The sequence below is a fragment of the Macaca thibetana genome, chromosome 5, assembly GCF_024542745.1.
Source record: "Macaca thibetana thibetana isolate TM-01 chromosome 5, ASM2454274v1, whole genome shotgun sequence".
In the NCBI taxonomy this organism is placed as follows: Eukaryota; Metazoa; Chordata; class Mammalia; order Primates; family Cercopithecidae; genus Macaca; species Macaca thibetana.
In genome coordinates this window covers 99,464,549-99,536,637 of record NC_065582.1, presented here as the reverse complement: position 1 = coordinate 99,536,637, position 72,089 = coordinate 99,464,549, and positions in this window count along the sequence as shown.

Here is a 72,089-nt window from a genome sequence, read left to right as displayed (position 1 = left end):
AGAAAAGGAAAAAAGCCAAGCAATGATGTGATTTCAGGTGTGACTTCAGGCTCAGCCTAATCCTGTGGGGGAACACTGGAGCATAAATTACATTTCAGAGTTTGTCTTATCTTGAGACAAAAGAGCTAGGATTTTGTACCCTCATACCAATCAGTCATTGGCTCCAGGCAGCCATGGTAATCAACGAGTGGGGTGCCTAAGCTACCAAGCACTTCCAAGTGAGATAACTGCAGTTTTTAAGGGTGTACATTGGAAAGTCATAGGTTCTAGCTGTTAGCAGAATGGCGATCCAAAGATGAAGAATGCTGGTAAAGGGATCAGAAAGGTGAGGTACAGTGTCCACTGTGGACTCCCACAAAATCTTCCCCAAGTTCATACCTGTGATGCCTGGTGAGTGGGATGCTTCAGGTCTCCAAATGTCTCAGAATTTTCCTTCCTGACATAATTACCTGGACTCCTTTGTCTGTGCCAAGTCTCCACATAAAATGCTTGCATTCCTGGAAAGCTATTGTGTAGTTCATTTGGCCTTGCTATAAAGGAATGCCTGAGACTGGGTAATTTATAAAGAAAAGAGGTTTATTTGGCTCACAGTTTCGCAGGTTGTACAGAAGGCATGGCACCATTATCCAGTTCTAGTGCAGGCCTCAGGAAACTTAGAATCATGGCAAAAGGTGAAGGGGAAGCAGGCATATCAGATGGCAAGTGAGGAAGCAAGAAAGAGAGGAGGAGGTGCCAAGCTCTTTGTAACAATCAGATCTCATGGTTACTCATTACCATGGAGAGGGCACCAAGACATTCACCACATGACCCAAACACCTCCCACCAGGTCCCACCTCCAATGTTGGGGGTAACACTTAAACATGAGACTGGGAGGGGACAAATATCCAAACTATATCAGCTATAGTTCCTTCAAGGACAGGAAAGAAACTGAGAATGTTCTTGCTACTTAGGGGACTAGTGAAATTTCAGATGATCCGAGAGCATTTGGTTCATATCAAAACATCATTCCATACTGAAAACAGAATTTGAAACTTTCATATGCACAAAAGAAAGACGAGATTGATCTCTGGATTTGAAAAACGTAGGCTGCTTCCTGATCAGTATCCCAAGGCAGAATAAAGTATTTTCAGGATATTTTGCATTCAGATGTATTATGCTCCAAATTCAATTCTTTTGATTAGAAGATTTAGGCTTGCTACAATATAAAAGCAAGTGTAGGACATGGGTACACAGCTTGAATAATTTTTGCAACTTCAACGAGAATTTTTGAGTATTTTAAACCATGATTCTTACTTGTACTATATGATTAGTAATTAGAAGTAATTTAGAAAAAAGCATGTGCCGTTTTCTCTATTATTCCTATGAGGATTATCATTATAGTGATTTTCTTTCCTTTCTCTGAAATAAAATATTTTAAAAGCTCAAATTACAGGACTTATAAAAATGTACATTTGTACATTTCCTTTATGAAAAAGAGACAAATAATAATGATGTAATCATATGGTAAGAATTTGTTGAAATCAACAACTTTCAGGTCAAATTAGAGAGCTAGCACTGATATAACCCAGTATCTAGCATCACTTCCCACTCTTAAATTACAGTAATTGATATTTATAATTAGTAGTGTGGCATAGGTACTGTTGTGAACCAGATGGGTTAACTTGTACTTATTACATTTAAATATATTCTATTTTTACTCTATTTTTTAGAAAATTGGTAATTTGTGTACAATAATTCTTACCTAATCAGACTATTCAATTATCCATTTTGTGTCATTCTGGACAAATGGGCACTGGCTCTATCTTTGTTTCTGTCATACCATGTTTGTGGTGACGTCATACTCCAATTTTAAAGATAATTTTATTTATCACACCGGAATTGGCCAATGCCTGGAAAGGTTACATCTGTAAAGTAAACATAAAACACTGTGGAGCCAAGTGGAGCCCAAATGATCTGTTTACATTTAAGATTGATTTTTTAAAACCTCATTTCCTTGTTTTGTTACAGATGGCAATGGAAAAAACAATAGAATTTCTGAATGAAAACAATTCCTAGATTTCTACGTTGTAAAAGCAGGTCCTTGACATTCTTCCTGTTCATCTAGGGAGATGCTGGCATCCACTTTGTTATCTGGAGGTAGGAGTGAAGGTCATTCATGCCTTGATACTTGGATGTTTCTTCAAACACAAGATGGTAGCAGGAAAAAGGAAATAATGTGTGGAATTGACATGGAGGGAAACTGTAGTAGGAGAAGAGAAAATTTGTTAGCTAAGATTATGTTATTCATACACATTTGTGGGTATAGATTACTTTCCTCCATGTTATAATGTTGATAATGTGATGAAAAAAGCAAATAAAAAGTAGCATTATTCTTCTATACCCAACAAATGTTTCTGACACTACTATAAGGGCAATGTTACTTTTTGACTTACCTTGTTCCATTTGAATAATAATGAAGAAAAACATAGATGGGCCAGGCATGGTGGTTCATACTTGTAATCCCAACACTTTGGGAGGCCAAGGTGGTCAGATCTCTTGAGCCCAGGAGTTTGAGACCTGCCTAGGCAACATTGTGAAACTCCATCTCTACAAAAATACAACAATTAGCTGGGGGTGGTGGCACATACTTGTAGTCTCAGTTACTTGAGGGGCTGAGGCAGGAGGATCTCTTGAACCTGGGAGGCCGAGGTTGCAGTGAGCTGAGATGGCATCACTGCACTCCAGCCTGGGCAACACAGTGAGACACTGCCTACAAAAAAGAAAAAAGAAAAGAAAAAATATATATATAGATGGATGATTAACCAAACATTTTATGACTTATCTTGGTAAACTGGCAGTTTTAAGACCTTATGTTAGATAGTAGAGTATGAGCAAGTTGGTAATCTTTTAAGAAACGTCTGTAAAATTTTATTTTGTAATCTTTTCAGAATCATCATTCACAGTTGAGTTCATCAAGTGTGACTTAAATGGCCTGTAAATTAAAGAAACAATTCTTTAATACGTTCCTATTTAGAGGATGGATCCTCATTTGACCTTTTATATTAAGAGCTATAGTAAGAAGAGGAATGATGACTTTTTCCAGCACTCCTAAACAATGTGTCAAGATATATCAGCACAGAATTTCACAAAACGTCAGGGGCATTGTCTCCCTTTGGTAAACTCTAAATGTGGTACATAAAAGGTATTCTTTTAGCAGTTATTGTGGATATGAAGCTGGATATTGATTTAACAACATATTTTCTTATTAAATGTTTTATATATTCAAACACATGATGTGTTCTAAAAAGTGTTCATTGATACCTAGAGAGCAAGGATTTTAATTTAATTTTCCCATCGAGTAATATGTCAAAGTGAGTTATCTATCTGGACCAGACTTTGCCTCCTTGTCACAGTGATAGTGGCTTAAATTGTAAAATATCTATTTTTAGTTATTGAAATATGGCCCCCCACAGAACCAGTCACTGATGGACTTTACTAGGCTTCTTCAGTATTTCCTAAGAGGCAATTACCGTGGAAATTATTCGTAGCACAGCTGTTATATCCAACAGCCAACTCATCAGGAATTTTTGTTGACTTGACCTGCAAAGTGTATCCAGAATTTGACAACTTTTTACCATTTTTGTCACAATCTTCCAAGACACCGTCACCTCTCACTTGGATTGTTGCCATAGTCTTCTAACTGGTTTTCCTGCTTCTAAACTCACTCTCTCTACGTTCATTGCCAACACAGCAGAAAGAATAATCCTTTGAAAACATAAATGAGATATCATTGCTCCTCTGTGTAAACACTTGAGCCCTTATCACTCACTCTGAATGGCAGCTAGAACTGTTACTGCAGCCTCACTGCTCTACATGGCCTGCTTTCCTCTCCCCATCACCTCTTTGACTTGTTATCCCAGAAACTGCCCCTCTCTTGCCCTCCATTCCCCTTCACCAGCCCACTGGCCTCCTCATTCTTCCTGCCTCGGAGCTGTTTCCTTGTCTGGAAGTTTCTTCCTCCAGATGTCTGCATGGCCTACTCTAACATTTCTTTCAATTCTTTGCTCAAATGCTCAAATGTCATATTCCCATTGAGGCTGCCTTTACCTCTCTATCTCATCCTACTTCCCCACTGGGCACTCCCAATTGCTTTAACCAACTCTTTTTTTTTTCTCCCTGTAGCACTTACTTATTTTTTTTTCCTATCTTCTCCTTCCACCTCTACTAGATTGTGAGCTTCATGATGACAGAGATTTTGACCATTTTGTCCAAAGACATACCCCCAGGGTCTAGCACATTATAGATGCCCAATAGATGTTTGTTTAATAAGTGAATTAAGCCAGGGTTAGTAGTTCATGCCTGTAATCCCAGCACTTTGGTAGGCCAAGGCACACAGATTACTTGAGTCCAGGAGTTCAAGACCAGCCTGGGCAACATAGTGAGACCCCCCGTCTTTACAAAAAAAGAAAGAGCCAGGCATTGTGGTGCATGCCTGTAGTCCCAGCTACTCTGGAGGCTATTCTAGAGGTGGGAGGATCACTTGAGCCTGGGAGGTTGAGGCTGCAGTGAGCCATGATCACACCATTGGACTCCAGCCTGGGCAACAGAGGAAGACTCTTTCCCTCAACAAAAAAAATAAAAAAAAAAAAAGAGAGAGAGAATCCATTGCTGTTTTATGGCTGTGACATAAAAGAGTGTGTGGGGTCACCATAACATGAACTACTACCTTCTGCTGAAATGTGCCAATGTCTTTGAGAAGGCACCAATAAATAGCTCCTTCCTGCCTGGCCAAGATTTAAACCAATTGATAGACAAATCTAAGTTTCAGCAGGCAGAGGACAAAATATTAGTATCACCTTGTATTGAAAGGACTAGTAGAAAGACATATTTATTTCTATAGGCAAGTCAGTTACCTAATACTGAACCACCGTCCCCCGCCCCGCCCCAAGTAGATACATGTGTCTACAGAACAGCACTGACCCATGACAGATCTCTTCCAACAAAAGCAGAATAGGCAGAGCAGAATTTCCACTCCCAGGAATAGGAAAGAGAAAGAACCTGTGCTGTCCATGCATTTTTCACCTGCATATATTCACCACTCATTGTTTTCCTTCTTGGAGGTGGGGAGGTGGAGCAATTGGGGTGGGATAGAGGAGTGTGTGATGAGGGCATGGGGAGAGGTCAGTGGTGTTACTCCAATAAATATCCCATCACATAGAAGAAAACATTAGACATGGAGGTGAAGTGATGTCCCCTAATAATATCTATATTTTTCCTCTTTTGAAATTTGTTCCTTTTGGTTAAAATTAGTATATCTCAGATATTTAGAATGTTAATTTGCTGTTGGCAAATCCAGAGAGATGAAAAGTCAGTCCACATGGTTGGTATGGAAAGAACTGCTGAAAATATAACACTGAGACCTAACCCAGGGAGGTCAGGGAAGAGTTAGGGGAAGATTCAGTGACTCTCCAGTACTAATATTTCAAATATCTTCAAATCATGGGCTGCTCTTTGGGTTTTGCTCAAGGTAATGAGAGGCACATCATCAGGGAAGCACAGGTGTTATTTGGGTATTTCTTATGTACTAAGAACCGGGGATAACAATAGTGCACAAAATAAATATAGTCCTTGCCTTCACAGAATCTACTGGGGAAGAAGTGTGAGTAAGTAAATGTAGTGTGAAAATAGCGTATTAATAGCACCAGCAGCCCGGGCACAGTGGCTCATGCCTGTAATCCCAGCACTTTGGGAGGCGAAGGTGGGCAGATCACCTGAAGTCAGGAGTTCGAGACCAGCCTAGCCAACATGGTGACACCCAGTCTTTACTAAAAAATACAAAAATTAGCCGGGCGTGATGGCACACGCCTGTAATCCCAGCTACTTGGGAGGCTGAGACAGGAGAATTGCTTGAACTCAGGAGGCGGAGGTTGCAGTGAGCCGAGATCACACCACTGCACTCCAGCCTGGGAGACAAAGTGAGATTTCATCTTAAAAAAAACAAAAAACAAACAAACAAACAAAAACCCACGAGAAATAATGTGCAAAGTGCAAATTGAGGCTGAAGGTGAGAAACTTTATTCCTTCATTGTTTACAGACTACCGGTATGTTCCAGGGACAAGATTAAGTGCAGAGGATATAAAGATAAGATAATCCTGCCCTCAGAAAACAGAAAGTTTAAAATAGGAGAGATACAGCAGGTAATTAAATAAGCAGATAATTAAAATACAATATAACATGTACTGTGTCTTAGCCTGTACATGGAACTATGTTGACCCAGAAGAAAAATACCTTAATTCAGGTTTAGGCTTCAAGAAGTCTTAATGGAGAGGTGAGTTTAAGCAATAAAACAGAAACAGGGAAGGAAAATGCAAGTACATTGGAAGATAGAGTTGAGATGCTTACTCAGAATGCATCAGAGTGAGTGATGAAGAGATGAAAACATGGAATGAGAGAGTAAGGGATGGGTAAGATAGCATTAGAGTAAAAGGAGGAGAAAAGAGAAAAAATTGAGGAAAGGTGATAGATAGCTCAGATTTTTCTAGAATAAAATGACTAGAGTTCCTCAGACTTAAAAATCACAATGCTTTCTAATCAGCAAAACTAAATACAAATTACATGCATACATAAGAATGAAACTTCAGAGCAATTAAAAAAAGTGAAAATTGAAAAACCAAGTACAGAGGAAAGAGGTTATCTACAAGGAATAACAACACAATTCTCACAAGCAACGATATCTGCTAGAAAACATTTGACTCTTATCTTCAAAGGAGAGTGGAAAAACAACTTCCAGGCTAGCATTCTATTACATTGAAGCTATTATTCAAAAGGGAGAATAAAGTAAAGCCACTTCTTGACATACGAGGATTAAGTATTTATTATTCATGGACCCTTTAGGAAAGGACTCTGGAGCAGGGGTCCCCAATCCTGTGCCATGGACCCCGGCCTATTGGAAACCAGGTGGCACAGCAGGTGGTGAGCGGCGGGCCAGTGAGCGTTACCGCCTCAGCTCCGCCTCCTGTCAGATCAGCAGCTGCATTAGATTCTCATAGAAGCATGAACCCTATTATGAACTGCACATGCCAGGGATCTAGGTTGCATGCTCCTTATGAGAATCTAATGCCTGATGATCTGAGGTGGAACAGTTTTATCCCCAATCCACACCATCGTACCCCCACCTCTGTCTGTGAAAAAAACTGTCTTCCAAGAAACCAGTCCCTGGTGCCAAAAAGTTGGAGACTGCTGCTCTAAAGGATGAAATCCCACACAGAAGAAAAGATTACACGCACAAATCCACAGTAATCAAGGGAGCAGGGACAAGTGGGAGGCTTGGTGTGGCTGAAGGTCTAGGGGAAGGGAGAGATCAGCAGTGGCCTGTGACTCTGGCTGCTCTTGTCCTTTAGGGGAGATCTGAGCTTTCCCTGAAGGCTCAGAGTGACTAAAGTGTCTCAGGCGGGTTAAGATGTGTTTAGATTTATGCTGTAGTAAGATCACTGTGGCAGAGGGTAGAGAATATGCTGTTGCCACTGAGGCCAGTTGGGAATAATGGGTGTAATTTAATGAGAAATGATTAGGGCCTGGATGAAGGTGAGGCAGGGAGGAAAATGCTCAAATGCTGGAACTGTTAAGGAGGTAGGTCCTCAGGACTCAGTAAGCAATTCAGTGTGGGGAGAAAGAAAGAAGGCGTCAAGCAGGCAATTGTTTTACTAGGGCAGCTTCCATGGAGTCCAATGGCAGTGAGATGAGCAATGGGAGGTGAGAGTGGAAACATTGATAATCCTGTTAAGAATGATCTGTGAAGCAGTGGCAAGAGTTAGAGTAGTAGCCAGAGGAAGATCAGAGGGAAGAAAGATTTTAGGATGGAAGGCTTAATGAGCAAGTGGGGAAGACAAATAAGAGAAGCAAAAAATGAAGATATACAGAGAGGTTCAGAGATACCTGATAGAACAAGGGCCTGGGCAGGTAAGAAGAAGTAGAGAGCCTTATATACAAGGAAATACAGAGAAAGATGCATGCCGTGGTATGAATGTGTCCCCCAAAGTTCATGTATTGGAAACTTAATCCCCAGTGCCTCTCAGTGTTGAGAGCTGGGACTTTTAAGAGATGAATAGGTCACAAGGGCTCTGCCCTCGTGAATGTATTAATGCCGTTACCGTTGTAGTGGGTTATCACGGGAGTGGGTTCCTGATAAAAGGATGAGTTTGTCCTCCCCTACCTCCTCATAGCAAGAGGCCATCACCAGATGCAAGCCCCTCGATGTTGGGCATTCCAGCTTCCTGTAAGAAATAAATTTCTTTTCTTTATAAATCACCCAGTGTTAGGTATTCTGTTGTTGCAGCACAAAACGTAGTAAGACAGGGCAGATGCAAGAAACTGACAATCCCCTCGTCCTTCGTAAGTAGCACCATGACTGGCACACAGCACTGATGAATAAATGCTGAGTGAATTAATGAATTAGTGCATGAAAGAATAGAAGATAGATGATGGATATATTCAGGCAGGCTCCAGAACTTAGTATACTAACTCTCAAACGCCAGCATGTTTTCAAGTAAGGAATGGCAGACCTCTAGTGGCCAAAAAGAAAAGTCAGCAATCTAATGGCTGAGAACAAAATTTGCATAAGATGGTTTGGGTAAATGCACTTGTAAAAGAATAAGTACATAAAGCGTTGCTTTACAAAGATCTTATCATACCTAATTTTTGCTGTGCTCAGTTTCTTATAAATAGGACTTAATTGCACATGCATGATGAGTTCACTTTTGTAATTAACTTCTTAGAGTGAATGCCTTATGGAAATGAAGCCAGTAATCTTTTAATTATTATTAACATTTCTTTTTAATACCTGCAGGAGGGAAATAATTACTCATATGTGGAATTTCATGCTACAAACTACATAGGATACAAAGTACCTGTTCATTTTGAAATACAGAAAACGGGAAAGAGAAAATTGTAACCAAATAAATCTTTGGTTACAGAAACCTCAAATATGATGAAAAGAGTGTATTTAAAAAAGACAACAGCTACACATATTTTTTAAAACATTAAATTGTGAAAACCAAGTTAACAGATCATTTTAGTCCTTAAAGATTAAGTAATGTCCTAATGTCAAATTATTTGGAGTAAGCTCAAGGAGGAATTATTTGTTGATGCAAACTCCTAACAGGTTCTGTTGGGAGCCTAAGTGCTTCCTAATAGAGATCAAGTTGAGTTGATCCTATATTAATCACAATCAAAGAAAATGTTTGGCAGCTATTCCAGGTTAATTAACTACAGAAGGTCTCCAGTTAGTAAATCAGAAAGTTATTATAGGTGACTACTTAGGGATGCTTCAGTTTTTCTATTACAACAATTTTATTAACAATGTACAGTGTCTTAGGTAAATGAAAGAAGAATGTAATTTTATGTGGTAATTGTGTGCAGCTGCTGAGGTGGGGGTGAGAGAGTTAGGAAATATTAGCTATGAGAGTATATTTGTGGGAAATTTTCTAATCCATGACTGCAGAATTTAAAGTGATTGAAGAAATTACCATCTTTTGCCTGAGTTAGCAGAACTGAAATCAGCTTCTGAGGAAAGCTCTTTGAGATTTCTTGTTTGTTTCTGAATCTTTTTAAATGTTTAATTCAATACCACTGTATTTGAGAATAAACATTATTAAAACGTCATAATTACTCTTTAGACTATTTTAAGCTGCCATATAGAGAGTGTTTGCATTTTTTATCAGCCCTGATCTGCCAGGGACTTAGTCATTAGGCATCATTGTATAATTAAATAACAACAAATAATTATAGATAAACGTTTCAAATTTGATATGAATAAGAGCAAAAATCTGAGAGCAAGTGAAAAAGGGTTTCCAAGCAATGTTTAGACAACTGTAATAAAACTACATAATAAAAGTGCAGCTCACACCCACAAAAATGAGTAGTTATCGCTGGATTTGTTTAATAGGTGGTTTTATTCTGCTTTATTTCTATTGCGTATATGTCCAAAGTTCTCTGCATTAAGCATTACACTTGTCATTTTAAAATGACTTTAAAACAACAACAACAACAACAACAAAAAAAACCCCAAGAGTTCAGCATCCTTTGTTGACTAGAAACTGTTACATGCTGCTGCAGATGCTATTGTACCTTTTGGGCACATTCTGCAACATCTCTTGCTATTCTGAACCATCCAGAGCGATTCTGCATACACCTCTAGACAATAATACAAATTTTCCAGGACAGTATGATGATGTCAGCCATTGCTTAATCATTTTTTACATTTAGGGAGAAGCTAGAGGAAAGTTGGAAATGCTAACGGACATTTCAAGACTTCCCAGAAAGTAACTGTATCAGGAAAAAGGAAGGCAGGAGGAGCCTGGGGAAAGTCTCACATTTGATTCAACAGAGTTCCAACCTTAGGAAAGATGGATTCTCAATCACATCTGTTTCAGTATGCAGCCATATTCATGCCTAGATGCAGGACTGCTATGGTTCCCTCCTCCATAATGCTGTTTATTCTGCACCGCAGAGTCCCTGGGCCTGTGAGAAAAACCCCACACTTCACTGGGGTGCTTGCTTTTGGTCCTTTCCTCTTTTCCTTCCTTTCACCCTCCCTTTTTCTTTCCTTTTGTTTTCATCTCTGCCCCTTAACAATTAAGTGTTATTCTCAAAATAGGAGATGGCAAGTTCAGATTTGTAACTGCTAGATATATTTTTATATCTTTTTCTTTAGTGAACTCTCTTTTATTTATCTAACAAATATTTATTTGCTCACAAATATTAAAGCATAATTACTTTTATTGAGAGAATCTAAAAAATAGTGATTCAAAAAAGAAAAGAAAGGAAAACCCAGATATAGTTTCTGCCTTCAATAAGTTTACAATCTAGTGGAAAAGATCAAAAGTAAACAAACAATCTCCCCAAATAATTTTTTTTTTTTTGAGACGGAGTCTCACTCTGTCTGTCACCCAGGCTGGAATGCAATGGTGTGATCTCGGCTCGCTGCAACCTCACCTCCCAGGTTCAAACGATTCTCCTGCCTCAGCCTTCTGAGTAGCTGGGAATACAGGTGCGTAGTCCAGCTAATTTTTTGTATTTTTAGTAGAGACGGGGTTTCACCGTGTTAGTCAGGATGGTCTCGATCTCCTGACCTCATGATCCGCCTACCTCAGCTTCCCAAAGTGCTGGGATTACAGGCATGAGCCACCGTGCCCGGCCCCAGATAATTTTTATTATGATTTTGGATGCATGCTATGACAGGACAGCACAGGGGTGTGAGTGATGGTGGGGATATCAGAAAGCACCCTTGAGGATGTGACATTTATCCTCAGACCTAAAGCAGTGGTTCTCAACTGGGCTATTTTGACAATGTCTGGAAACATTTTTGGTTATCACAACTGGCAGGAAGAATTTACATTTCCTGATCATATAGTGTGACTTTTTTTTTTTTTTTTTTTGAGATAGAGTCTTGCTCTGTCGCCCAGGCTGGAATGCAGTGGGCTGATCTCCGCTCACTGCAACCTCCACCTCCCAGGTTCAAGTGATTCTCCTGCCTCAGTCTCCCAAACCTGGGATTACAGGTGCCTGCCACCACGCCTGGCTAATTTTCATATTTTTAGTAGAGACCGGGTTTCACCATGTTGGCCAGGCTGGTCTCGAACTCCTGACCTCAAGTGATCTTTCTGCCTTGGCCTCCCAAAGTGCTGGAATTACAGTCGTGAGCCACCGCACCCAGCCACATAATGTGACATTGATTTGTGTCTCCATAACATGAATATTTTCAAAACAAATCATCTATTTTATTCCCCATAAGTTATATTAACCTTAGTATATTAATTATTAATTGTTATAAGTTATATAAATTATACTGTCCTGGGTCTCTGTATCCATTGAGTAGGCTTCAATTGTTTCAGGGTGACAGTAGACAGAACCTAACATATAGAAGTCACTGCTCAGCTTTGACTATCAAATTAGACATTTTTTGAGCACTCAGAAAAACAATTGCCTTGGATATCATAACTTTTACAGAAAGGAAAGTTTTTTTTGGAGTATAATATGTTCCTTTTATATAATCAAGACACCTATATATGACTCATATCATAGTGTTTTACTATAAGACATTTGTAAATTGAAAGACAGTTGTAAGGTCCCATCAGGCAGGAAGGAATAGAAAGTCCTTCCGATGCTGAGGCTAAAAAACCACGGAAAGGAAGAGGAAAGCAAAGCAATCTAATCTGGGTGTCCTTGCTTTGTCCTTGGTAGTGCTGGGGCGGCGGCGGTGGTGGGTGGTGCTAGGGAGGCATCTGAAGCACTGAGATCATGTCGGGGAAATCCAAGGCAATTGGAGGCTTCTGGGTTTCCCAGGGGGGGCCTGAAAAAGATGAAGATTTCTTAGAGTAACCACAAGATGGCAGAGCATCGCAAATTACTTTGAGTGACTTTTGGGTGCTGGGGTCAAAATGGCCGCAGGAGATGCTCTAGTTCACAGGCTTGAAGTAGTGCTGGGACAAGAGACAAAGCAACCCTGGTATGTGGACCTGCCTGTTAGACCACACAAACTGGAGTCACGGGCAAACCTCAGAGCATCATGAGTAAGAGCCGGGGAGGGCTGAGGCAGCCATCGGGGCATCCGGTCTTCGCCTCAGCATAGAGCAGAATGTGAGGCACACCTCTGGATGCCTCAGGAGGCGGTGCAGAGGAACGGAGGCCCTCCGAGGTCTGGATACACACTTTCTACTCTACACCAGTTACACCACCTGGGATCTTAAATCACCCTGGCAAAAGGGAAGGAAAACTTGAGAGGAGGGTGGCAAAGGGCATCAAATCTGAAGCCCATGGCACTAATTCAAAAGACATGAATTATCCAGAAAGAGGCTATTTAAACTAGAAAAGACTGAATTACTTATTGACAAGCCTGTTTTGTTTTTTTCCCTCCTGTCAATGGTAATGGGGGTTTGAAAGCAAGATAAGGTCAGAGAAAATAAAGAAAAATACACTCTGTGTATGTGTGTGTGTGTGTGTGTGTGTGTGTGTGTGTGTGTGTGTACATTTGGGTCGTTTCAGAAGCAGTAAGTAAATTTAAACACCACTGTATTGGAAAACTGACATAGATTCCTAAGGAACTAGGGACACCACCCAGCTGCATCACCCTATCATAAGACACAGGGCGGTCTACTAAAACTGTACTTCATATGCCAATATTTGCCTGAGGTACAACACATAATAAATATCAAGAATACTGGAGGAAAAGCTGATTTGTTCATTCAGGAAAGGTTTATTTCTTATGTTTATTCTGGGCACTGTAGGTCAAAACAGAATGATCTAGACATGACTCTTAATTCAAAAAGGTTATAGAAAAAAGACATGTGCCTTATTAATCAATGTAACATAATGAAAAGATAGGCTGTATTGTACACTCATTAGGAATGCAGACCTCAGGAACAAATTGCTTGGGTTTGATCCCAACACTCCCATTTAAGACTCTGGCATGTCACTTACCCCCTCCATATAAAGAACAAGTTTAGTTTCCATAGAAAAAACAAATTTAGTTTCCATAAAAAATAAGCTTAGTTTCCGCAAGTTTAGTTTCTATGTGAAGGCAGTGGCTGCCTTATAGGATTGAGTTAATAAATGCAAAGCACAGAAAATGCCTGCCACATAATAAGACCTAATAAATGTTGATATCATTGTCATTAGCAATAGTAGTAGAAGTAGTAATATTAATAGTAGTCATAGTGAAAGTAACAATGGATGAGGTAGTTACAATTACCTAAAGGAAAATGAAGATAAGGGGTTCTGGCGATTACTCACAAGGGAGATTATTTCCAGTTGAAGGATCAAGAAAGATTTTGAGGGAGGTGGCATTTGATTAGGGCTTTGAACATGTTATTGTTCAGTTCTCCTAATAACACTGGCCTGATTAGGATAAATGAGAGTAGGAGACATTCCAGGGAATACAATAACGTGACCAAAGGAGAGACACAGGAAATACTAAGAATGAGCAAAAAACAAAGAAAGTCAGCAGACAGAGTTGCCTATTGATATTCTGGCATGGTGGGTGAAGCCATCAGTGCTGCTTCTCTGTTTTCCCTCTTCCATAGACTGCTAATGTGATAAAGAAAGATAAATAATGGTTTCCAGCATTCACTGAAAGTGGTTCAGTTTCTCCTGAATCAATCTTTGGTAACATAATCAACTTTGTACTGCAAGGCCTGCTCCAGAGCCCAGTTTACTATATTTTAGGATTGGCCAGCACTCATGGGAATCAGAGGTGAGAGGAGAAAGTAGATTTTAGGTCCACATTCTGGAAGACCTTAACTGAGAGTTTGGAGGATTTTGTCATTGAAGAAAAGGTAATTGGAGTAACAGCTTCCAGCATCTTTGCTCTTCCTTTTTATACCCCATTCCACATATATCCCATCTCTCAGAAACCCTTTCACTCCCCAAATTTGCTTTTTAATGATGTGCTTAGTAGGCATTTGTATAAAGAGTTTTACTCCACCAGGAGCAATTTTATGCTAAATTTGTTTTCTAATATTAAGTGTCTTATATTAAAGGAAATTCAGTTGAAAATAGCAGAATAGGGAAATGTGAGTGAGGAAGGTATTTCCAGGGAATTTTAGTAATTCCTAGTAAACCACCAGGCCATATATTAATATTTAGATACCTGATTGTCCACCACCTTGGGCCAAAATTTCCCTTTCTACAAGTTTTAGTGATATAATATTTAATTTCCCTTTGTAGATTGTGGAGTTTTGTTAAGAATTCACTTCAATTTTTAAATATTTGTTATAGATATTAAAATTCATTATTTTTTCTTATAAAAAAGTCTTGTGTGTGTGTTATGTGTTGGTAAAGCTGGAAAAAGCATAATGGAGTAAAATTTAAAAATGAAATTCATCTATTAGCTCATCACTAAGTGACATTAACAGTTTGGAGCATGTCCTCCTTTTTTCTTTCTTTATTTTCTTCTTTACAAAAATTGTCACTTGGTGTGTCAGCCTGAATACTGTCTTCCCATAGATGTCCATGTATGAGGGGACTTCAAAAAGTTCATGGAAAAAATGAAATTAAAAGACAAAATCATTCTCATAAATAGGCTTTTTCTTTTTAACCAAAAAAAGATGAAAATTTTTAAAAATTAAGCATTTTTTAAACATAAGTTTCATGAAGTTCAAGACACTTTCGTAAATTATGATACTGGCCATTTGATCTATTCTTAAAGAACTGGCAGTCCTGGGAATTTAACCATATGACTGCAGTCTTTTTTACAGTATTTACATTATTAACTGAGGAAGAATGGGTGCCCTTTCAGGATTTCGTTTTTTTTTTTTTTTTTGACACATGGTTTCACTCTGTCACTCAAGCTGGAGGGCAGTGGCATGATTACTGCTCACTGCAGCGTTGACCTCCTGGGCGCAAGCAACTCTCCTGCCTCAGCCTCCTGACTAGCTGGAACTAAAGGTGTGCACCACCACACCCAACTAATTTAATGTTTTTTTGTAGAGACAAGGTCTCACTTTGTTGCCCAGGTTTGTCTCAAATTCCTGGATTCAAATGATCCTCCTGCCTTGGCCTTCCAAAGTGCTGGGATTATAGACATGAGCCTCCACACTTGGCCCCTTTAAGGAGTTTTTAGGATTAGGAAACAAAAATAATTCAGAAGAAGGCAAATCAGAACTGTAAGGTGGATGCCTAATGATTTGTCATCAAATTTTCAATAAAAAATGGCCTTGTTTGCTGAGAGGAGGAGTATTGTCATGATGGAGAAGAACTATAGAGTGAAGCATTTCCAGGCATTTTTCTGCTAAAGTTTTGGCTAACTTTCTCAAAACACTCTCATAATAAGGAGATGTTATCATTCTTCACACCTCCAGAAAGTCAACAGGCAAAATACATTGAGCTTCTAAAAAAACTTGTATCATGACCTTGGCTCTTGACCAGTCCACTTTTGCTTTGACTGGCCCACTTCATCTCTTGGTAGCCACTGCTGTGATTATGCTTTGTCGTCAGGATTGTACAGGTAAAGCTGTGTTTTATTTCCTGTTACAGTTCTTCAAAGAAATTCTTCAGGATCTTGATCCCATTGTTTAAACTTTCATTGAAAGCTCTATTTTTGTCTGCAGCTGAGCTGGGTGCAATATTTTAGCACCCATTGAGTGGAAAGTTTGCTCAGCTTTAATGTTTTAGTCAGAACTCTGTGAGTTGAACCAATTGAGATAGCTATGGTATTTGCTATTTCTTCTGTTGATCATCAGTCCTCTTCGATTAGGGCATCAACAAGATGATTTTTTTCCTTGCAAATTGATGTGGATGATCTGCCACTGCAAGCTTCATCTTCAATATTGTCTCATTCCTTCTTAAAATGAATTATCCATTTGTGAACTACTGATTTCTTTGGAACATTTTCTCCATAAGTTTTTCAAAAATTATCAATGGTTTCACCATTCTTCCACCAAAGTTTCATCATAAGTTTGATTTTGCTCTTGCTTAAATTTTAGCAAACTATTACTCCAAACAGGGCCCTTTTCAAACTGATGTCTTATTCTTCTTAGTGCCTCAACTAGACCATGTTTAAACGTGTTATAACAGGTTGGTGTGAGTTTACTTTAGCATAAAAAATGCAATCCAGCATAGTTGTTTAATAACTTAATGAACTTTTGAAGATGCCTAGTATAATCCCCAGAACCTGTGAATATCTTATATGGCGAAAGGTTCTTGCAGATCTGATAGATATGAGGAAATTATTTTGGATTATTGAGCTGGGTCCAATGTAATCACAAGGGTCTTCATGAGAGGGAGTAAGGGAGATTTAAAAAAGAGAGAAGAAGGTTATGTGATGATAGAAGCAGAGATTGGATTGATGGAGTCATGAACCAAGGAGTGCCAACAGCCTCTTAATACTGGAAGAGGCAAGAAATGAATTCTCCCCTGGAGTCTCCAGTAGGCACTAGGCATCCTGGATTTTTATTTAAGGCTTATTTTGTATTTCTGACCTTCAGAACTGTATGAAAATAATTTTTTTAACCACGAAATTTGTGGTAATTTGTTACAGTGGCAAGAGAAGAACAATATGCTTGGGAACACTCAAGATGCAAGTAAAAGAAAATCTGACTCAACCGGTCTTAAAGTAATGTGGAGCTGTTAATTCACTAAATTGGACAGTCTAGAGGTCGAGCAGCCTTGAAGTGTGGTATAATCTACAGGTTTATCATGTTATCAGAGCTGCAGTTGCATTTCCCTGGGATTCTCTCTGTTTTGCCCTTTTCTCTGAATTGTTTCCTTTGTCCTTAAACTGGTTTCCCACAGGTCAGCTTTCTCAGCAATCCTTCCAAGATTCAGTCTGATGAGACAGACTTAGGCCACTTATCTGAACCAACAGGCATGACAGCCTGTCACTGTGAGGGCAAGAAACTATGTGAATCACTTTGTTTTTGTTACATTGTCCACAGGATTCAGGAGAGGAAAGAGCTGTCCTACAACTACGTGGATTCACAAATGGAGATCTGGCACTGATGGGAAAAGCAGAATGGATTCTGGAGACAAACACAAATGTCTGCAGAATACTCCTTAGGCTACTGAATAGCCATACATATTCTCCTTTAAATGCATGTCTTAAAAATGTATAACCTTTTACATGGAATATACACACCCCACCACAAAAACACAACCCCCAAATTGATCCATTTACTGAATTCAAATTTTAGGAGCTCTGGTGGTACCCAAAGTCACATATATTGCACATCACATTTGTGGAGAATATGATCTATATTTACATGAGTTTTGTATTTGACTGGTTGCATTATTCCAGGAGAGTCTTGCCTGGAAGAGGAAGTGGTAAATAACTTTCCTTAACTTGCCCTCATCAGGATATCTCAATAGATCACACAGTTGTGATTGTTAGACTGTTCACTACTCAAGGCTTGCTTCAAAACTTTCCCCTTGCTGGGTCCACCAAACCTAAATTATCAGGCATTCACACTAAAATATAACCAGATACATTAAACCTGAACCAAAACTTCAATTTATATTTGCCTTTAACCTTGTTATTCTTAAACACATAATCAACCTTCAAGGTCCTAGTTTATTTATGGCAGTAAAAAATAAATGTGGCTTTGCTTTATCAACAAGTTATTTTGGGGATCTCTTCAGGGCGTGAGCAGTTGACCTCGAGTGAGTTTCATTCCGTTTCATTGGGTCCAAATATAGTTTCTCACAATTCATTAATTTATGGCTAAATGGACAATTATCTATACAAAACACATCTGTATTAGTTCTTTTTGCATTGCTGTAAAGAACTACCTGAGACTGGGTAATTTATAAAGAAAAGAGGTTTAATTGACTCACATTTCCACAGGCTGTATAGGAAGCATGACTGGGGAGGCCTCAGGAAACTTACAATCATGGTGGAAAGTGAAGAGGAAGGAGGCACGTGTTCACATGGCCAGAGCAGGAGGAAGGGAAAACTAAGGGGGAGGTGCTACATACTTTTAAACAACCAGATATGGTGAGAACTCACTCACTATCATGAGAACAGCAAGGGAGAAACCCACACCCATTATCCAACCACCTCCCACCAGGCCCCTTCTCCAACATTGGGGATTACAATTCGAGATGAGATTTGGGCAGGGACACAAACCCAAGCCATATCATTCCACCCTAGCCCCTCACAAATCTCATTCCCTTCTCACATTGCAAAATAAAATCCTCCCTTCTCAACAGTCCTCCAAGTCTTATTTCAGCATTAACTCAAAAGTCCATAGTCCAAAGTTTCATCGGAGACAAGGCAAGTCTTTTCTCTCTATGAGCCTATAAAATCAAAGAAAGTTAGTTACTTCCAAGATATAATGAGGTTACAGGCATTGGGTAAATACACTCATTCCAAGAGGGAGAAATTGGCCAAAACAAAGGAACTGCAGGCCCCAGGCAAGTCTGAAACCTGGCAGGGTATTCATTAAATCTTAAAGCTCCAAAATAATTTCCTTTAACTCCATGTCTCACATCCAGGCAACACTATTGCAAGAGGTGGGTTCCCAAGGGCTTGGGCAGCTCCACTCCTTAGCTCTGTGGGGTACAGCTCCTATGGCTGCTTTCATAGGCTGTCACTGAGTCACTGAGTGCCTGTAGCTTTTCCAGGGGCACAATGCAAGCTGTTGATGGATCTACCGTTCTTGGGTCTGGAGGATGGTGGCCCTCTTCTCACAAAAGGTGAGGCAGTGCTCCAGTGGGGGCTCTGTGTGGGGGCTCCAACCCCACATTTCCTCTCTGCACTGTCCCAGTAGAGGTTCTCCATGAGGGCTCTGACCCTGCAGCAGACTTCTGCCTAGATCTTCAGGCATTTCTATACATCCTTTGAAATTTAGGTGGAGGCTCCCAAGCCTCAACTCTCACACTTTGCATACCTGCAGGCTTAACACTGTGTGAAAGCCACCAAGATTTATAGCTTGCACTCTCTGAAGCAACAACCTGAGCTGTACTGTTGCTCCTTTTAGCCATGACTGGAGCTGGAGTAGCCATGATGGAGGGCTGTCCCAAGGCCACACAGAACAGCAGGGCCCTGGGCCTGGCCCACAAAACCATTCTTTCCTCCTAGGCCTCCAGGCCTCTGATGGGAGGGGCTGCTGTGAAGGTCTCTGAAATGTCTTGAAGGCATTTTTCTCATTGTCTTGGCTATTAACATTCTGCTTGTCTTTGCTTATGCAAATTTCTGCAGCCAGTTTGAATTCTTCTTCAGAAAATGAGTTTTTCTCTTCTATCACCTGGTCAGGGTTCACATTTTTCAAACGTTTGTACTCCGCTTCCCTTTTTAAATATAAGTTCCAGTTTCAGATCATCTCTTTGCTTACACATATGACCACATGCTGTTAGAAGCAGCCAGACCACATCTTGAATGCTTTGCTGCTTAGAAATTTCTTCCACCAGATATCTTAAATCATTGCTCTCAGGTTCAAAGTTCCACAGATCTCTAGAACAGGGACATAAGAGTGACTTTTACTCAAGTTCCCAATAAGTTCCTCATCTCCAACTGAGACTACATCAGCTTGGACTTTGTTTTCCAGACCACTATCAGCATTTTGGTCACAACAATTTAACAAGTCTTGGAAGTTCCAAACTTTCCTTCATCTTCCTGTCTTCTTCTGAGCCCTCCAAACTGTTCCATTCTCTGCTTGTTACCCAGTTCCAAAGTCACTTCCACATTTTCAGGTATCTTTATAGCAACACCCCACTCCTGGTACCAATTTTCCATATTAGTCTAATCTTGTATTGCTATAAAAAATTACTTGAGACTTGGCAACTTTTAAGAAAAGAGATTTAATTGACTCACAGTTCCACAGGCTGTATAGGAAGCATGGCTGGCTCCCCAAGAGGCCTTAGGAAACTTACAATCATGGTGCAAAGCAGAGGAAGGAGGCATGTCTTTAAATAACCAGAGTAAGAAGAAGAGAGAGCAAAGGGGGAGGTGCTACACACCTTTAAACAACTAGATCTCAGGAGAACTCACTCATTATCACAAAAACAGTATGGAGAAAATCCACCCCCATGATCCAACCATCACTTATCAGGCCCCTCCTCCAATACTGGGGAATATTACAATTTGACATGAGATTTGGGTGGGTACACAAATCCAAACCATGTCAACATCTGATGATACAATTATACAGAAAGAAAAGAATACCTTAAACAAAACTCCCACTGGGAAAAGAGGAAACATCAAATAGGGATAACTGGTCCATAGCAAATGTGATGCTCTTCTGGGCAAGACTCCCTGACCTGTGAGTTCCTTAGTTTGCTAATGTGGTCACCACTGATTTGGCTCTGTGGGAGGATTATTTTTTCTACTATCTTTCAGAGTCATCTCCAAGATGGGCATTGAGTATATCACCCCTCTCCCTATGCTGCTTGGGGTCTCATTTCCAATTTCTGTAAATTAAGAAATATAGACATTGCATCTAAGGCCTAAGAAACCACAAGCTTGGAGTTTATTTGGCAATACAGCTCCATGAAAAGTTTAGAGGCTTCTGGGTGGTTTGTTTTCTATTAGTTTCATAATCAGCAGCCAAAGTCAGCGTTCTCAATGGAATGTAATCTTGAAGTCAAGTTCTAGCCATCAGCATGTCTTTTGTGATGTCTTACTGCTTTGCTTGTTCCTTTGGTACTATGGTTCTCAAAGTGTGGATCCTGCACCAGCAGTAGAATCTTGAGAATTTGTTACAAATGCATTCTGGGGTCTTGTCCCAGACCTGCTTAGAAACTCTTGGTTTGATGCATAGCAATTTGTGTTGTACTAAGCTCTCAAGGCGATTCTGGTACTTGATAAAGTTTGGGATCATGGCTTTAGTTATTGTCATTTTGTGACAATCCAAAACAATAAGCTGGGGTAAGACAATTCCATTAAAATCTTCTCTTCTTGTGGGCTGTATTGAGCAGCTTACTCTTGAGGGAAATGATTAGCCTTTTTCTTTCTTATTAATAGGAGATAACTACAGAGGCCTGTATTAAAGTAAGAGAGTAGCAGCATGCTCCTAAGTAATAGTCATATCCTAAGTTGTCATCCCTTTCCTCTATTAGGACTCTCGTTTGTAGTTAATAACCACATTTCCAGTATTTCAAGATTCCTGACTCTTAAGTCAAATGAATAGAAATCAAACTTAGTGTTTCTCTAAGGAATGTCTTATTTTCTTCCCTCATGTTTTTAGATGCTAGTATAAACTCTATTTTCTCTCTCTCAAGCAGGAATTTATTGAAAAATCTAAAAAGGGGTTAACATATTCTAACATTCTAATTTTTTTTCTCCTAAGTCCTTTAAATACTAAACTTTCAATGTACATGGTCTGGTTCTCATGGGTAGAAAAAACAAAAATTATTATTATTTTTGCTACCATATAACAATAACTACAATTTTCCAACCACTAAAGAGAGTTGTTTCACTGGCCTCCTCCACCAATCTTTTTAGCTCAGCCAAGACCTCATTCTAAAGTTTCAGAATGCTAGCCTCATTCTGGGTCCCAATTTCTGTTACAAAAATCTTACCTCCAAACAATAGAAACCGAATGTGCTTATCTTATAGGGAAAAAATGTGTGGAAAAGAGGGAAAGTGTTGAAAAGAAGGAAAGTTATTTCCTTTGAGTTTATTGGAACAAAATGGGGTCCTATAGACTCATCTGAAAGCTTGAAGTTTGGGGAATAAGACAGGAAAAATGGGCAGGATCAAATAGAGATGACGATGAATTGGTGGAAAGAGTAGCCAAGGTTATGCTGCAGGATGGGTCGTGTCAGTTTGCCACCACTACTGAGCACTGCTGGTGGTGCTTCGTGGCTGCTGAGATGATCCGATAGCAACCAATCCCATGTTTTTATGCCAGACATTTACAGTCTAAGTGCCAGGGTAAGCTTCTAGTCAGATCAGCTTAGAATACGTGCCCTTTTCTGATGAATACAAGAAGGTATAGAAGGTTCTGGCTCCTCTTATGTTCCATATGACTCCAGAGATCATACAGTCATATGAATAATATTGAGGAGAATGAGGCCAGGCGCGGTGGCTCATGCCTGTAATCCCAGTACTTTGGGAGGCCGAGGCGGGTGGATCACGAGGTCAGGAGATTGAGACCATCCTGGTTAACACGGTGAAACCCCATCTCTGCTAAAAATACAGAAAATTAGCCAAGCGTGGTGGCGGGCGCCTGTAGTCCCAGCTACTAGGGAGGCTGAGGCAGGAGAATGGCATGAACCCAGGAGGCGGAGCTTGCAGTGCGCCAAGATTGCACCACTGCACTCCAGGCTAGGCGGCAGAGCGAGACTCTGTCTCAAAATATATATATATATGAGAGAATGAATGCTGGGCACTAAAAATTATTGACACATGTACTCTATATCTCGCCTCTTTATCTAGCAACGTATCAAATAGCATACTTTGTCAAATTTTTTTTACAATTAAAAATTTTTCAAGATCAGGATTACATATCCATAATTCTATTGTGATACCTTGACATGGAGGCACAATGTAGTGATCGTTGATTTATACAAAATATTTGCAATTAGAAAGCTTGAGTGATCACAAATCTTTTCTGTATTTTATTCATAGAGAAGAAAATCTGTAAACTATCTTATATCAAAAATTACTGGTTTTGAATGCCATGTTTGGGTAAATTTTTTTCAATATTAAGTATTTCTACTTTTATATTTCATTTACATTTAAGATTATTTTTTGAGATGTGGTAGCATCATGAATGAAAAAGGGATCCATGAAATGACAAAAGAGAGAAAGGGAAAGAGAAAGAGATGGGCATTTGTAAGGAAAAAGGAAGGAAGAAAAATGTTAACATTTACTGAGTACTGTGCAACTTTCTTTTACATAAATTATCTCATTTAATCTTCCAAATAACTCTGGACCATTTAAATCTGCAGAACGCATTTTTCAAGTGAAATTTTGCTTCATAACAAAACAGGTAACTGCTGAATGAATAGCTCTGGATAAATAGTTGAGGGTGTAGATAGCCTCTTCATCGCCCTTCACATGACAATCAGCAATATTAAAAGATATATTAACCAATTTATGTTTAATAAATATTAAACTTCAATCAGTGTAGTTTTGGCAGTTGAGTCAATTATCTTGTATTATTACTCTTCACAGACTGGTTAACACATACATCAAATTTATGTACATAGTTAACTTTCTCATGTTACAGAAGTTTTACATTTCATTTTTTAAGTGTGGAATAAAAGATGATTTATACCTGTTAAATAAATTTTATGCACACACGCACACACACGCACATACACATAGACTCAATAAACCAAAATATTATATACTCAGAATTTTTCATGCCTATTATGTATAAGGAGAATTTTATGTGAAGTTATAATTTTAACATACAATTTCATAAGGATAAGGCAAAATTCAACTTGCTTCTTACTAAGTCAAAACAACTTGCACTTACTATCACATGCTAAGCTTCTAAAAATGAAACCATTTACTAGATGAGGCTGTTACTGGTTCAGTTACTATGAACCAGTCTCTCACAGATAATCTGTAGGCCATTTCATGGTTTTAAAAAATGACAGACTAAGCTCAGATGCAGAGGGCTGAAAAAAGTATATATGAGGTTGAAAGCAATAATCTGTACATATTACGGAAATAGTTGTCAGTTAAAAGCAATAGAAGTGAAATTATCAAAAACATAAGGTATGATTTTGTCACTTTCATTTTTAGAAAAAAAATGGGAAATTTATAAGTGTTTGTTTCACCACCAAAATATCCCATTAGAGCCCCATCTCATGGACATCGTTATTCTGTAAGAAAAAATTGTTCTCTTTGTGAATTGTAGACATGAATACATTCACAGCAAAATACCTGTCAGTTGAAAGATACGCTACAGTTTTTCTCACCACTTGCACTGGTTTCTCTTTAAAACAGCAGGACATGCTCTTGAGGGGATCATGGGGCAATTTCTTCATCTACTCCCCACATTCAAAGTGTGAGGAGTTTGACTTTTTTTTTTTTTTTTTTTACCAACTATAGATAGACTTTGATGGCACACTTAAAAATGAGTCATGGGACAATTAACTCTGGACTTAAAGTCATTTAAGATACTAGAAATATCTAATATTAAACCAAGTGAAAACATAACTATCTCAATATAAGTAGAAGAAGAAATCTGGACCTAGATGCTGCTGGAGATTGGTGGTTAATACTATTGTAGGCGTATCTCAGGAGCTGACACGTGATATACTTGCATCTGCCAGAGGCCCTCACTGGGTTTCCTGTGCTTCCTTGGCTTCCATTCAATCTTATATTCAGACTAGTTAAGAGCATTTACTCAAAATGCAATTCTAGTCATATTATCTTACTCCTTAAATCTTCCATTGTGTTTGGGATAAAATGAAAAATCCTTAGCATGACTTCCATGCTCCTTTATAACAGATATTTCCTGTGTCTCCCTTTTCTAAGTCTCAGGCCTTATGCTTTCTCACACTCTGCCTGGAATGTGCTTCTTCCCATGTTTTGTCAGTCTGCTTCTCCTCTGGTATCAGCAAAAGCACCTCTTTCTCAGGAAAGCTTTTCTTGGCCCCTCAGACCTATGGAGATGAGATAGGAAAATAAACAAGGGAATGCTTCTTCAGAAGGCATTGATCACTATAGAGAAAAGTGAAGAGTAATAGTGGGGGTGTTATTTTGTATAGGATGAAGAAGGAAGGCCTTGCTGATAAAGGCCTTGCAGAGACCTGAAAGGATTGGAGACAAGATGTCCAGCTATCTGGAGAAAGAGAGTCCAGGCAGAGGCAGCAGCTGGTGCAAGGGCCCTGAGGTAAGATGAACTTGATATTTGAGGAAGAACAAGAAGGCCTATATGGCAGGCACCAAGTGAAGGAAGAGAGCACAGGAAGCACTAGAAGGAAAACTCAGAAAACCTGTAGACACCATGGTAAGAAGTTTGGATTTTGATCTTAAATAAGAGGAAGAGCTGGAGTGAAGCAAATGAAGGGGTAAATATGGGGAGATGAGGCTGGAGCGGGGATGGGTTAGTACAGTAAAACTAGGAAACCAAGATAAGGCCTTTGGTTCTCCTTCTGAGTTAAGCTGCAATGGCATTGGTTGGCTAAATCAGAAGAGAAACAACCAATCTGTTGTTTGGCTTAAGCAGAAGAGAAACATTAATTCACATATATTTTGAATGATCACTCTAACAGCTATACTAGAAACAGAATAGGGGAAAAGAGTAGGGGCAGGGAGCCTAGTTAGGTGGCTATTACAATAGTCCTGAAAAGTATGACTGTGACTGCCCAGAGGTGGTAGAAGGGCTGATGAATGCCTGGGGTCTGAATTTAGTTTGAAGATAGAGCCAATAGAATTTGCTAATATGAGGTGGGAGGAGTGTCAAGAATTATTCCAGTTCTTCGGTCTGAGCAACCATACAGAATATGGAATAGAGAGGTTGTATACTACAAAGTAGAAACCTGAGAGAAGCTCTTGGAAGGGTAGAATTTAGAAAGGGGCTGCTGCTGCTGATGGTGATGAAATAAAGAATTCCCCTTAGAACATGCTGAGTTCAAGATAACTACTGGGGAACCAAATAGAGAGATCTAATTAAGAGTCAGATACAAAAATCTGGAGTTTAGCAGAGAGGTTCTAAGCTAGAGGTATACATTTTTGAGTCATCTGAAAATAGATGGTATTTAAAGACTGAGACTAAATGACATTATTTTGGGAGCAAGAATAGACTGAAGAAAAGTCAGAAGACCTCCAGGCACTCCAAACTTTAGAAGTTGGCAAGATAAGGAGGGGCCAAAAAAAAATTAGACTTGTTTATGAGATAGATGGACACCCCAGAAATTGGTGTTCAGAGACAAGGTGAAGAAGAATGGGTTTGAACAAATAGGGAGAGGTCAGTTGTTTCAAGTGCTCTGATGGATTGAATAAGATGATATTTAAGACTTGAACTTTGGATTTGGCAACAATGGCTTTGACAAGAAGAGTTTTGAAGATAAAACCTTAATTGGAGTGAGTTTTAAAGAGAATGAGAACAAAACTATAGAGATGGTGAAAAGGTCAGTGGTTGCTGCGGTTTGAAGGAGAGAAAGAGGGAGAGACAAATGGCAGAGCACAGATTTTTAGGGCAGTGGAACTATTCAGTATGATACTGTAATGGTGGATACATGGCATTTTCTATTTGTCAAAACTCACAGAACTGTACAACACAGTGAACCCTTATGTAAATGTTTGACGTTAACAATAATATCAATATCAATTCATCAATTGGAACAAATATACCACATTAATGAAAGATGTTAATAATAGGGGAAAGTGGGGGCAAGAGGAAAATAGACTGGATGTGTACAGGAGCTTTCTGTAGTTTCTGCTCAATTTTTCTGTAAACCTAAAAGTACTCTAAAACTAAATCCTATTAATTAAAAATGAGGAGAAGGAATAAGAGGAGAGGATGTTTAGACAATTGAGTGCCCCGTGCTCTCTCTAAAGCCTCTGAGGGAGATCCTTCTTCACCTTTTACAGTTTCTGGTAGCCCAAGGTGTTCCTTGGCTTGTCTCACCACAACTCCAATCTCAGCCTCCATCTTCCCATATGGTGGTCTCCCCTCTCTGTCTGTGTGTCTTTGTGTCATCATAGGGTGGTTCTCCTCCTAGTGGTTACCTCCTCTTCTAAGGGCACCAGACACATTGGATTAGGGCCCACTCTAATTGGGAATAATCTCATCTTAACTTGATTACATCTACAAAGACCCTGTTTCTGAATAAGATTTCATTCATCAGTACTGGGAGTTAGGAAGTCAGTGTATCATTTTAGAAGACAGAATCTAAGCCATAGCCAGGAGTATAGAGAAGATGAAGATGGGTAGGGAAGAAAAAAGTAAAGAAAAGAATATCTTAGTTAAGGTAGTTTTATTTAAGACCTGCTTGCCGTAAAATTATGTCTGACTACATCTATTTATCTATGTATCCACCCATATCTTAGTTCATAGTATTTTGATATGGTATATTTTTTGGAGGGACAGAGACTATTTTAATTCCTGATACTCAATGAAGATTTAGTATGATTATACACACATGATTACAAAGAGTTGAATAAAGTACATGGCATTATATGGTCATATATGGTAAACCTTTAAAATACGCAGTATATAAACAAACATTTCACAATGTATGAACTCTCACCTCCTTTAAAATCTTCAGCAATGTCATGATTATACCGATAGTAACATTCGTGATTGATATTGTTGTCTACTGGATCTTTCCTAGATACATTGTTTTTCATTTCTGGTGTAATTAAGTGGATATTTGTTCATGAGTCACATTCTGCTCTATGTGTAGACACACACACACACACACACACACACACACACATAAGAATGAGGTGATGAGAAAAGATTATTTGAAATTGAGGTTATGATATTGTCAAAATAAAACTTGGCCATAAACTGCCAGATTAATTTCAGGTACACATGTTATGAAAAACAAATCCAATTAAAAGAAAGGTAGAAAGATATTAACTTTTCTTTTTAAGATTTTTCTTTTCTGATAACATGTTTAGCTTACTTGCAAAATGGTCACTTAGCTTACTTAGATTCACCATTAATTATAAGTAGTGCTACTTAGTGGTTCAGGAGGATATTTTATCTGACATTACCAAACATGCCTGATGTGAGTTGTAAGACTTAGAGAGGTTCAAGGGTTTAAAGAAAGTGCTTAATGCCAAAGGTCACACACACTTCAGGTTCTGTCTGAGAAAGTGACACAGACTGAAAACAATTACTAGAAGACTTTATCATATTCTGTGAGCTTTGCTTCCCCAAAGGGTCTAATACTGCTATAGAAGGAAAAGTATATATTGAAATATTTTAAATTCTGAATTTGGAGTGGGGGAAAATTTGTATAAATTATAAAAATAATTTTTAAATAATTATTTAAAAACTTTAAAAATAACTTTAGATTGACAAGAGGTCAATCTTTTAAATATTTACAGAATAATCATGTCATAGTATTTATAGTTTATAATTTTATAAAAACATTAATGATTAAAGCTTTGCATTTCTCTTCCTAGGAATTGTTGATTTTTACTTTGTAATAATTACTCAACTCTAATTCTTTATTTTATTTAGTATTTTACTTTCTTAATGCCCTAAAGTGTTCTATTTTCCCCAAATTTAATATCTTGTTTAGTTCTCAATATATGTATAGGCTTTTAATAACCTGCTAGAAAATGACTCTGGCTTTCCTTTACATGAACATAGAACAATTTGGGGGTTTCTTATGACATTTCTCATCTTTTTTTAATGTTATGAATTACTTGTTGATAATAAATATTCTGCATAATTTTATGAACCACATGAAATGAAGAGAAAGTAATGAAAACCTTTGAGCTCTACAGAAGTATTAATTTATGTGCACTCCCCAAGAATATTTACTTTTTACAATCTGTATAGTGTGAGAGAGAAAACTAAAATATATGAAAAAGCATTTATTACTATTCATTTATGTATTTCCTTAATTTATTCATTCACTCCAGTACTTTACAAAATATTAGGATACTAATCTTGTGTTCAAGTAACTGACTTTCTCGTAGGACAGAGAAAAGTCAGAGAATAATAAAATGACAGAGAATAATAAAAAGACAGAGAATAATAAAAATGATAACTGACCAGGTGCGGTGGCTCATGTCTGTAATCCCAGCACTTTGGGAGGCTGAGGTGGGTGGATCACCTGAGTTCAGGAGTTTGAGACCAGCCTGGCCAGCCTGGCCAAAGTGGTGAAACCCTGTCTTTACTAAAAATGCAAAATATCAGCCAGGCGTGGTGGTTGGCACCTGTAATCCCAGCTACTCTGGAGGCTGAGGCAGGAAAATCGCTTGAACCTGGAAGGCAGAGGTTGCAGTGGGCAAAGTTCACGCCACTGCACTCCAGCCTGGGCAACAAGAGCGAAACTCGTTCTCCCAAAAAATAAAAATAAAAAAATGAGAACTGAAGTGAAGTTTTTCAAATCCTTGTTCCTTGTATTTATTCCAATTTCACTTAAACAAAAGCACCTCCAGAATACTGTTTAGGGATTTTAGTCTACTATCTTCCTTATTCTATTATTTCAGTTTAGTGTCTCTGTTTATTTTTCATATTTCTGCTGCCATTTTATTTTATTCTTTATACTTATGAACTGTGTATAGAATATTTATATCTCATTATTAGGAAAGTTTATTTGGGTAAGAGTCCTGTTAAATATCTCTGGTTTTTAGTTAAGTCTTTTGAAACATTATGCCTTGGAAGTAAATTCAAATCAAAATAGAACAGGCTTTACAGAGAATTAAACACAGCTTGAAATAATCATGCTTCCTCTAAATGCCTGCCAGAAAAACAATAAATCCTCTTTGGATGAAAAGAATACTGTCTTTGAAACTTTATTTTTTTGTTTTTGTTTTTATTTTTTAATACTCAATGTCTCTCTTTCAATAAAAAATTATTGAATGTGTCAGAAAACAAGACCAAGTCACTGAAAGCAAGAGAAAGAATTCACCAGAAATATATCAAATATATCTAATTTATATATTGGAGTTATCAGGCACAGATTTTAAATAACTGTTATTAATACATTTGAGAAAATAGCAAGATAGAGAATTTCACTAAAAAACTAGAATCTATAGAAAAATCACGCATAAATTCTAGAACAGAAAATCAAAATAACTAAAATTAATAACTCGATAGTTGGGTCTTCAGCAGATTGGATAGAGTAGGAGAAAAGATTAGAGAGTTGGAAGATAGACTACTAAAAACTATATGAGAAAAAGCTCAGAGTGAAAAAAGTATGGAAAATACAGACTGCAGAGTGAGAGACTTATAAGTCAAGGTAAAAAAGTCACCCAAAATCAGTATTTCTGAACCATTCTGAGGATAAAATTTTACTCGATAACCACAAAAGAATTACCCTACTAGCCCGTGGGTATAATCTGCTCACCAGGCCACCCTCTTGGAATCAGGTCACCCTCATGGACTCCAGAAGCTGGCTCCAGGGCCCAGGATAAACCTATAGGTGTGATTGTTGGAACTCTGCAGGCATCTGGTTTACCACAATGAATGGGCTAGAGAGTCAGTGAGTACACCCAAGGAGAGCAATGGGAATCTGACCCACTCAAGTTCTACTATGGGCTCCTGCCTGAATAACACTGCAGACTCTGGCTGATTCCAGCCACCAAAGTGTGACTATAAAAATTTTTAAAAAGGCACTCTGAAGTGGCAGAATTGGAGGGCAGAGAAAGGAAAATAGGTGTGGGGCTACTAGAATCTGTTTCTATCCACAGAACACTTCTTCTCATATCAAAGGTATGGGGGTTTTCCTCATACCAACAACCAATTCTCCAACTGTAGGACATCAATTAGGTGACCTACAAATTAATTCAATTGTGACACTAGCTACCTGGAATTAGCATCAGCTCCCACAATTTAAAGGCTCAGTCACACCAGGGACTCCACTGTTTAGGGTTTTTATGCAATGTCCATTATGTAGTCATGGCTGAGTAAATCACTGATCATTGGTGATTAACTCAATCTCCAGCCCCTCTAATCTCCCCAAAGGCTAGGGGATGGGGCTGAAAGTTTCAACCCTCTAATCAATGGTTGATTCCTCTAGCAACAAACTCTCATGCTGAAGCTATCTAGAAGCCCATCAAGAGTCATCTTATTAGCAGAAAGTCAGGTATGGTTGAAAGAGGCTTATTATGAATAACAAAAGATGGTCCTTTGACCCCTATCTCTCAGGAACTTCCAAGGGTTTTAGAAGCTCTGTGTCCAGAATTGGGCATAAAGACCAAGTATTATAACAAAATACAAGGGTTTTAGAAGCTTTGTGCCAGGAACTATGGATGAAGCCCAACTATATATTTCTTATTATATCACAATATCAAGAGGTCCAGATCAGTGGGCCAACTAATTTGGGTGGAAGGGAGGTAGTGAAAGTTTTAATGATCACTTAGGGGCAGGTGACCTGACCCAAGCCAATGAGAATGATTCCTTGAGTTTTGCTTTAATTATTGGGGAAGAAATTTCTTCCCACTAAAAATCTTAAATTTGTTAAATATAAGCTTGTATATGCTATTGCCCATCTTCGCTACCACTGAGATGAATATAATTGAGAAAGAAGCCAGTGAAGTGCAAAACAAAACCAAGAGGTAGAGAGGAAAAATTAGTATTCCTGAAGACAATGATTAAACTACTGGGTCAAACCATACTGCCCCTAGTTTATTCCAGAAATTTACAGGTATATGAGTCAGTGTGTTTCCTTATTCACTTAAACCAGGTAGATTTGAACTTTCCTTACTTGAAACAGAGAGCTTTCACTCACAGGCACAAGTCTTTTATCTTTGTCATTTCCTCTTGGGTGAGGATATTGTGGGCTGTTTTCAGTGGACTGCTCCTCCCTGACCAAGTCATGGAGCACAGCAGAGTCTAAAAGGTGAGAGACTCTCAGGGAATGATGGTGACTTTTACACCCATCTAAATTTGTTTACAGGATATATTTGTGGGGCCACAAGAGCTATAAAACATGAATGTGGAACTCAAGCAAAATGTCCAGATTAAGATATAAGTTTTGGAAGCATTGTCATCATAAGAAGTTAAGTTTAGGCATTGTATGAGATACATAGTAAGAAGAAGTGCTTGGATTTGGACATAGTCTATAGGAAGCTAATACTTAACAGGGAGCTAGAAGAGAAAAGTTAATGAAAGTGAAAGAGACTGATCTGAGGAGTAAGAGAAAATCCAGGAGTGAACAATGAAGAAAAAATAATAAGAACGGTTTGTGTGATCGAAAGTAGGGGAGAAATGACATGAGGCTATTGGATTCAGCATTTAAATTTTGAATTTGGCAACTTGAGTTAACTGAAGACCTTTAACAGAGGAGTTTTGTTGGAGGAAAAGTATGAAAAAAGGTTTTAGAGATTGAGGGGCACACGAGTGTATCAATTAAGTTTCACTCAAATAAAAATAATAATTTGTGTATGCATAAAATCTTAAAATATATTTCTTTTTCTGATGAATTTTTAATATTAACAATGATTGCATTTTCCTTTAATATCAACTTGAGATTCATTTCTGTGAACTTTATTTGACTGCAAGACATTAAAAATAATTAGGAAATAATTCTTATCTAAGAAATTCCTAAGCTTATCAGAAGTCATAAAATCAGAAAACAACTGCACTTCCATACAATTCTTACATATATTCTTTCTTAGATAAACATGTATGTAGAAGATTAACCAATTAAAATCAATATGGTATATGCACTGAACTACATTTTCTTAAAATGTTGTATATTTTTTGAAACTAAAGTTTAAAGCTTTAAATAACACAGTAGTCCCCCCGTAGCCACAGTTTTGTTTTCTATGGTTTCAGTTACCCATGTTAACTGTGGTCTGAAAATATTAAATGGAAAAGTCTAGAAGTAAACAATTCATACATCTTAAATTGTGCATCATTCTGAGCAGCAAGATGAAATCTTGCAATGTCCCACGCTGTCCCTCCTGGGACTTGACTTCCCTTTGTCTGGCATTGTCCATTATCACTTAGTAGCTGTGTTGGTTATCAGATCAATTGTCGCAGTATTGTATGACTGTTCTCAAGTAACTCTTATTTTACTTAATAATGTCCCCAAAGCACAAGAGTACTGTGCCTAATTTATAAATTAATCTTTATCATAGGTATGTATGTATAGGAAGAAACAGTATATATAGGGTTCGGTACTATCTGCAGTTTCAGGCATCCATAGAGGGTCTTGGAAAATAGTTCCTGCAAATTGGGGTGGGGGCTATTGTGTTATCTAATCTTACATAGTTTATGACTTATATGAATGTTTACATGCATTCAATGGTATATGAATAAATAAGAGAAACCAAAGTACAAGTAAAAAAAAGAGAGTATTGGTAACTTAAAAAAAAAAAAAAACTCAGCAAAGTAATAGTGAAGCAAAACGAAAAGGTAAATGCTCATTTCACTCTTTCATGAAAGGAATCAGGAGAGCTGGTGTGGAACTCCATGGTTATCCAGTTCTCAGGCTCTTTTATCTTCCTACTCCACTGTGTTTCACTGTGGCTGTTATCTTGAAGGTTTTTTCATTGTCCAAGATGGTTGCTGGAGCTCCAGCCACTGCACCTGTATTCCAGACAGGAGGAAGGAGAAAGAACTAATGGCAAGAAACTACATGCCAATATTGTAAACTTAGTTTATGACACTTTTTTTTTAAAGTTCACCTAACTTCTGCTTGGAACCCATTGAACATCAACAGTGGTCAGAAATACTGGGAAATAAAGTATTTCAGCTGGGCATTGATCAGCGAGCAGTTAGGTACAAAGAACAGGAGTGTGGATACTGGATAGGCAGCTAGAACTCTCTATCTCAATGAGGACTTGTATAGGATAAATGAAAATGCACTATATTTTCTAAGAAGTTTGGCAGAGATTATGAGTAACTATATTGAATAGAACTGGAGAGAATGGAAATTTTTAGAATAAGAGAGACTTGATGTTTTTGTGGGTTGAGTGAAGAATGTGTAAGACACAGCACAAATAATTGATGGAGCAAGGCCCTAGGAGAGGTGAGAGACAGGTACAAAGAGCACAGGAATCCTTATTGGTTCCTTGAGGTTCCATTCAAATCAATGTCAAGGTAGTCTGCCATACATTGTTAACACGTGAAACCCATCTGCCTTGCATGAGATGTTAATGATAGAGTTACAACACTTTAATTTTGCCTGAAAATACTTTGCAAACATCATTTGTAAGGGTGTCATGTCCTTTATTATAAAGAATGAGCTGTTTAACAAAAAAAGGATTGTTCTTCACAGATTTGAGAAAAAAATCATGGCAAATAAAAGTTTCCTAGGTGAAATTTAAAAATATTTACACATGTGTACATACATATGTAGAAAACAGGCATAAAATAATGTTTTTTGGATAAATGCTCCTTTGTATAATTAACATATCTAATACATTGTTTTCAAAATAAGCCTTGGTGTTCTTTTTATTTACTCTCTGGCCTACACACACATACACAACCACACACATACATAAACATACACACATTTACATTTACATTTACTTTTAAAAACATACACACATTTACTTTTTTAAGTTGTTAATCAGTGAATATGGCAATAGCCTCTGTAGCTTAAGAGTTTTTTGATCATTTCCTGGCAAGTGTGATGTAATATCTTATTCCTTGCACTCAGAATCACCAATTCCAAATGCTGTATTCTAATAACCTTTGACAGCATAAATAATTTACCATTTTCCAACTTCCCCATCCCACAATTTTAAAAAGGAGGATAAATAGAATATTTAACATGAATATTGTCAACTTTCTAACTTGTGGAAAAGAAGTAATCTTTTATTTCTTTTTTAGATTGAAAAATTTAAAGATGTTAAGTCATTCTTCGGTTGTCCACATTATGTGTAAAAATAATTTCTTACTTTACATGGTCAGAAGTACTACAGCAGTATTTCTAAACTTTAATGAATATGCATTTGATTTCTTTGTGCTTAAAGTATAAATTAGTTCATCTGGCTTTATTTTAGCTGCATTCAGTGAGTGAAGTTATGGGCTAAAATAGTAATTTAGCAATTCCCATGTTTTCCACAGTTAAAAATCTGTGTAATTTGAAGTTTAATTCCAATGGTTTTGGCATTTTTATCAAAGGCTGAATAACTCTTTTCAAAGGTTAGTTGAGGTGTGAGGCTTAAGAGAGACAAAAATCTGGCTGGGAGTGGTGACTTATGCCTGTAATCCCAGCACTTTGGGAGGCTGAGGAGGGTGGATCACCTGAGGTTAGGAGTTCAAGACCAGACTGGCCAACATGGTGAAACCCTGTCTCTACTAAAAATGCAAAAATTAGTCAGGCATGGTGGCAGGCATCTGTAATCCCAGCTACTTGGGAGGCTGAGGCAGGAGAATCACTTGAACCCAGGAGGCAGAGGCTGCGGTGAGCCGAGAGGGCGCCATTGTACTCCAGCCTAGAGGATAAGAGTAAGACGCCGTCTCAAACAAACAAACAAACAAACAAACCAACAAAAAAACAGAGAGAGACAAAAATCTAGTCCATGGATCCATTTCTGTTTGTCAGATTGTTTAAAATCCTCAGTATTTTCTTTTTTTTTTTTTTTTTTTTTTTGAGACGGAGTCTCGCTCTGTCACCCAGGCTGGAGTGCAGTGGCCGGATCTCAGCTCACTGCAAGCTCCGCCTCCCGGGTTCACGCCATTCTCCTGCCTCAGCCTCCGGAGTAGCTGGGACTACAGGGGCCCGCCACCTCGCCCGGCTAGTTTTTTGTATTTTTTTAGTAGAGACGGGGTTTCACCGGGTTAGCCAGGATGGTCTCGATCTCCTGACCTTGTGATCCGCCCGTCTCGGCCTCCCAAAGTGCTGGGATTACAGGCTTGAGCCACCGCGCCCGGCAGTATTTTCAATGAAGTACTTTGAGGCTGAGGTTATAATGACTAAAAGATGATGATATTCATATTAACATGAAGATGTCACCATCACTACACATGCTAAATCAGCTTGATTCAATCACTGTACCCTCTTTCTCTCTTTCTCTACTCCAGACTGGTTCCTGGTAAGTAAGAAATGTGGAGGAAGGGAGAGGGGAGAAAGGGTAGAAGAGAAAAAGAGATAATAAGAGAGAGAAAGAGGGAGGAATGTTGGAATAAATGGGATGAACTCCTTTGATTTATAGGCATAATATTTTAGAGGGAGATAAATTCTAGATAAACTTCTTTCATTATTTTACCTCTTTCTTTAAATGTACTTATAGTCTCTCACTTATCTCACTTGCTCCAGCCACAATTCAAGTTTGCCTCAATTCCCTTAGTACTTTTTGTGTCTTTCAGTAGTCCACATCACTTTTGTTATGGTTTCTTTTCATTTCTTTTAGAGACAGGTTCTCACTATGTTGTCCAGGCTGGTCTCAAACTCCTGGCCTCAAGTGATTTTTTCACCTCAGTCTCCCAAGTAGCTGGGATTACAAGCCTGAACCAGTGTGCCTGGCTGTGTTACAGTTTTTTAAGTATGAAATTTTCTTTTCTAGCAGGCCTGTTTCATAAGAGAGATTATGCCTCATTTATCTTTATAAATCCTATGTACTAAAAACAATACTAGCCACATAGGATGTGCCCATTAAATATTTGTTGGGCTAATACATGAACTCATAAAGCTTTCTAGGAGCTTTGGAGTCCTTTAGAATTAGAAATATTTAAAGAATGGTAATGGGACAATAAGTATCTTCATTAATTGTCATTATAACAACAAACGATAATAATAAATTTTCAGGTCTTTTCAGTTGTCTTTTAATTACATTATATTTAAATTTAAAACATTCACAGTAAATCTTGCTTTTTCACTTCTTTAAAATATTAATATATTGCTGATACAAAAGAAACCTATCTGAATACAGATAGGTTGTAAAAGCTGATACTTACAAAGTCAATATCAACAGAGAATGGGTGCAATCAAATTCATTACCTTGAACAGTTTAGAATCTACATATAATAAAGGAGACCAAGTAAATCACTATTTCTAACAACAACAATAATCCTAAACCTAAAACAAAGACATATACTTCAGCAACAAGAGAGAAATGAAGGAAGATAGATACAAAGAGAAAAGGGCACAATGAATTTTTTTGCTTGAATTTTCAAGACTGTGTCTGGATACTAGTGCCAACAACAGGAAGAAAATAATCTGCTATGGTTTGAATTTGTCCCACCAAAAACCATATGGTGTAAACTTCATACCCAGTGCTACAACACTGGGAAGTGTGACCTTTAGGAGGTGATTAGGCCATGAGGGCATGTCCTCTGAGTGGATTAATGCTGTCATCAATGACTGAGTTCCTTAAAAAGAATGAGTTCAGCCCTCTCTTGCTCTCTTTCCCTCACCCTCTCATATTCCACCATGGAATGGTGCCCCAAGAAGTCTCTTGCAAGATACTGGCACCTTGATATTGGACATTTCAGCCTTTAGAACTGTGAGCCAATAAACTTCTGTTTTACTATAAATTATCAAGCCTGTGGTATTCTATAATAGCAGGACAAAATGAACTAAGAAAATACCTCTGCTGACTTTGAGGGTTGAATTTAATTCTCAACTATTTTGGTAAGAAAATGAACATTGTGGGGGACAGGTACTAGCATAGGCCATCAACCCTAAAACAATGAAATAGAATAGAAATTATAGAAATAAACCTTTACATTTTTGGTTAGTACCTTTTCCACCAGTATGCCAGGACAATTCAGTTGGAGAAAGGATAGTCTTTTCAAAAAATGGAACAATATACAAAAGAATGACATTAAACCCCATACCTCACACCATATACAAAAATTAATTGAAAAATGGATCATAGACCCAAAGGTAAGAGTTTACACTATAAAACTCTTAGAAAAAGTAGGACTAAATTTTTGTGACCTTGAATTAGGTAATGGTTTCTTAGAAATAATACCAAAAGCACAAGTTGCAGAAAAAAAAAAAAAAAAAAAAAAAACCAGAAAAAATAAATTGAACTTTATCAAAATTAAAAGCTTTTGTGCTTCAAAGGAAACAATCAAGAAAGTGAAGACAACTCACAGAGAGAGAAAACATTAGCAAATCATAAATCTGATAAGGGACTGGTATCCAGAATATATAACAAACTGTTATAGCTCAATAATAGAAAGACAAATAATCCAACTTAAAAATGAAGAAAAGATTTGAACAAACATATCTGCAAAGAAGATAAACGAGTGGCCAATAAATATATGAAAAGATGCTCACCCTCATTAGCCATTAAGGAAATGCAAATTAAAGCAACAGTGAGATACTACCTCACAACTACTAGGACAAAGCTATGGTTTGAATATGTCCCCTTCAAAATTCATGTTGCAACTTAACTAACCCCAATTATGGTGGTATTAAGAAATGGGCCCTTTAGGAAGTGATTACATTGTGATTGCTCTGCCCTCATGAATGCATTAGTGCCTTATAAAAGTGCTGGAAGGAAAACCTTAGGCTCTTTTTTTGTCCTTCTGTCTTCTTCCATTTGAAGATGCTACCATGAGAAGACACCATCAGTGGAACAGGGCCTTACCAGACACTAAATCTACCAGTGCCCAGGTTCCTGGACTTTGCAGCCTCCAAAACTATGAGAAATAAATTTCTATTGTTTACAAATTACTGAGTCTCAGGTATTTTGTTACAGCAGCATAAAGGAACTAAGATAGCTATATCAAGAAAGAGAGACAATAACAAATGTTGACAAGAACATGAAGAAATTGGAATCACCATACAAGGCTGGTAGGATTTTAAAATGGCTCAGTCACTTTGGAAAACATTTTGGCAGTTCCTCAGAATTTTAACTTAGAGTTTCTGTCTGACCCAGAATATTCTACTCCTTGTTATAGACCCATGATTTAAAGTATATGTCCAAATAAAAACTATTAATAAAAATATTTGGCCAGGCACAGTAATCCCAGCATTTTGGGAGGCTGAGGTGGGTGGATCATAAGGTCAGAAGATCAAGACCATCCTGGTCAACATGGTGAAACCTCATCTCTACTAAAAATACAAAAAATTAGCCGAGCCTGGTGGTGGGTGCCTGTAGTCCTAGCTACTCGGGAAGCTGAGGCAGGAGAATGGCGTGAACCCAGGAGGTGGAGCTTGCAATGAGCTGAGATTGTGCCACTGCACTCCAGCCTGGGTGACAGAGCAAGACTCTGTCTCAAAAAAAAAAAAAAAAAAAAAAAAATCATAGCAACATTCTAAATAGTCAAACAGTGGAAACAATCCAAATGCCTATCAACTGATGAACAGATAAGTACAATGTGGTATTTCCATAAAATAAAATATTATTCAGCAGTAAAAAGGAATAAAGTACTATCACCTCCTGAAACATAGATGAAGCTTGAAAACATTAAGTGAAAGGAAAATATATACAAATAGAAAGTACCTTAGATTGCTAGGAGCTGGGGGAAGGTGGGAATAGGGTGTGACTATAATAAGTATGTGTTTCTTTTTGGAGTGATAAAATGTTTTAAAATTAGATGTCGGTGATGAATGCACAACTGTTAATCTACTATAACTTGCTGAACTGTACACTTCAAAATGGTTAATTTTATATGTCTATTATATCCCAATAGATTTCTTAAAACAAACTAAACTAAAAATAGTAATAGTTCAAACTAAGACATTTAAAATGTTTCTCTGTTTATTGAATAAAGCCCAATTTCTAGTTTAATAAATCTTACATGTAAAACAAAGGAACTGAAGAGATTATTTCTTTTTTTTTTTTTTTTTTTTGAGACGGAGTCTCGCTCTGTCGCCCAGGCTGGAGTGCAGTGGCCGGATCTCAGCTCACTGCAAGCTCCGCCTCCTGGGTTTACGCCATTCTCCTGCCTCAGCCTCCCGAGTAGCTGGGACTACAGGCGCCCGCCACCTCGCCTGGCTAGTTTTTTTGTATTTTTAGTAGAGACGGGGTTTCACCATGTTAGCCAGGATGGTCTCGATCTCCTGACCTTGTGATCCGCCCGTCTCGGCCTCCCAAAGTGCTGGGATTACAGGCTTGAGCCACCGCGCCCGGCCCTGAAGAGATTATTTCTAAGGTTGTCTCCAGAAATACAATTTAGATTTCATGAGTCTATAATTTTATACTGAAATCTGAAAAAAAAAAAAAAAAACCCGTATCCGCTTGTGATCAGTATTTGTCTCTAATTGAAATTCTCTGTCTCTTTGTCTCTCTGCTTCTCTCTCCTTCGCTTCCTCCCTCCCTGCTCTCTCTTAATGTATTTCTTGATTTATTGAGAGTAAGAAGATTCAAAGCAGGGATAAAAGACATCAAATTCACCTTTTATATAACGTTTAAACTCAGTACTTTTTAAATAAATACAATTAAACTTTAATAACGTAGGCAGAGGAGTTCAAATGAAAACAGATTTGCTCAGAAAATCTAAAGTTTCAGTAGATAACATTATTATTAAATTTATATATATTTAAAACAAAAAGTAAAAAAGGTCAATTTACTTGCATGCTCATTCATGATCATTATTTGATTTGATCCCATGGTAAGTAATTCCATAAATAGACCTCACCAACTATACAAGCTCACTATAGTGATTAACTTATCTATACAAAGCATTCTAACATCATCAGTTGGAAATACGTTTTAGGAAATGGCAATTTATTTTTACATTGGATTGTAAACTAAAACTCAAATCAAATTAATACATTTACTGAATGTCTTTCAGAGAAAATATTAAGAAGTCTAAAATAAATGGTTTCAACCCAAGAAAATTTATAAGTTTCTCTCTAGTTCAGAAGATCCTTGTCAAACCCCTGTTAATCCTTCAAGATCCACACCACTCTTCTCTGAAATATCTTTTGCTTCTTATAGGTTATACATGGTTACGTGTGCTGCATTTTTCATTAATGATTGTTTTAAATATTAATATTATTTATTTACATGCCTGCCTGCCTCTCTGGGTCTTGAGCCCCAGGGTAGTGACCTTATCTTTTATTAATTCATTCATGTGACAAACATATATCAAATACCTACCATCATGTTGGGCACATGATGGTAAAACTTTGAGCCAAATGGTACATAAAAAATAGGGATTGCAAGGTCACTAATTCAGTAATTTCTTCTCAGACTTGCAAGTAAAAATGTAACATTTTTATTTTCTGCAAAACACCCTATTTCAGAATATAAATAAAGGTCTCAATTTCTTCCAGCATAAATCTCTTTGGTTTGTTTTAGGTTTTTTGGTGTAAGTTTTCAGTCTTTTAGATTTCCTCATTTTCCCTCTGTTCTAATTTCAGATGATTTCTGGGTTTTTGGAGACTCAAAAGTCCTTGTAGGAACAGCGGAAAATGGTTTTAAAGGCATATTGAGTCATAGGAATCCTTGCCGGTTTTCTGAGAAGCATGGAGTCTTACCAACCCCTGACTGGTATCCACTGGGATATGACCACTTCTGTATAGTATGGTACCTGCTCTGAAATGGTTCTAGTCACTTCCCCACGTGTTGAAATCCCAGAATATTTCAGCCATGACCCTCTAGCATTTGTCAGCCCATTGGCCTTCTCAGTATTCTATATCTCAGATCATGGGAACACTTCTGGATCCATATGTACAGGACATGGAGAGACAGTGTATTTATTTAGACTTTTAGAATTTTCTAGTTCAGAGCCTCTTTGCATTGATGTTGTTGGTTCTAGGCTAGCTTGGGTGCCAAGTCAAATTCTAGGCTTCTTGCAGAGTCCTGAAGCTTCTGCAAAGCTCTATCAGGGAAGCAGACCATCACCATTGACCTTGTATTTAATTTCTTCAGAACTGGATCCTACTGGCAGATGTCATATGCCTTCCTTTAACCCCGAGTCCATGATGACAAATGGGTTGCACCAAGAAAAATCATCTAACCTGTAAAGTGTATGTTAAGCATATCGAATAGGCGTTTATATACCATTGTGGTATGTTTTTAACAGCCCTACCATTTAATCCTATACTTAGCATACAATTGGTGTGCAACAGATGAATTTTTAGCCTTAACATTTTTTAAAATTTCATGATAATTTTAGACACACAGAAGAGCTGCAAAAAGTAGTACAGAGTTTATTTCATATACTTTTCTCCCAGCTTATCCTTATGCCAACATCTTACACAGCCAAAGAATAAAATGATCAAACCTAGGAAATTAACCCTGGTATTATGCCATTAATGAAGCTATAGAATTTATTCAGATTTCACCATTTTTTCACATACTTTATTATTTTTGGTTCAGGATCCAATTTAAAACCTCACATTGTTCATAGCTGCTGAATGTCCTTAGCCTCTTCCAATCTGAGATGATTTCTCAGTCTTTCCTCGTCTTGCTTTTAACATTATTGAAGAGGAGTTATTTTATAGAACTTTGCTCCATTTGGGTTTGTTAGATTTTTTATTGATTATATTAAGGCTGTGCATTATTAAGAAGAATATCAGAGGTAAATGACATTGATATGTCTTATTACTGATGATATTAATTTTGATCACTTGGCGTCTGCCAGGTTTTTCCATTGTAAAGTTGCTGTTTTTCTCTTTGTGATTACTAAACATTTTGAGAGATATACTTTGTGATTGCCATGGATTGAATATTTATGTTCCTTCCAAATTTATGTCCTGAAATTCTAACACCCAAGGTCATGGTATTTGGGAGTGGGGACTCTGGTAGGTGATTAGGTAATTTGGGTGGGGCCCTCAAGAATGGCATTAGTGCTGTTGTAAAAGAGACTTCAGAGAGATTGCTTGCCCCTTCAGCCATGCGAGGTTATAATGAGAAGACAGCTTTCCATGAGGAGGAGGTCAGTCCTCACCAGACACGACACTGAATCTGCCAGTGTGTTTATCTTAGACTTACTGGCCTTCAGAATTGTGAAAAACACATTTCTGTTGTTTATAAGTCACTCAGTCTATGATCGTTTGTTAATGCAGTCCAAATGGACAGTGACTATGCAAAATCTTATTTCTGCTTAATCTTTTACCTATCAATCTTAGCATCCATCACTGATCCTGCATGAGGCAATTATTACTATGTTGTTCTAGTAATGATTTTCTATTTTCTATTTTCCTCATACCTTTTAAGTTTTTAATTAGAAATCTTTTGTAAGGATGACTTGTCTCTTTTCCTCTACTTATTTATTTATTCAGTTGTTTATATTAGAATGAATATTTATTTCATTCTTTGGGTTACAACACAAAACTGTCATTACTTTTTTTGTTTCTCAAATTGTCCTAATTTTGGCTATTGGGATCTTTTTTCAGGTTGTCTCTTTGGCCCTTTAAATATGCTTTGATTTTTTTTTTTGCTTATTTTACTTTTAATTACTTTCTTACTCTCCAGTATCACAAATTGTCCCAGGATCGCTTATCTTTTTCCTGCCATAGCCCTAAAATGAATCAATTTTCCAAGGAACCATAGTTCCTTTTATGAGAGCATGATATTTAGAAATGAAGCTCTTTGCTGCTGGGATGATACTTCTCCTAACACCTTTTAATGGATAGAACTGGAGATATATGTATTACCCTAACTCATGCCTACAAACAAGAGGCATGAGTCTCTATTTATTTATCTACATTTGCAGATACATGAAAATCATGAGTTCATACTAATACCTCCATCTCTAATCCACTACCAGTGGTTCATTCCAGCATCCACCCTTTCCTTATTTGTAACTTCTTCCTTTGACAGTGAGAAATCTCAGCTTTCATTATCTACACTATATTTCCTTATTAGCTCAACCCTACTATAAAATAAGAAATGAAACCCATACCCTTGTAAGAGACTAATTTGCCAACTGTAGCAGGAATTAGCAACCTATGGCTTACAAGCCACATATGACCCTGTATTTGTTTTTATAAAGAAAGTGTTGTTAAAACATAGCCACACTCATTTATGTATGTATTATCTATGGCTGCTTCTGTGCTCCAACAATAGCATTGAGAAGTGGTAATAGAGACTATATGATCCACAAAGCCTAACGTATTTACTATCTGGTTTTTTACTCAAAAAGTTTGCCAACCCCTACACTCGAGCACAATGTTAGTGTACATTACTTTTTGTCTTTAAAATATACCATCACATAACTGCTGACCGAAGTTACTTAGGTCAGCTCCTTTCTTCCTCATCTCCTTTAATGTATCATGTGATTCATCTGTAATACAGCTAGATTTATTTGGCAGTTTGCATTCCATCCCTCTACACATCCTGTTTGATGTTTAAAAAAGGAACGTGCAGTAAAATTCACTCTTTGCAACTTAGGTTTCTGTGAGTTTGACAAATGCAATGAATCATGTATCCACAGTCACAGTTTCATACAGAACAGTTTTCTCATCCCCCAAATTCCCAGTTACTACTAATTTATATTCACCCCTCTCATCATTCCTCTACCACTGGCAACCACTAAGCTACTTTCTATCCCTATAGTTTTGCCTTTTCCAGAGTGTTTATTCATGAAATTATACAAAATGAGCCTTTTAATGTCTGACTTCTTTCACTTAGCAAAGTGTATTTAAAACCCAAGCATGTTGTGCTAAAATATTTACTACCTGGTCCTTTACAGGAAAACATTTACCTACCCCTATTGTAAAGAATAGAAAGGAGTGGAAGTGTATGGGTGACCTTGTTGGTGACGTAATATAGAAAGCAAAGAGGAAATGAAAATTGTTCCATAATTTCAACTTCGGGTCATTGAGAGCATGTTTTACCTTAGTAAAAATAGGAAGCCCTGTATTTGGACTTTTCTCAAATTGCCAGATACCTTTGTATAATTTACCACTATGTAAAGCTAAAATAGTGAACAGTAAATAGTCATGAGTTTGCTAAGCAGCAAATCTTATGAAATATATCAGTTTTAAGTTTAGTTGCTGGGGAATGGAAAGCACTCAGTGGTAGGAGTTGGGATGCAAATATAGAAGAAAAGGTTTCTATGTCATTTGTCCCATATGATTTTCTCTGTCTAAAAAAGGGTTGTTCAGAAAGCTCCTCATAAGGCAACAATAGAAGTCATTTCATAATATTTTATTTTTTTCAGATAATGTATTATGATTGTTAATTTTATGTGTCAATTTGACTGGAATATGGCATATCCAGACAGCTAGGAAAATATTTCTGAATGTATCTGTGATGGTGGTTTTGGAGGAGATTAGTATTTGGATCAGTAGACTCAGTAAAGAAGATTCACCCTTAACAATATAGGCTGGCATCATGCAGTTCGTTGAGGGCCCATATAAAACCAAAAGGTAGGGGGCAAATTCTGTTTCTCTCTTCTTGAGCTGGGACATCCATCTGCTTATACCCTCGCATATCAGAACCTTCAGACGCCGGGACTTACACCAGTGCCCTTCTGCCTACTCCCCACCTTCTCAGGCTGTTGGTCCTCGCCTGTGAGATCCATCATCTGCTCTCCTGCTTCTTTGGCCTTGGTACTCAGTCTGAATTACACTCCCAGTTTTTCTGGGTCTAAGGGCATATTGTGGGACTTCTCAGCCTCCATAATCACATGAGCCAATTCTTATAAATCTTCCTCTTATATATCTGCATATGTCCTATTGGTTCTGTTTCTCTGGAGAACCCTGACTAATACACATATTATTATTCTAAAATTTCAAATGGTAGCGAGAAAGTGAAAGTAACCTTGCAATTTCACATTCTCAGGAATAACCACTATTAACCTGTTGGGTAATTTCTTTCAGAATTTCTTACGTATGTAGAGATAGAGGGAGAGATAGAGATATAACTGTGCCATAATAGTCTCCCTTAGCTTCATTTTAAAGTAATATATTGTTTATGTCTTTTAAAAGAATACATTCAGTTCTATTTTTTTTAATGACTGCATAATATTCAATAATATAATTGTACTGTTATTTATATAACCAATCAATTTTTTTCTTCTTTTTCTGGACACAGGGTCTTGTTAAGTTGCCCAGGCTGGTCCTAAACTTCTGGACTCAAGTAGGCGTCCAGTCTCAGCCTCCCAAAGTGTTTGGATTATAGGCACAAGCCAGAACACCTGGCACAGTCAATTTTTGATCTTAATATAGATAATGTTTTAACATAGACAACAAACTTAATAACAGCTAAGTTTTCACTGCTAAAACATAAAAAGGACCATTTTATGCAAAAATATTCATTCGTAATTCCAGCACTATTTTCCTAACATAAAAAGTTAAAAATATGACATTTTATATTTTGTGTTTTGAAAGAAGTTTTCATTAGTATTGTGAGATATCTTTAAATACTTTTATAAAACTTATTTTCATTTTTGATCATTTGGTACTTATCAAATACCACAATGTACTATTAGTTCTTATATGAGTCTCATCTCAGTATAACCAACTAGTAAAAGTTATTTGAGACTACTATCTCTTAAACCTAATTCATGTCAACCAGATATTGATTCTATTGTACTATAAGCTTCTTGTAATCAATAAATACAGGAAATAGAAAAACCTAACATTTGTAATACATGACTCTCATCCTCCTACCATATGATAAATTTGTAGTAGTTTTGTGAATAGTGCATTTCTATTTCTGAACTGTGACTATTTGGTTTTCCTTACTACAATGAAAAACCTAGTCCTGGGTGTCCAATCTTTTGGCTTCCCTGGGCCACACTGGAAGAAGAATTGTCTTGGGCCACTGTATTAGTAAGGGTTTTCTAGAAGGAGAGAACTAATAGGATATATATGTACATAAAGGTGAGTTTATTAAGTGTTAACTCACACAATCACAAGGTCCCACAACAGGCCATTTGCAGGCTAAGGAGCAAGGAAGCCAGTCCAAGTCCCCAAACTGAAGAATTTGGAGTCTGATGTTTGAAGGCAGAAAGCATCCAGCATGGGAGAAAGGTGTAGCCTTGAAGCCTAGGCCAGTCTAGTCTTTTCACTTTTTTCTGCCTGCTTTATATTCTAGCCTTGCTGGCAGCTGATTCGATTGTGCCCACCCAGATTAAGGGTGGGTCTGCCTTTCCCAGTCCACTGACTCAAATGTTAATCTCCTTTGGCAACACCCTCACAGACAGACCCAGGATCAATACTTTGCATCCTTCAATACAATCAAGTTGACAATCAATATTAACCATCACAGCCACACATAAAAAACACTAACACTAACTATAGCTGATAAGTTAAAAAAAAAAAAAAGTTCATACATAAACCTCATAATGTTTTAAGAAAGTTTATGAATCGGGCCACATTCAAAGCCATCCTGGGCCACATGCAGCCCATGGGCTGCCACAAGTTGGACAAACCTGACATAGTCATTTATCTAGTTGCTTAAGTCAGAAAACTTTGGTTTTTCTTCTTAATGTTTCTGGGATTATCCATACATCTCTGTTCCCAGTATTACTTTTACTACATTCTGTTCTCCCACAAGACTCCAACAGCTTCCTAATTGTTCTGCCTGTCTCTGAGTATGCCCTAATCCAAACATTCACTTTATTATAGTTAGAGACCTAGATAAAAAAGGAATTTGAGACTAGATTCTGGCTCCTGCTTATCTCTCAACCTCATCCCAACTTTTCTTTTCCTGTACTCCACCTTCAAGACATTCCAAAAGACTCTAAATATACAATATTTTCTGGTGCTTCTATATTATAGTGAAGTCCTGAAATTTTGGAAGGGCCTTGAGTGGTCTAACAAGTTATCCTCCCCCTCTGCTTCTGCAATAAGCTCCCCTAGCCAAATAACCCTCCTATCATGGGGACCAGGCAGAATACCTATGTTCCCTGGCTTTACTTTTGTGCCAGCTCACAAAATTATTCAAAGAAGCCACTCAGATCCTTCCATAGGAAGCAGGGTTCACCCTACCCTCTTGTTACCACAAAGCCCCCCACAGCTCCTGTTTGTTCATCTGTTCCCGAGCGCACCTCCACGTAGTCCTCCCTGGTTTGGGATGTCCTTATTCCCTGGGCTCTGAGTATATGTGATTAATAAACTCCTTTCAGTCTCATCTGTTCAGTGGCAGGTGTTGTGTTTTCAGCCATTTCCTTAATCCTAGGGGAAGAATCCCTTCCTCATCAACAGGGTGAAGAAGAGGTGAATACAACATGGGTATGCTGTATTTCCTGCGTTTTGGAAGAAAGTTTCCATTTATCTTGCTAAATTCTAGTCATCCACTGGGACTCCGTATTGAAATGGTATGCCTTGTCTCTTCTAATAACCCAACTTCTGCACTTTAATTTAATTAAAGCCTTTTAAAAATGCCCCTGACATACTGCTTCAATCTGAGAAACCTTTAGCAGGGGAGGAGAGTGTGGATACTTCTCCATTTCCTTACTTTGTTCTGATCCTTCTTGACATCACTTGGCCCACAAGGCTGCTCTTGCAACTTCCTGGATTGGTTCTAGAGGGAGAAAAGATGTGAAAAACATCTTAGTTGACAGAGGCAGATACAATTTGGTATTTAGTGTCCTCTGAGTATGGCAGATTCTAAGGGCTCATTTTTTTTTTTCTGGGATATTTTTGTGGCTTTCTTATTCTCTCTTTGGAAAAATATCAAAGTTCAGTTTTTGTGTGTAGGGAATGTTTCTGTGATAGTTATTCCCTACATTCCCCCATCTCCCAGCAGCTTCTCCATTGGACAATGTATCTACAGCCTCCTCTTGCTAAAGGCTCCTCCCTCCTGGCAGCAAATGCTCTTGAAGAGGAGCGTCCCATTAAAAGAGCATGTAAGGCTCTTTCCTATACAACCCACATCTCAACATAAAAAGTATGCCTCTCTGACCAACCACGGATGGAAAATATAGCCTTCTCTCTTTATAGATACAGGTACAAACTTCTGCTTCTGAATTTCTCAGGTGTGAAGCGAACACCAAATGTTTATATCTCTAAACTTTAGTGGACAAATATCAAATTATCTGGGCAGCACCTTGGAAGATCCACTCAGTAGCTATGAGGTGAGGACAAACACCTTGTTCCTCAGCCACATAACAAAGGTAGGTAAAATGCCACTGCATTTGGACAACTTATTTTAAAGAAATTCTCTCTTTAGTTAGGTTTCTTCCACTTTTTACAACTTGCAAACATTTGAATGTGTCTTGTAAATTTCATGTGTTGGACACTGAATCCCCAAATTCATATGTTGACTGGAAGTGGGACCTTTAGGCGGTAATTAGAATTAAATAAGGTCGTCAGAGTGAGGCCTTCATTACGGGGCTAGTGACTATAGGAAGAGGAAGAGAGACCTAAGCAGACACACATGCTCTCACCCTCTCGCTATATGATGCCCTCCATCATGTTATGATGCTGCAAGAAGACCCTCACCAGATGCCAGCACCATGCCCTTGCACTTCCTAGCTTCTAGAATTGTAAGAAGTAAATTTTATTTTTTAACCCGGGAGGCAGAGATTGCAGTGTACCGAGATCGTGCCATTGCACTCCAGCTTGGGCGACAGGGTGAGACTCCGTCTCAATAAATAAATAAATAAATAAATAAATAGCCTAATCTGTGATATTATGTTACAACCTGTATAGAATACAAACCAAGACATATTTTCAAATCAGGGAATGAGTCAGTAAGTGCAAAAATATTTTTGACTACCTACTTTGCAGTCCTACATAGATGATTTAGCAAGATACTTTGAAATGGAGGGCAGCTGGCATGTATGGTTCTGCTTTCCTTTTGGGCCTGGCATGAAACTGAAACATATGAAGTCTCATTTTTATATCCTGTTATATTTTGTACCTAAATTTTATTTTCTACAACATTAACTAATTTACATTCTTAACAGTCTGACTAGATCTTTTTCTACATACAAAGCTAATTGCCAATGGACTTGCCACATTAACCAAATATTTTGAAGAAAAATTAATAATTTGGTTAAAACTGCATTGAGTATATATTTTCTAGGCTTATTCATATTGGAAACTGCAAGGTTTTATGTTGAATCATATGTTCCATGATCATTTCAAAATAAATAACCATTTTAATAATATTTATGATGGGTTTTTAAAATAGGTCACATCTTGTTTGGCGTTTTAATTCCTCATGCATCAGTGGCAACATTACAGGCAAGTTTTTCTCTTTTATCATAAATGATTTTGTTTGGATTCTCTGAATCTCAAATGAGGTCATGATGAACATTAGGATTTCTGAGGAGGCCTCTCAAGCTCTTGATGTTGTATGAAAAGTTTGTGTGTAAAATTATAAATTATTCTGGTGCAACTTAATCCTAGAAGGACTTTTTCCCAAGACAATTTAAAAAAATCAACATATATTTTGATGAAAGGAAGCTGAGTACTGTAAAACAAACATGCTAATAAACAAAAACCCAACACTAATTGTATATCAAAATAATTGTGTTTATGCATTAGTATTCACATTCTACAAAGGATTTGACTTGACTTAAAGAAATACATTGGATACAATAAGATTTTTTTTAAAAAGGACTTTCAGTTTGAACCTGAATACATATAGTCAAAATTTTTCTCCTTTTAAAGAAATCACAAGAAGGCAACAAGAAGAAAATTGAACATGAATCACTTCTTTGGTAAAACCAGCTGACAGATAAACCCCAGACTGAAAAATAGTTGGAAAGGATTCCATAAACAATGAAGGTCAAACAGCAGGGCTGTAATCAAGGAGAATGACAAGATAATATATTTTCAATAATCTCAGAGAGGGAAAGTATGATCCAAAACTTAGAATATATACAAAGTGTGATCTAAAACTTAGAATATATACAAAAAAGATTAATAAATTCAACTTCATAAAACAGTGATGATGATGATGATATTGATAAAATTCTGCAAGGTAAAATATCTTGAAGAAAAGTGATGAACTGGAAAAAATATTTGCAGCTATTACACTCAAAATTGTAGTTTTCCGAACATAAAAAGAACTCTAAAAAATCATTAAGGAAAAGATCATCAATCTGATAGAAAAGGACAAATAATACGAATTAGCAGAAAATAAAAATGGATCTTAATCACAAAAAACTGCCTGACTTCACTTACAATAAGAGAATACTATCACTGTGATACTGTTTCTCACCAAACTGGCAAAATAATAAAAATGTAGCACATCAGTGTGGGAATGTAAATTGAGAATACTTGTGTAAAGTACCTTTTGGAAGAAAACCTTCAAAATTAAAAATATTTTATGTGTGTAAAATAATAATATATTTATAAGATTATTCATTATATTACTCTTTGAAATGGCAAAAGCTTGAAAAAAATCTGAATGTTATTAGTACATGTCATGTTAAATAAATTATGGAATAGCCAAATTTTGGTACAGCATCCTGAAACTGGAATACTAAGCAGTTATACATAAGAATGTAGAAGATCTTCATGTCCTTATAGGAAATTATATTACATATATTGGTAAAAGGATCTAGCAAAAGGTAGAATCATGTGTATGGCTTGCTCCATTTCTACAAAAAAGAAGAAAAAGTATACACACAGTGATCTTAGAAGACCACTGATAGAATAGAAAAGAAACTGACAATATTTTTTCCCTCATGGGAGTGGGGGTATGAATAGCTGAAGGATAGAAGAGTGAAGATAACTTTTTATGTATACATTTTTATTTCATTTGAAGCACTCAAAATTTGTAGTATATTTGTATTTATATTATATATTCAAATAAACTTAAAGGCAAAATCAAGCAACAATAATGACAATATGTACACTTATGATCTTGCACAATTATTAACGATGAGCATCCTGATGGCCAGTGCAAATGAAGTTATAAAATCAACATCTAAATTTGTTTTATCCACAATACAGAACAAGGATTTTCTAGTCTCCAAAGCCTAAGGAAAAAATTTAATTTTTGACTGGAAACATACCATATTTTTGTTAAAATTTCTGGTAGGGCACAATCTGTATGGCCTCTGATCTCCCACTTCTTTAAATTTGTAATTAGTTAGTTTGTATTAGTTTGTGACATTCCATTTAAAATATAATGTAGTTATCTACTTCACAAATTATAAGTTTGGTTTATCTTACCACATTCCACATGGTGTACATTACAACGGCTGCCGTTTAATTGAACTTACTCTGAATATCTCTGGTACTTCAGCACCTGCAGAGAAGTGTTTTGTTAATTATGGCCTATAGAAAGGAGTCAATTGAACACGCCAACAATTTTAAATTTGTTAATAATAAATTACCTTTTAAAATTATTTCAGTGAAAGAAAAAATGTTAAAGGCAGCCAGAGAGAAAGGTCAGGTCACTTACAAATGGAAGCCCATGAGACTAACAGTGGACCTCTCAGCAGAAACCCTACAAGCCAGAAGAGATCGGGGGTGGGGGTGCAATATTCAACATTCTTGAAGAAAAGAATTTCCAACCCAGAATTTCATATCCAGCCAAACTAAGCTTCATAAGCGTAGGAGAAATAAGATCCTTTTCGAGCAAGCAAATGCTGAGAGAATGCATCACCGCCAGGCCTGCCTTGCAAGAGCTCCTGAAGGAGGCACTAAATATAGAAAGGAAAAAGTCATTACCAGCTAGTACAAAAACACACTGAAGTACACAGACCAGTGACACTATGAAGCAACCACATAAACAAGTCTGCAAAATAACCAGCTAGCATCAAGATGACAGGATCAAATCCACACATAACAATACTAACCTTAAAAGTAAATGATCTAAATGTCCCAATTAAATGACAGAGAATGGCAAGCTGGATAAAGAACCAAGACCCATCTGTCTTCAAGAGACCCATCTCATGTGCAAAGACACACATAGGCTCAAAATAAAGGGAAATTTACCAACGGAATAGAAAACAGAAAACAGAAGGGGTCACAATCCTAGTTTCTGACAAAACAGAATTTAAACCAACAAAGGTCAAAAAAGACAAAGAAGGGCATTACATAATGGTAAAGGGTTCAATTCAAGAAGAAGAGCAACTATCCTAAATATATATGCACCCAATACAGGATCATCCAAAATCATAAATCATAAATTTGTTGGAGACCTACAAAGGAACTTAGACTCCCATACAATAAATAGTGGGAGTCTTTAACACCATACTGACAATATTAGATCATTGAGACAGAAAATTAACAGATATTTAGAACATGAACTCAGCTCTGGATCAAGCAGACCTGGTAGATATCTACAGGACTCTCCACACAAAAGCACAGAATATACATTCTTCTAATAGCCACATGGCACTTACTCTAAAAATGATCACATAATGGGAAGTAAAACACTCCTCAGCAAATTCAAAAGAACTGAAATCATAACAGTCTCTCAGACCACAGCACAATCAAATTAGAACTCAAGATTAAGAATCTCACTGAAAACCACACAAGTACACGGAAATTGAACAACCTGCTCCTGAATGACTCCTGGGTAAGTAATGAAATTACGGCAGAAATCAAGAAGTTCTTTGAAACTAATGAGACCAAAGAGACAATGTACCAGAATCTCTGGGATGCAGCTACGACACTTTTAGGAGGGGGAATTTATAGCACTAAATGCCCACATCAAAAAACTAGAAAGATCTCAAACCAACAACCTATCATCACAACTAAAAGAACTAGAGAACCAGGAGCAAACAAACCCCAAAGCTAGCAGAAGACAAGAAATAACCAAGATCAGAGTGGAACTGAGGAGACAAAGAAACAAAAAACTCTTCAAAAAATCAATGAATCCCAGGAGCTGTTTTTTTGAAAAAATTAATAAACTAGATAGACCCCTAGCTAGACTAATAAAGAAGAAAAGAGAGAAGAATCAAACAGACACAATCAGAAATGATAAAGGGGATATGACCACTGACTCCACAGAAATACAGAGAACAAACAGAAAACAGAAGGGGTCACAATCCTAGTTTCTGACAAAACAGACTTTAAACCAACAAAGGTCAAAAAAGACAAAGAAGGGCATTACATAACGGTAAAGGGTTCAATTCAAGAAGAGCCAACTATCCTAAATAGCAACCATCAGAGAATACTATAAACACCTCTATGCACAAAAACTAGAAAATCCAGAAGAAATTGATAAATTCCTGGATACATACAAGACTAAACCTCCCAAGACTAAACCAGGAAGAAACTAAATTCCCGAATATACCAATAACAAGTTGTGAAATTGAGGCAGTAATAAATAGCCTAACAACCAAAAAAAGCCTAGGACCAGAGAGATTCACAGCTGAATTCTACCAGAAGTACAAAGTGCAGCTGGTGTCATTTCTGTTGAAACTATTCCAAACAATTGAAAAGGAGGGACTCCTTGCTAACTCATTTTATGAGGCCAGCATCATCCTGATACCAAAACCTGGCAGAGATACAACCAAAAAAGAAAACTTCAGGCCAATATTCCTAATGAACATTGATGGAAAAATCTTGAATTAAATACGAGCAAACCAAATCCAGCAGCATATCAAAAAGCTTATCCACCACGATCAACTTGGCTTCATCCTCAGGAGGGATGCAAGGTTGGTTCAACATCTGCAAATCAATAAAAACTGGATAATCAATAAACTGGACCTTTTCCTTATACGTTACACAAAAATTAACTCAAGATGGATTAAAGACTTAAATGTAAAACCCAAAACTATAAAAACCCTAGAAGAAAATCTAGGCAATACCAGTCAGGTCATAGGGACAGGCAAAGATTTCATGATGAAAACACCAAAAGCAATTGCAACAAAAGCAAAAATTGACAAATGGGATCTAATTAAATTAAAGAGCTTCTGCACAGCAAAAGAAACTATCATTAGAGTGAACAGACAACCTACAGAATGGGAGAAAAATTTTGCAATCAATCCATTTGACAAAGTTCTAAAATCCAGAGTCTACAAGGAACTTAAACAAGTTTACAAGAAAAAAAACAAATGACCTCATTAAAAAGTGGGCAAAGGACATTAACAGACACTTCTCAAAAGAAGACATTCATGAGGCCAACAAATGTATGAAAAAAAGCTCAACATCACTGATCATTAGAAAAATGCAAATCAAAACCACAATGAGATACCATCTCATGCCAGTCAGAAAGGCATTATTAAAAAGTCAAGAAACAACAGATGCTGGCAAGGCTGCAGAGAGAAAGGAATGCTTTTACACTGTTGGTGGGAGTGTAAATTAGTTCAACCATTGTGGAAGATGGTGTGGTGATTCCTCAAGAACCTAGAACCAGAAATACCATTTGACTGGGCAATCCCATTACTGGGTATATACCCAAAGGTATATAAATCATTCTGTTATAAATATATATGCACATGTATGTTTACTGGAACACTACTCACAATAGCAAAGACATGGAATCAACCTAAATGCCCATCAATGATAGACTGGATAAAGAAAATGTGGTACATGCAAATCATGGAATACCATGCAGCCTTAAAAAGGAATGAGATCATTTCCTTTGCAGGGACATGGTTGAAGCTGGAAGCCATCATCCTCAGCAAACTGACACAGGCACAGAAAACCAAACACCACATATTATCATTCATAAGTAGGAGCTGAACAATGAGAACACATGGACACAGAGAGGAGAACAACACACACTGGGGCTTGTCAGTGGAGTGGGGGAAGAAGAGCATCAGGACAAATAGCTAATGCATGCAGGGCTTAATACTTAGATGATGGATTGATAAGTGCAGTAAACCCACCATGGCACACATTTACTTATGTAACAAACCTGCACGTTCTGCATATGTATCCCATAACCTAAAATAAAATAAAAATAAAAAAGAAAATGTGGTACATGTACATCATGGAATACTTATACAGCCATAAAAAGCAACGAGATCATGTCCTTTGCAGGGACATGGATGGAGCTGGAAGCCGTTATCCTTAGCAAACTAACACAGAAACAGAAACGCCTCATGTTTTCACTTATAATTGGGAGCTGAATGATGAGAATACATGGACACGTGGGGGGAAACAACACACACTGGGGCCTGTTGTAGTGGGGAGACAGGCGGGAGAGCATCAGGAAGAATAGCTAATGGATCCTGGATTTAATACCTAGGTGATGGGTTGACAGATGCAGCAGATCACCATGGTACACGTTTACCTATGTAATAAACCTGCACATACTGCACATGTACCCTGAAACTTAAAAGTTGAAAAAAAAAAAAAAAGAAGGCAAGAATGGAGAGACAAGGGAATATAAAATAGGCAAGAAAAGTAGAAAGCACTGAGTAAGATGATAAATTTAAATGAAAAAATATCATTCTTTACGTTAAATCAAATTTCAGAAAGACATTTAAATTTAAAAATGTAAAAATAATAAAATCATATTTTAAAAATATACTTTTCAGGAAAATTCCAGTGACATGGTATTAGAGACAGATATCACTAGAAAATTGTATTTAAGAACATGGATATGTGCCAAGAATATTTATTCTGCTTATATTATCTTTTAAGGTTCAGAAAATGAAATGAATATAAAGAAGTTTTAAACATTTTGCTTCAGTTGTACAGATATGTATTTTTCTTTTTAGAAAAAAATTAACTGTTTTTTTTAGAAGCAGTATGTAAAAAAATATTTTTTCACTGTCAAAGCTGTCCTGATTGGTCAACAAATGACATGACCCCTCTTCTTAAATCATCTCACTTAGGTGCAGCTAGCTCTGTCAGTAGATGGCAGTCCTGACAATGTGATCTAAGGGAGAGTGAAGCAGGTGGGAACACCAGTTCAAAGCAAGTGGACCAAGTTGAAATTATGGAGAGAACTGTGACTTATTCATGGTCATTTTACTTACTTACTGTATACTTGTGCAGAGCCCAAATTAAGCTGGTTGATTCATGCAAACATTTTAATAACTAGTTCTAGAAATGTGAAAAATCTTTATAATTCCCTTTATTAGTTGAAATTGTCCTATTTTCCTTGAAACCATGAACTAAAAAGAACATATGGTGACTTAATTTTACAATAAGCTGAGATTAGTAGAATAGTGACAGATGATTTAAAAAAATTTATAAACTCATAGACTGAAACCTGAAGATTGTGTTTGTTTGACCTAGTGAGAGGTGACAGCGTGCTGACAGCCCTCGCTCGCTCTTGGCGCCTCCTCGACCTCGGTGCCCTCTCTGGCCCTGCTTGAGGAGTGCTTCAGCCTGCCGCTGCACCATAGGAGCCCCTCTCGCGCTAGCCGAGGCGGGAGCCGGTTCCCTCTGCTTACAGGGAAGTGTAGAGGGAGAGGCGCGGACCGGAACCGAGGATAAGCAAGGCGTTCACGGACGAGCGCGAGTTCCAGGTGGGTGCAGCCTCGGCGGGCCCCGCACTCGGAGCGGTTGGCTGGCGCCACCGGCCCCGGGCAATGAGGGGCTTAGCACCCAGGTCAGCAGCTGCAGAGGGTGTGCCTGGTCCCCCAGCAGCGCCGACCGCCAGCACGCGGGGCCTCAGCAGCCTCCCCGCGGGGCAGGGCTTGGGACCTGCAGCCCGCCATACCCGAGCCCCCTGCCCGCCATGGGCTCCCAAGTGGCCCAAGCCTCCCTGACGTGTGCCGCCCCCTGCTCCAGGGCGCCAGGTCCCATCCATTGCCCAAGGGCTGAGGAGTGCAGGCGCACACTGCTGCATGGGACTGGGGGACAGTGCGGGATCCGCTAGGGGAAGCAGCTGGGCTCCTGAGTTGCGTGGGTACTTGGAGAATTTTTAAGTCTAGCTAAAGGATTGTAAATGCACAAATCAGCACTCTGTCAAAATGGACCAATCAGCTCTCTGTAAAATGGACCAGTCAGCAGGATGTGGGTGGGGTCAGATAAGGAAATAAACGCAGGCTGCCCTAGCCGGCAGTGGCAACCTGCTTGGTCCCATTGCACGATGTGGAAGCTTTGTTTGTTCCCTCTTTACAATAAGTCTTACTGCTGCTGGCTCTTTGGGTCCGTGCTCCGTCTATGAGCAGTAACACTCATTGTGAAAGTCTGCAGCTTCACTCCCGAGGCCAGGGAGACGATGAACCCACCAGAAAGAATGAACAACTCCAGAAGCGCCCCCTTAAGAGCTGTAACATTCACCGGGAAGGTCTGCAGCTTCACTCCTGAAGTCAGCGAGACCATGAACCCACCAGAAGGAGGAAACTCCGGACACATGTGAACATCTGAAAGAACAAACTCTGGACACACCATCTTTAAGAACTGTAACACTCACCGCGAGGTTCTGCAGCTTCATTCTTGAAGTCAGTGAGTTCAAGGACCCACCAATTCCGGACACACTGGTGTTTAAAACCCAAGACTTGATATATAGTGGAAAAATGGTGAGTTATTGTTAGAATTAGTATGAAAATTAAATTATAGGCAGAATCTCAAGTAGCGTGTATGTTTATGATTTGCAGTTGAATTTATCAACTGAATTTAGCTGTGGATATTTTGGGGCCTATATATTAGGCATTTCGAAACTGTTGTTTATGTATTTTGTTGACAGGTCACAGAAAGGATTACTTCAAACCTTAACAGAAAATAACTCAGGGTTGTTGGAAGGTGGATGAGAGTGATTAAGTCTGGGTGAAGTTTCCTCCTGCCTCTTTGCCTTTTTCTATGCTATTATTTTCCCACCTTCTATAGTCAGGGGAGATGACGGATGGATTCCCAGGATACTCCTTTACTTACTACAAGTGATAAGGGAAATTCAAGGACTGAATATGATAAAATGTATTTGGGGAGGAAATGTAAAGTATTTAAAAATTGATAGTAAGTATAATAAGTAATTTCTGAAGACAAATTGTGCTTGTCTAACAGGGTCCCTGATCCCCAGGACATGGACTGGTACCAGTTTGTGGCCTGTTAGGAACTGGGCAGCACAGCAGGAGGCGGGTGGCAGGTGGCAGGTGAGTGAGCATTCCTGCGTGAGCTCCACCTCCTGTCAGATCAGCCTTGGCATTCGATTCTCATAGAAGAGGGAACTCTATTATGAACTGCGCATGTGAGGCATCTAGGTGGCACACTCTTTATGAGAACCTAATGCCTGATGATCTGAGATGGAACAGTTTCATCCCCAAACCATCCTCGCTGGCCTGTGGAAAAATTGTCTCCTGTGAAACCAGTCCCTGGTGCCAAAAAGGTTGGGGACCAGTGGTCTGCAATTTGTAATATTTAGAAAATTGGAGAAAACAAAGATTTTTCAGAATCCAAAGCATAAACTGATCCAGTGTAAAATATTTATAGCAGATAACAGACCCAAAAGCCTTAGTTTAAGGCCAGTAAGAAATCAAAAGCATAAGAAGAATGAGGCTAGGGTAAACCCAACCCAGAAAAATAGCTCTCAGTAGACGCTAAAAGGAATATGACTCGAGAGGCAGATATGAAAATACTTCTCTACCATGATCTGAGGATCTGAAATAAGTAACTCAATTTTCCTGGTGAAAATATTCAAACTCCTTCGTTTGCAATTAAGTACCGTTTATGAAATGGCCCAACCTCTGTTTGTTTCTTTCATAGTCAGTGTGTATCCAATGAGTAGACCTATGGACCACTCTTGTCTGTGCCTTCCTGCTGCGAAGGTGACATGGGTTTTGAATTTCTCTTTACCTAGATTTTCTACACCACCACTTTGAAAATAAACACACTGCTCATATTTGACCAAATGGATCAGTTTGTCCATAAATTTTCCTCTGATTCTCTCAGCTGAAAGTACTCTTCCTTTCTAAATCCTAAATTTATGCTAAATATCTTATCTGGTCACTTAATGCATTCTGTTTTGGTTTCAACTGTTGACGCATTCTTTCACTAGGCTGTAAAGCCTTAAGAGATAGCATGTATTTTATTGTTCATAGGCAAGCCAACCTTGCTGATAAATATTCACAGAATAATTAAGATTAATTACCATATATAATTATCACATAATTGTTAAATTAAATATGTAATTACTAAATCACATAATTATAAAAATAATCAGGTATGTATATATGTATTTATTGATAAGGGTTATTCCTTTCAAGAAGGTTATTGGGTCTCAGGGTCATTTAAATAAAAGGATATTGAGGACTGAAAAGGAAGTCACAATAGGAAAGGAATTGCTTAATAGTTTAACCTGTTCATGTAACATTGCATGAGACTCTAGTTTTGTTTATTTCAACCACATATGGTTTTTCTCCTACCAAAAACTTTGAAATGGCTGTCTGTCTACTAGGTTACAATGCATAGATTAGAAGAATAAGCATTTTTGTTTGTTTGTTAGAACTTGAATTTTAGGTTCAGAGATACATGTGCAGGTTTGTTATATAGGTATGTTGTGTGCCATGGGGTTTTGGTGTACAGATTATGTTTTCACCCAGGTAATAAGTTGAGTACCCAATAAGGTGGTTTTTTGACCCTCTCCCTCCTCCCACCCTCCATCCTCAAGTAGGCCCTAGTGTCCATGGTTTCGTTTTTCTGTGTCCATGTGTTCTCAATGTTTAGCTCCCACTTATAAGAACATGTGATATTTGGTTTTCTGTTCCTGTGTTAGTTCACTTAGGATTATGGCCTCTGGCTCCATCCATGATGCTGTAAAAGACATAAGCTCATTCTTTTTATGGCTGCATAGTATTCCATTGTGTATATGTGCCACATTTTCTTTATCCAGTCTACCATGGATGGGCATTTAGGTTGATTACATGTCTTTGCTATTCCTATCAAACTACCAAAGACATTCTTCACAGAATTAGAAAAAACTGTGTTTGGTTTTTAAGAACTGGAGAACCATAGTCAGTTGGGGGAAGTATCTTCTCACCTGTTAACAGGAGTGGGTGAGACTAGGCTGTTTTATGGAACTTGAGATCTTCCTATTTTGAACTTTTCTTTGGGAGCTAGATGATTTTATCACGTTACCTTGGTAAAAGTGTCTTTCAGAATACCTGCAAATAATGAATACTCAATAAAAAAGTGGTTTACTTTGTTGTTGATTTACCATATGCCTCAGAGATTTTCCTAGTTATAATCAAGAGCTAAGAAGTATGTAAATGTTTTTCAAACCATCATTTGTGGAACAGAGTCAAAGGATTGAGATATAGCATAATTAGGAGTGTGTATAAATGATGCCTATTTTCTGGTGCATACTAGATAATTGTGCTTATTTTTTACAGCTAGAACAGGGACTAGATAGTAAAGTTGACAACCTATTAGGAGCTTTAATTGCCTTTAAAATTCAAGTCTTAACTGTAAATATTACTGTTATAATATTGATAACATTTTAATCAGCCGTCAGATGTAGTTGTCTTTAAATATAAGATAATGTACTTAAATATCCACTTTAATGTCATTCCTAATATTAGACCAGAGTTTTAGCAAAGTTATTAAGTTGAAATGCAATCTTTAAATTATTTGCCAGAAAATTAATTTAGAATTTGCCAGTTCAGGTCAATATTTCTATGACACAATGCATATGGAAATTATCTAAATGTACTTAATTTTTAAAATGAGGACTACTTATATTGAGGAGAAATATCAAAAAAGTTTTAGCATTGTAAATACAAAAGAAGAAGAAGAAAAAGAAGAAATAACAGCTAGATACGCTCTGAGCAGCTCAACTATCATTCCTAGAATGACTCCATAGCATTTTCCCCTTTGTACAGTAGATGTCACCAAAAGTTAAAGATGCCTGAGTAATAGATGCTCTTGGTACAAAGGAGAAATATTTAACTATTACTTGAATCTAATTGTGAAAAATGCTAGAGGGAAAAACGTGCTTTTTCATAATCATGTCACACTGATGCCTTTATCTATTGCACACAATGTTTCTTCCCATTGGACATATTCAACCATCCTGAAAAGACAATGTTTTTTATTTGTTTTACTATGTCTTTTTTTTCAACCTTGGAATTCCATTTATGTTTTCTATATGCGGTCTGCAGGCTCTAAGAATTAAAAATATATCATTCATTAAAGGTAAATCAGCTAATTTCTATACACATCTGAGATTCTCAGGTAAAGAGTGTTATGTGAGATGCATGCCTAATTGCAATATGTTCCAAATGATTGTATTTTCGTTTTAAACAGGGGCAGAAAACTCTCCATATACTATCAATAGTGCCAACATCATTATATTAGAATATTACATCTGCTAGTCAGTTAAGGGTTGCTGGGAGCTGCCTTTCTCCAGTAGGAGGCACAGAAAGGGGAAAAGTGCTTTCTAACTTACTGAAGTGCTTTCTAACTTACTGAAGGCTGGTCGATTCCAACCTTACACTGATGGTTTGATCCCAAGACAACAGCTACAAAATATCTCAACCCCTGGGGCTAAGATAAGAAAGCTCAGGGGTGAGAGGATCCTATCTCCCCAACCTCTGCAACCACATATCCATGAAGAATTGAAGAATTGAAATTCAGTTGCCACAGTCCCAGGCCTCCTAGAAAAATTGAGCTGTCAGCAAATTAGGGAGCTCTAGGGGGATCCCATAATGGGCCCATTCGGAAGACTTTTCAGATCACAGTCACTTCACCATTTCTGGGTCTCAAATGTCCTAATACAGACATCATCAGCTTAAATGCCTCTGGGATCCAGGCAAGTAACATAAACGTCTGAATTGGTCTAGACTGCTAACACCACCATGAAGTATATCAGTTCAAACTTTATCAAAGCTATTTCCACACAAACAAAAATCTGTAAGCCAGATTTCCCCCAGGCCCTTAGCTTTTGACCCCTGCTCTAATTGACTCAGGGTTTTAAGAAAGCAGCCAAAGCATTTTGGAGGCAGACTGAGCTTACATTCTAATGAAATTCCTGTGACAATTTTTTCATATAACCATATAGGTAAATTATAAAGAATATAGAAGAGAGTTCTCGTATCAGTTTTACTTTCTCCTCACTAAGAACTTCGAGACGATATCTACTTAAAACAGCTGTGGTTCTATCTGGGTTGCCTTCGGTCTGTGCCAGACCTTAGTTCCTAGTTCTGAAATCTAAAACATTATCAATTAGTTCAGTATAACGCCCTGTCAAACGCTGTCTGTCTGAGTTAACTGCGCTGGTGAAATATTGTATTGAATATTATTTTACAGCACATTTATACTTGAAGGACGTTGTTTTTGGAAAAAAAGTACAATGCAAATTCAGCTAGAATAACTGATATTTCACTATTTTGAAATCATTGAATTCCAATAAAAGCTTGAGCAAGCTTTTAATCTACTGTCTTTCCCTGTAAATAAGCTAGAATAAAAATGTGGCAAAAGATTAGACATAGCATTCGTGATATTTCCACTCAAAATTTTTTCCACGTTCTTTTCTATTCTTGGCAGCTATGTAAAGTTTTTGACAGTTATTTGCACTTAATATTTGTCAAATGTTCCTACAGAAGTCTCATAAATAGCAACTTAGTTATTGCCCAGTAATACTTAATCGAATTGATAGGCCAGAATTTACTTAACCATTTGGCAATAACTATTGCCAAGTAGCTAGGTCTTTTTCTGTTATAAGTAAATCTACAATGAATAGAAATATTAGTTATTTTACATAATCTTTAGGAAAATTCCCTAGAGTGAGATTACTGCATTGAAGGAGACTAACATTTATGTAATATTTGGAACCCAGAGTAAAAATGATTTCTAAAATGATATCAATGTAAATATACACGTTATCATAAATTATTTTATTATACACATTAAACATATTAGCATAAATTATTACTGTATTTTCACTGTGTATATTTATTAGGTATATGTTTTCCACATTTTAATGAAAATTTTATTTAATTTTTCCTTTTATTTGTTTACTAATTTTCCTTATATGTGCTTGCATTTTATCTTTGCAGTTTTATGTTTTTTCTGAAAATATTTATTAGCCTTTTACCTTTTATTCTGGCTACAATATATTTTATTACAAAGAAACAATAGTTAGTATGTAGGAAAATCTACTTATTTTTTCCTTTTTGGCATCTTTCCCTTCTTTTATCAAGATTTTAAATGAAACCAGTTTCCTCCAAGATTTTCTGTTAATTAGTTTATGTAATTCTTCCTGGCAGCCAAGCTGTGGGTAACTTCCCTATTTAGTTATTAATCTACTAGCATTGTAGGGAGGGCATATGATAAAAATTACTAGTAATAATTCTCATTAACTTTGAAACGCTACACTGTACTATTTACTGTTAAATTTTATTGAGAGTAGCCAAAAATAAGAATTTGTTAATAATTGAAAACAGTAAAATTCAACACAGTGTTACTCAGCTATGTTGAATTTTAGACTATGTTTTTTTCTCTGGAACTTAGTATTTACATACCAAGGGACAAATTCTTCTGAAAAATTTTCCTCCCGAAGTGATAAAAATCAGTCATCACTTGATAGAACATACAGCTTGTCTTAACTAAACAACTAATTTTCCCCGAAGTGATAAAAATCAGTCATCACTTTATAGAACATACAGCTTGTCTTAACTAAACAACTAATTTTCAATACTAGTTTCTAATTGGTTGTTTAAAATGTTAACATTTACTTTCAAGTTAATTTGCTCTGTTTTCAAAAGACCAGGGGAAGCCACATGATTTATGAGTTTGTTTGTATAGATATTGTAGGAAAAAGCTAGGTTATTGTGACACGACCAGGAAAGATGAGGCTCGCAGACACTTTGAAGGATGAGGGGGAACGAAATTTATTGGGCGAAAAGGAAAAAAACTCAGCAAAGCGAGAGGAATTCCTGTTAACAAGCCTCCACCTCACAGACCGAATCCCAAGTCACCACCCAGGAACAGCAGAGCCTAGGCCAGGCTTCTCCTCCCTGCAAACAGCGGAACTTCCCGAGGCCCCACCCCGGCCTCTCAGTGCGCAGCCTCTCTTTACTTCTTCGGAAAGAATAAAGGGAAGCGGGGGAGGGGAGAAGGCGGGGAGGTCTTGTGGGAGGGGTCGGGGTGGAGGGGAGGTCGGGGACGGGGGAGGTCTCGGGGGCGGCGGGGAAAGGGCGGGCTTCATCCGGGACTGGCAGTTCAGCTTTTCAGCCTTCAGGCTGTTTTTAGGATTGAAGGCAGGGTTTCACCTGGAGGGATAGGGGTGGGGGGCCTTGGCTGCCTCCTGTTTCTATCATAGACGCAGCTGGTCTTAGAATATTCCATTTACGGATGAAAGAATGATAGTGTTATTTTATGGAAAAATTTAAGATGTTGTGATATCATCGACTTTGTAAGTGTGAAGTGTTTCCACTATTCCACTCAGAATTCGGTTCAGGAAGTATTTTATGCAGAAAGAGATTTACTACAATTTGCTGGGTCTTCCCAAATAAACCTCTCGACAGTTATTAATATTTTAGGCTTAGCAACTCACTTAAATAGACTAAAATAGACTGAAATTTGCTTAGGCCTTCTTCACATATTTCAGACATATTTTTCTCTTCTTGGTCTTCCTCAGTAACATCTAGTGATCTCCAAATCAAGAGATAAGAGAAAGCAAGCATGCCTGGAAGAGACATTTCTTAAAGGTCACCTACAGATCAATACCCACAAAAAGCAAACCACAAATTAATGGAAAGGCATGACAGAAATTGCCTTTCTCATTAGGCCCTCTGCCGACTGCCTGTTAGTATTAGATCCACCCTGATTTATTCCAAACCCTAGACTGCATAGGCTGATACTTATTGTTATGGTCATTATAAGCCATTATTATTCATTCCTAGAGTGCAAATGAGCCTCTTATCCTTTAATTCTTCCCTAGGAAAGAACCCCGAGGGAACCATAATTTGCAAAAAATTGGCCTCATGATTTCTTTTTACCTAATGAGTTTAATTTTCAGCTCTGAAAAGGAGAAAGCTAAAGGGGACTTGAAACCTACAATGTTAATTCTAATTGATCAGTTCAAAGACCTTTTACATTCATAGATGACTGAATCTCAGGGTCAAAAAGTGTCTTAAGGGTCTTCCTCCTCAAGGCACACTAGGCTCAGGAGGCTGCTGTGAGAAAGAAAAAGAAATCTAGCATATCTGTCTGTGGGACATGCTAGAAACAGGGAAACATGAAGCCATAAATAAAAGGAGATGTTTCAAGCTCTTTTGAGATCAATATATTTTACTCAGGAAATCTTTATAAAAATGCATTTCTTTGTAAAGACCGTGCAAGATTTATTTCTTGGGTATTATAAGTGAACTTGGTTAGTGAAGTGTATTGAGAAACAGGCGATCCACAGCTTAATAGAAATATTTAACCTCCTAAAATGTCATAGAGAAAAACAGTTTAAGGTTAAGGGTGAAGTGACAGATGTTGTGCCATGGCAACTTTGAGTATAAAATTATTTATTTTTGTTTTGTGAGATCTTCATTTGCCAAACTGCTGATTCTTGAAGACTTGCGTAATTCCAATATTTTCCTTCAGAAACTGAAACCATTTTTGTTCTTTTTCCAATCTTTGGAGGAAGTCGTCTTAAAATGTAGAATTCATATTAATGTAACAGTCTGCAATGTTTGCTCAATTCATGGTAGCCCTCTGATTAAATACTCTGGATGTATAGGAATTACCATCATTGACTTCTAGGTTTTATTTGACAGGAAATTCAAGGAGAAGCTGGAATGCTTTGTCTCTTTAGCAGTTATATACTTGGCCTTTCATAGCTATGACTGATACATACACAGTTATGTGTTGCACAATGACATGTTGGTCAATGATGGGCTGTATAAACAATGGTGGTACCATAAGATTATAGTGATGCCGAAAAATTCCTATTGCCTAGTGACGTTCCAGTGTTGTGGGAAAGAAGCCCCTTTCCAGACCCCAAGAGAGGGTTCTTGGATCTTGTGCAAGAAAAGAATTTGGAGTGAGTTCACAGAGCGAAGTAAAAACAAGTTTATTAAGAAAGCAAGGAATGAAAGAATAGCTGCTCCATAGACAGAGGAGGGCATTCCCAGAAGCAAGAGGAGGAACACATCCACATTAGGTACAATGCTTGTTTGCACATAAGGTAAGAAAACAAAATATCATGGAAGAGATGTGCTCTACTACAAGGGCTGTGACAAAAAGATTGTTAATTGGTGTATAATTACTGTCTTAATAATCTACATTTTTATCTTTAAAGTGAAACTTATTCTTAAACTAAGAATGCTTTTGTTCTTAAGATATTGGGACATCAGGACATTTCCCGGGTCTGTTATTTCCTGTCAGACCCAGGACTTAACAGACCCAGGATATAACAGACCCAACTGTAAATATCCTGTGACTAAGAATGCTAACCTCCTGGGAATGCAACCCAGTAGGTCTCAGCCTCATTTTACCCAGCCCCTTTTCAAGATGGATTCACTCTGGTTTTAATGCCTCAGATAGTAGCATAACGCATTATTCGTATGTCTTGCTGATGCTGGTATAAACAAAACTCCTGCACTGCCAGTTGTATAAAAGTATAGCACATACATTATGTATAGTACATAATATTTAATAATGATAATAAACAACTATGTTATTGGTTTCTGTAATTACCATAATTGTACTTGTTATTTTAGAGTATACTCGTTCTACTTATATATTATATATATAAATTAAATGTAAAGCAGCTTTAGGCAGGTCCTTCAGAAGGTATTCTAGAGGAAGCTATGGTTATAGGAAATGACAGCTCCATGCATATTATTGCCCATGAAAATCTTCTAGTAGGACAAGATGTGGAGGTGGAAGATAGTGATATTGATGATCCTGATCCCGTGTAGGCCTAGGCTAATGTGTGTGTTTGTCTTAGTTTTTAACAAAAAAATTTAAAAAGTAAAAATTAGTTAAGACTTTTAAAAATAGGAAAAGCTTATAGAATAAAGATGTAAAGAATTTTTTTACAGCCATACAATGCATTTGTGTTTTAAGCTAAGTGTTATTATGTGAGTCAAAAAAGTTTAAAAAATTAAGAAATTTATTAATACAAAAAGTTACGGTAAGCTAAGATTAATTATTATTAAAGAAAGAAAAATTTCTAAAAATAAATTTAGTGCAACCAAAGTGTACAATATTTATAAAGTCTACAGTGGTGTAGAGTAATGGCCTAGGCCTTCACATTTATGCACCACTCGCTCATCGATTCACCCAGAGCAACTTCCAGTTCATCAAGCACCATTCATAATAAGTGCCCTATATATGTGTACCATTTTTTATCTTTTATATTGTTTTTATACTGTACTGTTTCTATGTTTAGATATGTCAATACCCACTAGTGTATTACAACTGCCTGTAGTATTCAGTACAGTAACATGCTGTACAGGTTTGCAGCCTAGGAGCAATAGGCTATACCAACTACCCTAGGCGTGTAGTAGGCTGTACCATCTAGGTTGTATAAGTACACTCTAGGATGTTCACAAAATGACAAAAATGCCTAGCAACACATTTCTCAGAAGGTATCCCTGTTGTTAAGCGACTCATGATTGTATTTTAAATTTAGAGCGTCTTTTCTGAAGAGAATGGTTTAAGAAATATACAGTCAGAATATGTCATTTTGGGGGGCTGTTCTACCCCTCACAATGTTTTAGGATTATCATTAATCTTTTCCTGTGATCCAACCCCATGTTTCTTCAAACAGTCAGACAAAATTGTATCTAAACACATTATCTATGTATTTAGAGCTCTTGTTTTGCTTTGTTTAATTGCTTGTACATGAAAATGTCTTCATTTATTTTTTGTTTCAATAGCTTTCAAGTTTATTTTGTTTTAATAGCTTTCTAGTTTATTAGCCAGTGCTTCAACATAGCAAGGCTAGGTTTCTATACTGCCAGTTACAATTATTTGAATCTCTTCTACATTCTTTCCCATGGGTCTTTACATTGCAGTCTCAAATTTACCTGCAGATAAGCACCGTATATCCCTTTTTTGACCCTCTTCTTTCTAATGGCTAATTTTATGTGTCAACTTTACTGGCCATGGGATGCCCAGATAGCTGGTTAAAGATTATTTCTGCATGTGTCTTTGAGGACATTTCTGGAAGAGACCAGTGTTTGAATCGGTGGACTGAGTAAAGCAGATGGCCTTCCCCAGCGTGGGTGGGCACTCTCCAATCCATTGAGGGCCTGAATAGAACAAAAAGGCAGAGGAAGTTTGAATTTGCTCTCTGCCTGACTCCTTGAGCTTGGAATTGATCTGCTCCTCTCAGCATTCCTGGTTCTCAGGCCTTCAGGCCCATATTGGATTCTGTACCATGGCCCTCCAGCTCTCAGGCTTTCCTTCAAAAAACACCACTGGCTTTCCTGTATCTCTTAGATTGTGGGATTTCTCCACTTCTATCATTGTGTGAGATAATACTTTAAAATAAAATCTCTTTATATATTGGTTCTGTTTCTCTGGGGAACCCTGGATAATACATTCTTTACCTCCTATTCATAGAATAAAAGTTAAGTGTTCATCTACCTTTGGACTGATTTCTCATGTACAATTTCTATTAACTTACCATTAAGTGTTCCAATCCTAAGTGACTGAATTCTTTTCACCAGATATATTTTGAGCACATACTAAGTATAAAGCATCAGACTAGGCTCTGATAGAAGATTTCATGGAGATAGCACCATTTAAACTGGTCTTCAGGGATGAGTAGAATTTCATGGCAGGTTTTTTGCAGGGAAAGTTCCTTGGGTGAGGGTAACAATTAAAGCAAAGTCATGTCAGTGGAAAAGTCTGCAGACTATGTTGGGGAACAGCCAATAAACTAGACAAATGGGAGTACAGGATTTATGAAGGGGAATATAAGTAAAGATACTGAAATAACAGGTTTAGGCCAGGTTGTAGAGAGAGTGTGTGTGTATCTATAATTTTTAAAAGCACATGTAAGCAAAAACTAGTAAACAAATAAATGCAAAAATTAAAGAAATTTTTACTTATAAAAAGTTGCAAGCTTAATACATGGAACTTTTATTTTCTTCAGTCATAAGAAAGTAACTTGCTGACCTGATAGCCCATGATCACAAGTACTTTGGTATGCATTTCATATAAAAAAAGGACATTCCTCTATACAACCATTCAACCATCCAAATATGGAAATAAATACCACTATTTATCTAATCCTTAGACCTCATTCTGATTTACCTAGTTATCCCAACAATGTACTATATAGTGAAAGGATGCTGCTTAAAATCAGATTCTTTTGGGTATTTCTGGGTGTTTCAGACACCCACATGTTGTGAGTGTTTCAAGCTACCAAGAATTTTTTTTCTGTAAGGACACTGCTTGTACACCTATGGAGATAAGAGCCCCATTAGGGGGCTGTGTGCAATGGGCTAGGAAGGAATTGTTAGACTTGTTCCTGAGAGCCTCATTTTGGCTCAGATCATTCCAGCATTGTGTTCCTAGTATATCACAAAAATTTCTCTGTAAAATCAATGTTTTTTTTCCTTGTAGGAATTTTATCTTAATAACTTTTTTTTTTTTTTTTTTTTTGAGACGGAGTCTCGCTCTGTCACCCGGGCTGGAGTGCAGTGGCCGGATCTCAGCTCACTACAAGCTCCGCCTCCCAGGTTTACGCCATTCTCCTGCCTCAGCCTCCCGAGTAGCTGGGACTACAGGCGCCCGCCAACTCACCCGGCTAGTTTTTTGTATTTTTTAGTAGAGACGGGGTTTCACTGTGTTAGCCAGGATGGTCTCGATCTCCTGACCTCGTGATCCACCCGTCTCGGCCTCCCAAGGTGCTGGGATTACAGGCTTGAGCCACCGCGCCCGGCAATCTTAATAACTTTTATAGGAGACCATGAGGTCTCGACTAGACAACAAAGTGAGGACATTCTGAGATATTTGGCATCTCTCCTCCAAAGCCAGGTAATGCAGTCTTTCTCAGGAGGCTGTCCATGTGGGCTCTTGGTCAGCTCCATGGGTCTTCCAGATGAGTTCATGTGTCTGAATGCTCATAATGACAATGCAGAAAATCCTCACTCTTCTTCACTAGAGCACATTTGAATTGTCTGGAGAAAAGGTTTGAAATTTTAAGCTGCCTGGCTTATAACTTGTATTTAACGCAAACTGTGGAGTAGAAATACAGTCAAGGAATTATGCTGAAGAAAAGAATGTAAGGAATGTTCTCTATTACCTTAATTCTCCTTTCTCCAGGGTTCCCACAGTCCTATGCAGGACTCAACCTTAGTGTTGATCTTGATTGGTCTGTGGTCTACCCAAAACAGATGTTCACCTGGCAGCAGAGAACAGAGGTGGGGCACCTCCCACCATAGCATCTACATTCACTGCAGGGACCCATGAGGGTTTTTGTCAGGACTGAAGTCATTCTGTGTAGGTTGGTTAGACTTCAGATCATTCAACTTTTCTCTTTTAATGATAGCAATATTTTCATCTTATTAACAGTACATTTTTAGGTCAGAAAATGATTTTTATTTCATTGTCAAGGCAATTTGTGATAAAAATTGAAATAATGCCCAGCATGATTTAAAATGCTAACTTTTAAAATCTTTGAGTTCTAATTATACAGAGTTAAATAAATGTCAAAGCTGTTTGGGTCTCCATGTTGTGGATACACCTGGCTATGATATCTCTATTATAGTATGTTTCATGATCTTATATATCTTCTTACTTTCATCTGATGTGGGTGGAAGATGGAGCTAGGAGCATCAAAAGTTACATAGTGGAATTTTATCAGACTCTGTGGCTGTCTCCTCTCAGTACCTCATTAGGGAAGATGTAGCTTTTTTGAAGCTGGCTGCAAAGCATAATGCCGATTCCCTGCTGGCATGGTTGGATCATGGCAAGGACAGGAAGGAAAACAAAGGAAAATCATTGGTGACCCAAAGCTGTTGTGACATTCAGAAAAAAGAAAAAATTGTCCCAATGGGACCTTTGTGACTGAACTCCAAGGCTTGTACACATATGTTTAAATAACATTGGATTCACCTTTCAAAGTATATTGTTATTTTAAAAACACAAATGTGAAACATAAGCCTCTATATATGTTTATAAAATGTATAAACACTAATATAGAAAAGAAGAATGAGAATATTTCCATTTTATCTGTGTCGCAAGTGGGAGAGGTGCTTCACTGGGATTTATAAAGGGAAGTTTAAAGAGTAGAATTTCCAGTGTTGCTTGCCAGGTTCTTCTTTCAGGAAATGTCCTTCCATCATCTCAAACAAGAGTTCTGTGTTCCCAACCTTTGACATTTACTGGTAGAATATTTGGTCATTGCAGTAGAACACAATGTTTTACTTTGTTAAAAGGAAATTTATCACTTACTGTACTAGTTTTAGATGACGCTTATGGATAAAGGGCAGTTCCTGATAAGAGTGCTAACAATGTAATTCCATTGGTATATAGTAACGGTTTGATCTTTAAAATGCATGCTAAATTG